Source organism: Taudactylus pleione, unplaced genomic scaffold (assembly GCF_031769625.1).
Source record: "Taudactylus pleione unplaced genomic scaffold, aTauple2 ptg001080l, whole genome shotgun sequence".
In the NCBI taxonomy this organism is placed as follows: domain Eukaryota; kingdom Metazoa; phylum Chordata; class Amphibia; order Anura; family Myobatrachidae; genus Taudactylus; species Taudactylus pleione.
This window is the reverse complement of record NW_028285481.1, coordinates 167,331-239,419: the sequence shown is the minus strand read 5'-3', so window position 1 is coordinate 239,419 and position 72,089 is coordinate 167,331. Positions and strand designations below refer to the sequence as shown.

The 72,089-nt window shown below is 42.4% G+C and overlaps 1 protein-coding gene and 1 pseudogene across 3 annotated transcripts; both read left to right on the top strand.

Moving 5' to 3' along the window:
- Positions 1 to 20,407, top strand: part of LOC148453844 (IgGFc-binding protein-like) — a 270,224-nt pseudogene extending 249,817 nt beyond the window's left edge.
- A 25,214-nt stretch (positions 20,408 to 45,621) lies between these two features.
- LOC148453843 (IgGFc-binding protein-like) lies at positions 45,622 to 71,475 on the top strand. 3 transcript variants are annotated; one of them, XM_088461610.1, is made up of 21 exons: positions 45,622 to 45,672; positions 47,516 to 47,569; positions 49,630 to 50,856; positions 52,851 to 53,191; positions 53,283 to 53,856; positions 54,467 to 55,065; positions 55,224 to 55,791; positions 55,892 to 56,484; positions 56,918 to 57,491; positions 58,960 to 59,159; positions 59,567 to 59,705; positions 60,217 to 60,545; positions 62,246 to 62,819; positions 62,989 to 63,590; positions 63,908 to 64,475; positions 65,721 to 66,316; positions 66,404 to 66,971; positions 67,135 to 67,334; positions 68,568 to 68,933; positions 69,818 to 70,101; positions 71,080 to 71,276. In XM_088461610.1, the coding sequence occupies exons 2-21, from the start codon at positions 47,518 to 47,520 to the stop codon at positions 71,189 to 71,191; spliced, it is 9,066 nt and encodes a 3,021-aa protein (XP_088317736.1). In that variant the 5' UTR covers positions 45,622 to 45,672; positions 47,516 to 47,517; the 3' UTR covers positions 71,192 to 71,276. The 3 variants fall into 3 exon arrangements, with proteins under 3 accessions (XP_088317736.1, XP_088317737.1, XP_088317735.1); XM_088461611.1 differs by lacking the exons at positions 45,622 to 45,672; positions 71,080 to 71,276 and adding an exon at positions 71,283 to 71,475; XM_088461609.1 differs by lacking the exon at positions 45,622 to 45,672.
- Positions 71,476 to 72,089: the final 614 nt, after the last annotated feature.

Genomic DNA, 72,089 nt, shown 5'->3' with positions numbered 1-72,089 from the left:
TACATTGTTACTGTGCTCTGCTACTAGTGAGGTTAGGTGTATACCTGCTGACCCCTGTACATTGTACTGTGCTCTGCTACTAGTGAGGCTAGGTGTATACCTGCTGTCCCCTGTACATAGTACTGTGCTCTGCTACTAGTGAGGCTAGGTGTATACCTGCTGACCCCTGTACATTGTACTGTGCTCTGCTACTAGTGAGGCTAGGTGTATACCTGCTGTAACCTGTACATTGGTACTGTGCTTTGCTACTAGTGAGGCTAGGTGAATACCTGCTGACCCCTGTACATTGTTCTGTGCTCTGCTACTAGTGAGGCTAGGTGTATACCTGCTGACCCCTGTATATTGTTACTGTGCTCTGCTACTAGTGAGGCTACGTGTATACCTGCTGTACCCTGTACATTGTTACTGTGCTCTGCTACTAGTGAGGCTAGGTGTATACCTGCTGTAACCTATACATTGTACTGTGCTCTGCTACTAGTGAGGCTAGGTGTATACCTGCTGTCCCCTGTACATAGTACTGTGCTCTGCTACTAGTGAGGCTAGGTGTATACCTGCTGACCCCTGTACATTGTACTGTGCTCTGCTACTAGTGAGGCTAGGTGTATACCTGCTGTAACCTGTACATTGGTACTGTGCTCTGCTACTAGTGAGGCTAGGTGAATACCTGCTGACCCCTGTACATTGTTCTGTGCTCTGCTACTAGTGAGGCTAGGTGTATACCTGCTGACCCCTGTATATTGTTACTGTGCTCTGCTACTAGTGAGACTACGTGTATACCTGCTGTACCCTGTACATTGTTACTGTGCTCTGCTACTAGTGAGGCTAGGTGTATACCTGCTGACCCCTGTACATTGTTACTGTACTCTGCTACTAGTGAGGCTAGGTGTATACCTGCTGACCCCTGTACATTGTACTGTGCTCTGCTACTAGTGAGGCTAGGTGTATACCTGCTGACCCCTGTACATTGTACTATGCTCTGCTACTAGTGAGGCTAGGTGTATACCTGCTGACCCCTGTACATTGTTACTGTACTCTGCTACTAGTGAGGCTAGGTGTATACCTGCTGTAACCTGTACATTGTAATGTGCTCTGCTACTAGTGAGGCTAGGTGTATACCTGCTGACCCCTGTACATTGTTACTGTGCTCTGCTACTAGTGAGGCTAGGTGTATACCTGCTGACCACTGTACATTGTACTGTGCTCTGCTACTAGTGACGCTAGGTGTATACCTGCTGACCCCTGTACATTGTACTGTGCTCTGCTACTAGTGAGGCTAGGTGTATACCTGCTGTAACCTGTACATTGTACTGTGCTCTGCTACTAGTGAGGCTAGGTGTATACCTGCTGTAACCTGTACATTGTACTGTGCTCTGCTACTAGTGAGGCTAGGTGTATACCTGCTGTAACCTATACATTGTACTGTGCTCTGCTACTAGTGAGGCTAGGTGTATACCTGCTGTCCCCTGTACATAGTACTGTGCTCTGCTACTAGTGAGGCTAGGTGTATACCTGCTGACCCCTGTACATTGTACTGTGCTCTGCTACTAGTGAGGCTAGGTGTATACCTGCTGTAACCTGTACATTGTACTGTGCTCTGCTACTAGTGAGGCTAGGTGTATACCTGCTGTAACCTGTACATTGTACTGTGCTCTGCTACTAGTGAGGCTAGGTGTATACCTGCTGTAACCTATACATTGTACTGTGCTCTGCTACTAGTGAGGCTAGGAGTATACCTGCTGACCCCTGTACATTGTTACTGTACTCTGCTACTAGTGAGGCTAGGTGTATACCTGCTGTAACCTGTACATTGTAATGTGCTCTGCTACTAGTGAGGCTAGGTGTATACCTGCTGACCCCTGTACATTGTACTGTGCTCTGCTACTAGTGAGGCTAGGTGTATACCTGCTGACCCCTGTACATTGTACTGTGCTCTGCTACTAGTGAGGCTAGGTGTATACCTGCTGTAACCTGTACATTGTACTGTGCTCTGCTACTAGTGAGGCTAGGTGTATTCCTGCTGTAACCTGTACATTGTACTGTGCTCTGCTACTAGTGAAGCTAGGTGTATACCTCCTGTAACCTGTACATTGTACTGTGCCCTGCTACTAGTGAGGCTAGGTGTATACCTGCTGACCCCTGTACATTGTACTGTGCCCTGCTACTAGTGAGGCTAGGTGTATACCTGCTGACCCCTGTACATTGTACTGTGCTCTGCTACTAGTGAGGCTAGGTGTATACCTTCTGTACCCTGTACATTGTACTGTGCTCTGCTACTAGTGAGGCTAGGTGTATACCTGCTGTAACCTGTACATTGTACTATGCTCTGCTACTAGTGAGGCTAGGTGTGTACCTGCTGTAACCTGTACATTGTACTGTGCTCTGCTACTAGTGAGGTTAGGTGTATACCTGCTGTACCCTGTACATTGTACTGTGCTCTGCTACTAGTGAGGCTAGGTGTATACCTGCTGACCCCTGTACATTGTTACTGTGCTCTGCTACTAGTGAGGCTAGGTGTATACCTGCTGACCCCTGTACATTGTACTGTGCTCTGCTACTAGTGAGGCTAGGTGTATACCTGCTGACCCCTGTACATTGTACTGTGCTCTGCTACTAGTGAGGCTAGGTGTATACCTGCTGACCCCTGTACATTGTTACTGTGCTCTGCTACTAGTGAGGCTAGGTGTATACCTGCTGACCCCTGTACATTGTACTGTGCTCTTCTTCTAGTGAGGCTAGGTGTATACCTGCTGTACCCTGTACATTGTTACTGTGCTCTGCTACTAGTGAGGCTAGGTGTATACCTGCTGTAACCTGTACATTGTTACTGTGCTCTGCTACTAGTGAGGCTAGGTGTATACCTGCTGAATCCTGTACATTGTATTGTGCTCTGCTACTAGTGAGGCTTGGTGTATACCTGCTGAACCCTGTACATTGTTACTGTGCTCTGCTACTAGTGAGCCTAGGTGTATTCCTGCTGACCCCTATACATTGTACTGTGCTCTGCTACTAGTGAGGCTAGGTGTATACCTGCTGACTCCTGTACATTGTACTGTGCTCTGCTACTAGTGAGGCTAGGTGTATACCTGGTGTAACCTGTACATTTTTACTGTTCTCTGCTACTAGTGAGGCTAGGTGTATACCTGCTGACCCCTATACATTGTTACTGTGCTCTCCTACTAGTGAGGCTAGGTGTATACCTGCTGACCCCTGTACATTGTTACTGTGCTCTGCTACTAGTGAGGCTTGGTGTATACCTGCTGACCCCTGTACATTGTACTGTGCTCTGCTACTAGTGAGGCTAGGTGTATACCTGCTGACCCCTGTACATTGTTACTGTACTCTGCTACTAGTGAGGCTAGGTGTATACCTGCTGTAACCTGTACATTGTACTGTGCTCTGCTACTAGTGAGGCTAGGAGTATACCTGCTGACCCCTGTACATTGTTACTGTGCTCTGCTACTAGTGAGGCTAGGTGTATACCTGCTGACCCCTGTACATTGTTACTGTACTCTGCTACTAGTGAGGCTAGGTGTATACCTGCTGTAACCTGTACATTGTACGGTGCTCTGCTACTAGTGAGGCTAGGTGTATACCTGCTGACCCCTGTACATTGTACTGTGCTCTGCTACTAGTGAGGCTAGGTGTATACCTGCTGTAACCTGTACATTGTACGGTGCTCTGCTACTAGTGAGGCTAGGTGTATACCTGCTGACCCCTGTACATTGTTACTGTGCTCTGCTACTAGTGAGACTAGGTGTATACCTGCTGACCCCTGTACATTGTACTGTGCTCTGCTACTAGTGAGGCTAGGGGTATACTTGCTGACCCCTGTACATAGTACTGTGCTCTGCTACTAGTGAGGCTAGGTGTATACCTGCTGTAACCTGTACATTGTACTGTGCTCTGCTACTAGTGAGGCTAGGTGTATACCTGCTGTAACCTGTACATTGTACTGTGCTCTGCTACTAGTGAGGCTAGGTGTATACCTGCTGTACCCTGTACATTGTTACTGTGCTCTGCTACTAGTGAGGCTAAGTGTATACCTGCTGTAACCTGTACATTGTACTGTGCTCTGCTACTAGTGAGGCTAGGTGTATACCTGCTGTAACCTGTACATTGTACTGTGCTCTGCTACTAGTGAGGCTAGGTGTATATCTGCTGACCCCTGTACATTGTTACTGTGCTCTGCTACTAGTGAGGCTAGGTGTATACCTACTGTAACCTGTACATTGTACTGTACTCTGCTACTAGGGAGGCTAGGTGGATACCTGCTGTAACCTGTACATTGGTACTGTGCTCTGCTACTAGTGAGGCTAGGTGAATACCTGCTGACCCCTGTACATTGTTCTGTGCTCTGCTACTAGTGAGGCTAGGTGTATACCTGCTGACCCCTGTACTTTGTTACTGTGCTCTGTTACTAGTGAGGCTAGGTGTATTCCTGCTGTACCCTGTACATTGTACTGTGCTCTGCTACTAGTGAGGGTAGGTGTATACCTGCTGACCCCTGTACATTGTACTGTGCTCTGCTACTAGTGAGGCTTGGTGTATACCTGCTGTAACCTTTACATTGTTACTGTGCTCTGCTACTAGTGAGGCTAGGTGTATACCTGCTGACCCCTGTACATTGTTACTGTGCTCTGCTACTAGTGAGGCTAGGTGTATACCTGCTGTAACCTGTACATTGTACTGTGCTCTGCTACTAGTGAGGCTATGTGTATACCTGCTGACCACTGTACATTGTACTGTGCTCTGCTACTAGTGAGGCTAGGTGTATACCTGCAGTACCCCTGTACATTGTTACTGTGCTCTGCTACTAGTGAGGCTAGGTGTATACCTGCTGACCCCTGTACATTGTACTGTGCTCTGCTACTAGTGAGGTAAGGTGTATACCTGCTGTAACCTGTACATTGTACTGTGCTCTGCTACTAGTGAGGCTAGGTGTATTCCTGCTGTAACCTGTACATTGTACTGTGCTCTGCTACTAGTGAGGCTAGGTGTATACCTGCTGTACCCTGTACATTGTACTGTGCCCTGCTACTAGTGAGGCTAGGTGTATACCTGCTGACCCCTGTACATTGTACTGTGCTCTGCTACTAGTGAGGCTAGGTGTATACCTGCTGTAACCTGTACATTGTACTGTGCCCTGCTACTAGTGAGGCTAGGTGTATACCTGCTGACCCCTGTACATTGTACTGTGCTCTGCTACTAGTGAGGCTAGGTGTATACCTGCTGTAACCTGTACATTGTACTGTGCTCTGCTACTAGTGAGGCTAGGTGTGTACCTGCTGTAACCTGTACATTGTACTGTGCTCTGCTACTAGTGAGGTTAGGTGTATACCTGCTGTACCCTGTACATTGTACTGTGCTCTGCTACTAGTGAGGCTAGGTGTATACCTGCTGACCCCTGTACATTGTTACTGTGCTCTGCTACTACTGAGGCTAGGTATATACCTGCTGACCCCTGTACATTGTACTGTGCTCTGCTACTAGTGAGGCTAGGTGTATACCTGCTGACCCCTGTACATTGTACTGTGCTCTGCTACTAGTGAGGCTAGGTGTATACCTGCTGTCCCCTGTACATTGTTACTGTGCTCTGCTACTAGTGAGGCTAGGTATATACCTGCTGACCCCTGTACATTGTACTGTGCTCTGCTACTAGTGAGGCTAGGTGTATACCTGCTGACCCCTGTACATTGTTACTGTGCTCTGCTACTAGTGAGGCTAGGTGTATACCTGCTGTACCCTGTACATTGTACTGTGCTCTGCTACTAGTGAGGCTAGGTGTATACCTGCTGACCCCTGTACATTGTACTGTGCTCTGCTTCTAGTGAGGCTAGGTGTATACCTGCTGTACCCTGTACATTGTACTGTGCTCTGCTACTAGTGAGGCTAGGTGTATACCTGCTGAACCCTGTACATTGTTACTGTGCTCTGCTACTAGTGAGGCTAGGTGTATACCTGCTGTAATCTGTACATTGTACTGTGCTCTGCTACTAGTGAGGCTAGGTGTATACCTGCTGTAACCTGTACATTGTTACTGTGCTCTGCTACTAGTGAGGCTAGGTGTATACCTGCTGACCCCTGTACATTGTTACTGTGCTCTGCTACTAGTGAGGCTAGGTGTATACCTGCTGTAATCTGTACATTGTACTGTGCTCTGCTACTAGTGAGGCTAGGTGTATACCTGCTGTAACCTGTACATTGTTACTGTGCTCTGCTACTAGTGAGGCTAGGTGTATACCTGCTGACCCCTGTACATTGTTACTGTGCTCTGCTACTAGTGAGGCTAGGTGTATACCTGCTGTAATCTGTACATTGTACTGTGCTCTGCTACTAGTGAGGCTAGGTGTATACCTGCTGTAACCTGTACATTGTTACTGTGCTCTGCTACTAGTGAGGCTAGGTGAATACCTGCTGACCCCTGTACATTGTACTGTGCTCTGCTTCTAGTGAGGCTAGGTGTATACCTGCTGTACCCTGTACATTGTACTGTGCTCTGCTACTAGTGAGGCTAGGTGTATTCCTGCTGACCCCTATACATTGTCCTGTGCTCTGCTACTAGTGAGGCTAGGTGTATACCTGCTGACTCCTGTACATTGTACTGTGCTCTGCTACTAGTGAGGCTAGGTGTATACCTGGTGTAACCTGTACATTTTTACTGTTCTCTGCTACTAGTGAGGCTAGGTGTATACCTGCTGACCCCTGTACATTGTTACTGTGCTCTGCTACTAGTGAGGCTTGGTGTATACCTGCTGACCCCTGTACATTGTACTGTGCTCTGCTACTAGTGAGGCTAGGTGTATACCTGCTGACCCCTGTACATTGTACTGTGCTCTGCTACTAGTGAGGCTAGGTGTATACCAGCTGACCCCTGTACATTGCTACTGTGCTCTGCTACTAGTGAGGCTAGGTGTATACTTGCTGACCCCTGTACATTGTTACTGTGCTCTGCTACTAGTGAGGCTAGGTGTATACCTGCTGACCCCTGTACATTGTACTGTGCTCTGCTACTAGTGAGGCTAGGTGTATACCTGCTGTACCCCTGTACATTGTTACTGTGCTCTGCTACTAGTGAGGTTAGGTGTATACCTGCTGTACCCCTGTACATTGTTACTGTGCTCTGCTACTAGTGAGGCTAGGTGTATACCTGCTGTAACCTGTACATTGTTACTGTGCTCTGCTACTAGTGAGGTTAGGTGTATACCTGCTGTACCCTTGTACATTGTTACTGTGCTCTGCTACTAGTGAGGCTAGGTGTATACCTGCTGTACCCTGTTCATTGTTACTGTGCTCTGCTACTAGTGAGGCTAGGTGTATACCTGCTGACCCCTGTACATTGTTACTGTGCTCTGCTACTAGTGAGGCTAGGTGTATACCTGCTGACCCCTGTACATTGTACTGTGCTCTGCTACTAGTGAGGATAGGTGTATACCTGCTGTACCCCTGTACATTGTACTGTGCTCTTCTACTAGTGAGGCTAGGTGTATACCTGCTGACCCCTGTACATTGTACTGTGCTCTGCTACTAGTGAGGCTAGGTGTATACCTGCTGTACCCTGTACATTGTACTGTGCTCTGCTACTAGTGAGGCTAGGTGTATACCAGCTGACCCCTCTACATTGTACTGTGCTCTGCTACTAGTGAGGCTAGGTGTATACCTGCTGACCCCTGTATATTGTACTGTGCTCTGCTACTAGTGAGGCTAGGTGTATACCTGCTGACCCCTGTACATTGTACTGTGCTCTGCTACTAGTGAGGCTAGGTGTATACCTGCTGACCCCTGTACATTGTTACTGTGCTCTGCTACTAGTGAGGCTAGGTGTATACCTGCTGACCCCTGTACATTGTACTGTGCTCTGCTACTAGTGAGGCTAGGTGTATACCTGCTGACCCCTGTACATTGTTACTGTGCTCTGCTACTAGTGAGGCTAGGTGTATACCTGCTGTACCCTGTACATTGTTACTGTGCTCTGCTACTAGTGAGGCTAGTTGTATACCTGCTGACCCCTGTACATTGGTACTGTGCTCTGCTACTAGTGAGGCTAGGTGTATACCTGCTGACCCCTGTTCATTGTTACTGTGCTCTGCTACTAGTGAGGCTAGGTGTATTCCTGCTGAACCCTGTACATTGCTACTGTGCTTTGCTTTGTATGTGGCTTGCCTTTTACAAAGTGTGTGCTACCTGCATTCTATCCTGTTTCTAAATTCTGTGCTCATGGGTCCCTATCAGTACAAAGTGTTGGTTACCAAAGCTGGGGTCAAGGTGATCCAGGAGAAGGCCCAGCGAAGGTGGAGGAGAGCATGTTGGACCTAGGAGTGGCTGCTGCAAAGGGATACACGCTCTCACATGTCCCTGCTAATGGAGTTCAAGGAGAACAACCTGGACGACTTCCACAACTACCTGCCCATGGATGACGCCACTTTCCAGGAGTTGCTGAGTATGGTGACCCCTCACATCCGGAGGCAGGACACAAAGTGGCGGAGGGCAATCCCTGCTGAAGAGAGACTGGTGGCTAACCTGAGACACCTGGCTACTGGAAGGTCACTGGAAGACCTGAAGTTTGGGACCCTCATCTCCCCTTGGTCCTTTGGCATCATCATCCCGGAGACCTGCAAGGCTATTGTTAAAGTGCTGCAGGACCAGTATTGCAAGGTAAGAAAAAAAACACACTACACATTTGTTTCTTGTGAAAGAAAAAAAGTTGCATAAACAAGACTGTGCCAACAACACTGCACAGTATTAAATAACATTTTTTTGTGTTTTTTTATATATCAATTTTACATTATGTGTAGAAAACAGCATTATCACCACATTTTATCAATCCCTAGAGGTAGGCTGCTGTATGTTATACGGTGGGTCAGATGCCAGTTTGAACAGGCCAATACACACATGGCACAAGTACAGATTGTGGCCCTGGCTTCCATCAATCTGTTCTTGCACCATGTGTGTAGCGACCTTGTCCAAACAGCGTCATCACCACCATATACCATACAGCACCTATTGGGAGTGATAAAATTTGGTGATAGTACAGGCCACAATAATAAAAAAGAAATACCTAACAGTTCCAAATAATGGGGCAAATCATCTTCTGCCTCCAGCAGAGCATTATAACTGGTCTGGGTGGGGTACTCGGTGGCGGAGTAATCTCCAACTGGGCTTGGGGGGACCTCACACAGGCAGTTGGGGCAGGCTAATAGAGAAGTGGCTCTGCTATATAAGTAGAGTCATGTAAATTGCTATTTAGTGACCTTGTCAATAGCTCATACACGAGTCTGTGGAAATTTTTCTTAGTTGGGTCATCCATTTTTCACATTCTACTGTTAATATGTGCTGTGAAATCGTCAACGTCATCCGGCTGCTTCTGAAGGATGCGTTCCGCTTGTTGCAGAAATATGTCCTCCTGTTCAGTGTACTGCTGCTGCTTTTTCCCCTTTTTTTTTTCGTTGGGGAGGTGAGGAACATATTGGTGGGGTTGAATAGTTGTTGGGACTGGGCTGTCCCCGATCAAACTTAGGTCCGGTGTGCTGGACATGTCAGGCTCTTGGGTGGGAGTCTATATAGGAAAAAAAATGGAGAAAAAATATTATAGTCATGTTTTAACCCATTTTTTACTATTTTTCTAGTTTCCAAACACTGTGGAGGAGTGGAAGAGCATCGCTGAAGAGTTTGAACAACGTTGAAATTTCCCTAACTGCGGAGGAGCCATTGATGGAAAACACATCTGCATCAACCCACCTGCCAACACCAGATCATATTACTACAACTATAAATGCTTCTTCAGCATCATTCTCATGGCTGTGGTAAATGCCAACTACAATTTTTTGTTTGTGGATGTTGGCAAGACTGGCTGTGCTTTGGTTGGTGGGTCTTTCAAACAGACAGCATTATACCAAAGATTCCCCAACAAAACTCTCAACTTCCCATCACTGGACAAGACACAGCATGGCCTAAATTCTGTTTTCATTGCAGACAAGGCTTTTGCTATACATGAACATGTGATGAAGCCATTTGCACAGAGTGGCCTGACCAGAGAGAAGATGATCTACAACTATCGTCTATCCCGTGCATGGCGCATTGTGGAAAATGCATTTGGATTACTCAGCAACTGGTTCCACATTTTCCACACCACCATAAACCTATGTGTGGACAAGATAGACTGGGTCGTGATGGCGTGCTGTCTGCTGCACAACTTTCGGCGAAGAAAAACTACCCAACGAGGACCAGTCACAGCTAGAGCAGAAGATGCAAGACATCCAGAGGAGCTTGACCAGTTTACATCAGTGTCTGCACCTCCAAATTCAACAACATCAACCGCATGTGCCAAAGAAGTGAGGGAGGAATATATGGCCTATTTCAATGGACCAGGTGCGGCACCATGGCAGGAAAACTGTCTGTGAGATAACTGACTACAGTGGACAATTGGAATTGATCACAAATGTCTTGGTTTATGAACTGTGTCTCTACTTTCCAAAAAATACTTTGATGGTCTACTCGCTATTGCCGCCTCTTCTCCCTCTCGCTCGGCCATCAGGACGACACACTGTAGTTGTGGCTACTGATCGCTGATGAAGCTTATCAAGTGAGTATACTTATAAAGTGAGTATACACTTATCAAGTGAGTTGGATGATGCACGTCGTCGGTGCCTGCTCTGGAGCTTTTAGAATCGTCCACTTTCTTCTTCCACTTGATGTAGACCGTACGCAGTTTCTGGATTTTGTGGTGGACTGTTTTCAGGTCAGCATCTGCAATGAGCTTGTTAGTGTACCCCAACAACACCTCTAATGCTGCCAATTTCTGAGACTTATTATGGTATTGTCTACGGCTTATCTGCCATAGACATTATTTTGACTGTAGGTTCTCGAGGAATCCAGTCACAAACCCATGCTCACTATCCATTGACATTTATAGGATAAATAAAAAATAAGGATATATAAATATTTACATATTATTGTAAATAGTTTTATGATTTTTAATGTTATTAATGTTAAATGTTTTGATGTTTTAATATGTTTTTTTTACAGGATTTTAATATGTTTGTTATGGTATTGTAATATGTTTTTCTTTTACAGGAATGCAATTTGTTTTTATTTGTATTGTAATGTTTTATTTTTTTACAGGAATGTAATGTGTTCTTATTTGTATTGTAATGTTGTCTATTTTTTAAAGGAATGTAATGTGTTTGTATTTGTATTGTAATGTTTAATTTTTTTAAAGGAATGTAATGTGTTTTTATTTGTATTGTAATGTTTTCTTTTTTTTTAACAGGAATGTAATGTGTTTTTATTTATATTTTAATTTGTTTTTTACAGGTTTTTAATATATTCTGCTGATGTAATAGATTTGTTTATGTTGTTGCAATACATTTGTTTATGATGTTATATTACAACATCATAAACAAATATATTACAGCAACATAAACAAAGGTAATATATTTGATTATGCTGTTGAAATATATTTTATGTTGTTGTAACTGAATTGTTTATGTTGCTGTAATATATTTGTTTTTGAAATTGTATATTTGGAGTGTTTTCTAGTTATTTATTAGGTGGCCTGTGACATTGGGCAGTGAGTGGGTAGGTGGGTGGTGCACATTGGTGGGCATGGGAGGTTGATGCATGACCCAGCCACCACCCACCTCATTCTAGTGGGCGGTGGCTGGGTCATGCATTTATAGTTGGGTGGCACACATTGGTGGGTAGGTGGGTGGCATACATTGGTGGGAATGGGAGGTTGATTCATGACCTAGCCACCGCCTGCCTCATTTCGGCAGGCGGTGGCTGGGTCATGCATTTATAGTTGGGTGGCAAACATTGGTGGCTATGTGGGTGGCGCACATTGGTGGGCATGGGAGGTTGATGCATGATCTAGCCACCACCCACCTCATTTCGGTGTGCAGTGGCTGGGTCATGCATTTAAAGTTGAGTGGCACACATTGTGGGTAGGTGGGTGGCGCACAAAAGTACTCATGATCGGCACCACATCAAGTCCCAGATTTGCAAATCTGCCCTACAGCACAACATGGCAGATCTGAATATGCGATGTACGACGAGCGGAGACACGCATTGGCATCGTGATTGTTAGTGGAAACTTATGACTTGGACATATTTTACACGATTTGTCATCACGATTCATTGAAATCACCCAAATCGGGTAAAATATTGCTATGTGTGTAGGCAGCTTTAATCTCTTCAGTCTCATATTAACGAATAATGTTGCCAATATATAACCTTCTACTAAAAATGTATAATTAATATAAAATGAAAGCCTTTCTAAACCAGGTAAACCTATGTAACAACACTGAATACAAATAATTACCAATTTTAAAAACACTTAAAAAGAAACCATGAAAAATTACGTTGGTTGCACATAAAGAGCCCTTTAAAGTGAGAATTGCATCTTTTATATTTTGTGGGGTTTTTTGTTTTAGAGGAGCTCAGACCCCACAGTTTTGGTTCTAAATTGTCATGTTTTGGTTCTCAATTTTTTTTTTTAATTGATAAACAGTTAAAATCATGTAACTTGGACCTGGTTTTTGTTCCTACATTGTTAACGTCAAAAAGAGTAATTTCCAGTCTACTTTAACCAGCTCACAATACTGCTTTGACCAAAACACACGAGATCCAGTTTTCAGATCAGGGTTCCGAACTTGGAGAGAAGATCCAAGTTGAAACTCTGGCCCTCATTCAGAGCCACTCGCTAGCGGCAGTACGCTCGTTCCGAGCGATGTTCGCACATCTGCGCATGCGTACGGTTTTTAGTACGCATGCGCGAACCAGTCAGTGCGGCTGAAAATCGTTTGTACGCAATATAGCGAGTGCCTGCTATTTTGAGTGACTGAATGAGGCGTATGTGGGTGGTAACAGGGGAAGGTGCTTGAAAACGGGGAGTGGAGATCAGAACGCAGGCGTGCTTAAAGGTCAAAACGGACGTTTTATGGGTGTGCATAATTAAAACAGCAGCGTCATTGACCACGTCACTTGGTTTTTTTTAACTCAGAACTGCTCGCAAAATAGCGGTTGAAAAAAACAACCACAAGAATAGCGAGCAGTTCATATCCTGTTCGATGTACTCGATTAATCTAATAAATAGCGGACATGACGTATGGTGCGAGCGGCCAGGGGGCGTTTTTAACAAATAAACGAGCGTATGTTTTGCTCGCTCATTCAGACAGAGGTGTGAACAGACTGCAATGTGTGAACGGATCATTTGAATAGCCACCCCTTGTTTTTGAACGAACGAACGCAAATAGCGAACGGCTCTGAATGAGGGCCTCTGTTCTACTCGAAACCCCAAATTTCAGGTGTACTTATTTTATATTCATAGTTTTCCTCTATAACAGGTTCAATGGATTCTTTATTTTAATCTTACTGTGGACATCCCAAACCACCTATACAGGTCTTCAAAATGGATTTGGGATTTCTAATTTTTATTTACTATCTTTTTATATTGCATTTATGTATTATTTATATTTAAAATGGTTTATATATTTCAAGCATGTTTTTTTTCAGTTGGATAGAATTGATGTATCAATTTTTAAGCAGTCTCCTTGTAACCGTGGCTCACAAATTATATAATGTAATCACTTAGGAAGCTAGCATTAGGTGGTACATTTTTGAAACTGCCATGTTCATCTAATGTCACAATTTCTTCTTTAACAGGTAAATGATGAAATCGCCAACCTTCCTGTGAGATTGTTAGATGGAAAGATCACAGCCAGGATCAGTGGTCTCAGTGCTGTGGTGGGCACTAATTTTGGCCTTCAGGTGACCTATGACTATATATGGTATGTTGTGGTCACACTCAGCAGCAGCTATTATGGGCTTACAGGTGGTCTTTGTGGCAACTTTAACAGAAATGCTAAAGATGAGATGATCACTGCCAACAACAAACCTGTTACGTCCATCATAGACTGGGCTAAGAGTTGGAAAGTCAATGACCGAGATCCTTTCTGCTTTAACATCTGCCCTGGACTCAATTGTCCAACTTGTGATGACAGAAAAAAGGCCTTGTATGGAGATGAGAAGAAATGTGGCCTCATCAGCAAAGTCCTAGATGGGCCATTCAGAGAATGCCACATGAAAGTTAACCCAGACACGTTCTTTGATAACTGCCAATATGATGTCTGCATTAATGGTGGAGCTAAACAACTCCTGTGCCAGGCCCTCAGTGTCTATTCCTACACCTGCCGAAAACAGGGCGTTAAAATTTATGATTGGAGAACACCTTCTGGATGTAGTAAGTAGTTTCACACTCCAGTATATGTACTATTAAACCTTAAATGGTCATATGCTCACTTAACACAGTGATCTTTGCAAAAAATAACCATGGTATTGAATAATACGAATATTTTTTTTTAAATGGTGAATACAGATTTGTCTAAACTTTATTTTCTTTCAGCCTTGCAATGTCCTGCAAACAGTCACTATGAATTCTGTGGAAATGCTTGTCCAGCCACCTGCACGGATCGTACTGCTCCATCCCATTGCAATGATGACTGTGTGGAGACTTGCCAGTGCAATGATGGTTATGTTCTCAGTGCAGATAAATGTGTTCAGGCTTCAAGCTGTGGTTGCTCTTACAATGATGCCTACTTCCAACCAAACCAGGAGTTTTGGTCCGATGACAACTGTCGCATGCTCTGCAAGTGTGATCCAAAGCTTGGCATGGTGGTCTGTAAGGAGAGCAGCTGTAAAGCAAGTGAAAGGTGCATGGTAGTGAATGGAGTCCGTGGCTGTCAACCCATCAGCTTCTCCACATGCACAGGCAGTGGAGATCCTCACTACACAACATTTGACAACAAGAGATTTGACTTCATGGGAACCTGCATATACCAACTGGTTGGTGTGACCTCCAGTGATGCATCTTTGACCCGTTTTACTGTCAAAGTCCAAAACAACAACCGTTGTGGGAACAAAGCTGTGTCTTACACCAAGGTGGTTACTCTGGAAGTCTATGATATGGTTTTGACTCTTAGCATGGACTACCCTCGTCGTATTTTGGTATGTATGAGGTCAATTTAGACTTTTGTGTAAAAGGTGCATTCCTCTGGGGACTTGCTGCAAGACTTGTGTAAAGCGAATTTTTCAATCTAGCCACACATAGGAAACCAGATGTGATGAGACGTAGCTATGCTGCAGTATTGCCCTGCAGGTGGATCATTTTATACATCTCTAGAAGTGATTAGTTTAGTTGGAAAATGATAACAAACCAATGTATAATGGTAATTTTTTGATAGCATTTATTAAAATGCCTGATAATCCTTTCTATTTAAAAAAATCACCATAATCAGGGGCCAGATACAAACAACACTATTTAAGATGCATTATAGTTTAAGCAGATAAAGACAGAGATGGCTAGGTAGTAGATCACTAATCTCTTGCATTTGTTTTTCTTTAGGTTGATGGCGTTGCCACATCGCTGCCCTTCTACTTCCAAACGAACAAAGTTGTAGCGTACATCAGCGGCAGCTACTGCATTATAAAAACAGACTTTGATGTCACTGTAAAATATGACTGGATCAGTGATGTGGCGGTGACAATACCTAGCACTTATTCCAATGCTGTTGGTGGCTTGTGCGGAAACTACAACAAGAATCCTAATGATGACTTCACCATGAAGAATGGTGGAACAGCAGCAAAAGCAGTTCAGTTTGGTACCAGTTGGAAAGTTGGTGAGGTTGCAGGTTGTACACCAGAGTGTACGAGCAAATGCCCTCTATGTTCCAATGCTCAAAAGCAACAGTACAAGAGTGACAAATACTGTGGGATGATCACGAAGCCCAAAGGGCCATTCAGCCAGTGTCTCTCAGTTGTTGACCCGACTCCTTTTATCGATGACTGCATTTTTGATGCGTGCCAATACAAGGGGCATCCCTCATCATACTGTAATGCTATCAGTCTCTATGTGGGCGCCTGCCAGGCTGCTGGTGTCACCACTCAGGAATGGAGATCGAAATCTTTCTGCGGTAAGCTATGGTTATATAGATTTCTCATTAAAGTGTTTGGTTAGTCCTGAAGGGACGTTTGCTAAAGTACGGTTTAGTGAAATCATCATACTTATGGCAGATGCACATGGCTGTAGGTCCATGCTGACACTTGTTGCATCTGATTTTTCTTCCTCTGAACTTCAGAATTGTCAATCCTCATTTTTTTCCCCCTGGAGTTCAGAAATTGTATTTTGCTACACTGTACTGTATGTCAAACTTGTATCCTGCTAGGAACTACTCATCAAACTGTTTGTAGACTCTGTCTTTCCATTATACAGAGGCAACTTTTAAATAGTCTTGAACAAGAGAACGGTACAGCCAAAAGAATGCACAAAATACATCATTCAACTTTATTAAAATTAATATTAAAAGGGGCACTACAGAACATTATTATGCATTCCTCTAGTGAGATGGGTAACCAGTGGATGTAATGGTAACAATGTTGCTTGGACAAAGAGGAATACAAATAAGATTATAGAACATGGTGGAGCCAGGAAGTTGTGGTGAGGGAAGGGGGGTGTGTGAAATAAATATAGTACTCTGAAAATGAGAGTGAATAGGACAAAATGGGGGACATACAGGAGGAGATATGGGGAACGGGGGGTGGGGGCAGGTAGAGAATGGGGGAGTGAGAGACTACGAGAGACAACTGGGATGGAACAGGAGAAGAGGGATGTGGAGCAGGAGGTTGAGAGGAGATAGAAGCCTGGTCTCATTGGGCACAACAGCTATGGACCCAGTGAATGGTATGATTAATGCACTTTGATATAAAGAGTAATTTCAATTGGGATCATCACTTGCACAAACATACACATGAAATATATATTTTTTTATTCACTTGGTATTTTGATTTTGTATATAAATTTATAATAAAATGTATTTAAACTTTTCTGAAAAATGTTCTAATATTGACATCTACAATTTTGCTAGGTCCCTCCTGTCCTGTAAACAGTCATTATGAATTGTGCGGAAATGCCTGTCCTGTCACCTGTCATGGGTTGTCCTCACCAACTGACTGTGACTCTCTTTGCCAAGAATCTTGCTACTGTGACAATGGGTTCATATTGAGTGGTTACAAATGTGTTCCCATTGCTCAGTGTGGCTGCGTCTATCAAGATAAATATTACCACATGAATGAAGTATTTTATCTGAATGGTCAATGCAATGAGAAGTGTCAGTGTGGGGATGATGGTATTGTCAAGTGCCAATCGGAAAGTTGCAGAGCTGAGGAAGAATGCAAACTGGTCAATGGGGCTTGGGGATGTCAACCTAAAGAGTCTGGCAGATGTGTGGCTTCTGGAGATCCCCACTACATCTCCTTTGATGGTCTCAATTTTGACTTCCAAGGCACTTGCAACTACACTTTTGCAAAGGTTGTAAAGGATGACCCACGTCTAGTGAAGTTCTCTGTTATTGTAGAGAATGAAAGCTATGGAAATGGTGAAGTTGCTGTTACAAGACTTGTGGTGGTATCTATATATGGTTACACGGTGGCCATTGAAAGACACAGGAGATCGACAGTAAAGGTTAGTATCATATATTAAATTAGTGTTAGTGTGTAACTGATTTATTTTACATTGTCAAGATAAAATGTCTTGTTCTCATTTGTCCGGAATTTAAAGGAAATTGTTTTACAATTTGTTTTCATAGGTTGATGGAGAGGTCAACAAATTGCCATTGACCCTAAAAGATGACAGTATCCTAGTAAATCAAGAAGGGACCAATGTTGTCTTACAGACAGACTTTGGCTTGAAGATCCTCTATGATACAATTTACCATGTGGTCCTTAGTATTCCCAGTACATATCGGGGCAAGATGGGTGGTCTCTGTGGCAACTTCAATGGCAATAAAAAAGATGAATTCCAGCTTCCCAGCAGTGAGGTTGTCACATCTGCGTATGAGTTTGGGGCAGCCTGGAAAGTGAGCATTGCTGGAGAGGAGTGCAGTGATGGCTGTTCTGGTGGAGAATGTCCAGTATGTGAGGACACCAAGCTTCAACCATTTAAGGTTACGTCCTCTTGCGGCATGATTACTAACTCAGCCGGACCATTTAAAGATTGTCATTCGAAGATTAACCCAACTGAATACTTTAACCACTGTGCCTATGACTCTTGTGTGGTTAATGAGAAAGATGATATTCTGTGCAAGGGGCTCCAGGCCTATGCAGCAGCTTGTCAAATTGTTGGTGCTACTATAAGCTCTTGGCGAACCCAAGCTTTCTGTTGTAAGTACACAGCAGAAACTATTTTATTTGGAGTAAAATACAAAATAGAACATAATTCACTGTTACTTAACAAATGTTAGTTCCAACTGTTGGAAAGGAACTATTAACGTGCATGCTTTGCTTTCCAGTACTGTCCAGTTATTACTTTCCCATTGTTTTGGGTAATATTCCCATTTTTTTTTCTTTGTAGTGATGTCCTGTCCAGCAAACAGTCATTATTCGCTTTGCACCAAAACTTGTGAGCAAACTTGCTCTGGCATCACCGAGCCAATGAGATGTACAGATCGATGTTTCGAAGGTTGTGAGTGTGACATCGGTTATGTGTTAGACGGAGATGAATGCATCACCATGGATAAATGTGGATGTGTATATAATGGACGATACTTGAGTGTATGTATTATGTTAATGCAGTTTGTATCTAATGCTTTTGTATGCTGTTTTATTGATAGTCCCTAGAAAATGGAACATGCAGCACTTTTCCGCTTAATATTAGAATATGATAGTTTTCATTTATTGTATATTAACATTTTCTCGTGGTCAAATTACATAGAATGTTATAGACCTGTAGAATTAAGATCAACAGATTTATGCACCAAAACATAAGTTGACTCTCAAACTCATTATATTATGCCATGTATTTATATTGTAACTTACCAAGTATAAGGACTATGGAAAGATTCTGTGTGTGAGTTGCCCTCAATGCACAATTTGAATACCTTAGACTCATGCAGTACATTTTTTTTGTTACATTTTGTATCCCACCTAATCCTTTCTTTGCTCCCAAAATTAAGTCCTGTACTTTTACTTCTTTAGGATGGAGAGTCCTTTGTCACTGCAAACTGTATCCTTCAATGTACATGCAGTGCTGGGGGTGTGACCTGCTCAGAATTTTCATGTGATTCCGAGGAGCACTGTGGTCTCACCGATGGTGTGCGAGGTTGCTACATTGAGGAGGTCGAAGTCAAAGTCGATTGTTTTGTAAAACCTATGACATTGTTCCCTTGTGTAGGCCTCTTGGGAAGATTTTTAGCCTATGGCCTGGTAGAGTTTGCATCTCTGTGTACCATGGATATATCTGGTGGGTTCCGAGTTTTTGCCAATATCCTGAGGTGTGGAAAAGATGCACCATCTGTCTCCAAACTTCATATCTTAAATCATGGTGCACTAATTACCATCTCAAAGAATAAGCAAGTCTGGGTAAGTAGCCTTTACAGCACATGCTAAAATGTTGTAGTCTATCAGCCACCCCCTAATTGTTTAAGCACTAGAATATTTTAATGTTCAGAACCAGGGATGGTACTACTGCTGCTGTCTAAACCCACTGTCATCTGAGAACAAGCAGTGATGTCAGAATATGGCCTCACCCCACATGAGCAGAGGCCTAGCATATGCTCAGAAGAACAGGATGCTGACCCCAAATGTTACTACTATAGTGCCCCACCCCTATATGGTAACATGATTGGAAACATTGATTTGCTAGCATATGAACTTTGCTAAACTACTGGAAATAGGGTTCCTTAAAAAAATTTAACAGTGGTATTTTTCTAGGCTGAAAGAATATATCCGTGCATGGGTCAGAACATTTGTGAATGTGTCCATTGTTAATTGAGGTGTTGTGGGAATGTTAGTATAGTAGGTTCCTCTGCTTCTTAATCTGAGAAGCACAGATGGTGTTTGGGTATCTGCATTGTGTTGGGATGGGAACTAGGGAAGCTGTATTATCCAATATAAAATAAAGAAGAGCTTAATATCTGATGAGTTAGTTTTCATGCTTTACAAAAGACAAAAAATAAAACTCTTGAGTAACGCAATGACTTAAAGAGAAATTGGGGAAAACGTACATTTAGGTAGTTATGAGATTCATGCTTTCTCAGGAGATTTTGTCATTTGTTTTCCATAATAATTTGCTGGACAAATGCAGACCTATGAAAGTCTGCATTATGATGAAATGATATATGTATTTTTCAGGTGAATGGGCACTTGAATACTTTTCCATTTGTGTCTGGCATTGTGTCAGCCAGTGCTAAGGATAGCTCTGTCTTTATCGAAATTGGTAAGTACATGGAGATTGAGCTGAGTGACAATGGAGGCCTCTCAATCCGTGTTTCCAGTGAAGTTTGCGGGATCTGTGGAAACCTTAAAGGAGACATCTCTGAGTATCTGAGCTCCTGGAAGGAAGTTGGTCAAGGAATTTTAGAAAATCTTTGGCAGCATCGCCAGCTCGTTTCTTTATGAGCTGTTCCAGTAAGTTAAATATTATAAATTATGACAGCTCTACACTTTCAGTATCTGCCATAACCCTTTGTGGGACTTAAAACGTGAAACTGATCTATGAACCTGCTAAAAATTCCCTATTACTATTAGTCATAGAAAAAGCATCTACTCAACACCAATTTCCTTTCCTGCGCCTTGTGTGAACTATGAATGCAATAGATGCTCTTATCACAGTGCTGAGCATCCAAGACCACTGGCATAGACCAGCCTGACCTGGACAGGTCAATATAATCCATTACCTGGGATCACAAATCTCTTGGGATGTCCACACATGATTAACTGTGTTTTTTTTAACTACATCATGAACTGAATTGTCTAGTTATTATGATTTTGCAGTTATGAAAGCTTTTTAAAATTTTGAATATGGATCAAACCGCTATAGAGTAGACCTTACACAATAGCAGTAAAACATTTTATTATAATCTAGGCTACTCTATGTCCACAAAGATATTACCAGAATACTATGATTCTAAAATTCTAATGAACCCCAAATGAATCTTTATTGTCAGATGGGGCTAAATGGTACTTCATCATAGTCCACAGGCAAACTGACCACTTTCCATATGTCAGAGGTGTCTCAACCACTGATTTAATTGCTAATAGTTTGGAGTCCCTATCCTAGAACTCAGCCCTTGGAGGGCACTGGGGACAGTTGAGTGTTAGTCCAAAGACAAGAGCTCTTTAAATATGACCATTACTGGTACTGTATGTATTTATCTTGATGTCATTCTGCAGCTTAATATTTAGAAATACCAAAACAATGATGACAAAAAAAAATCTAAAGTGTTATATTCTGTGATACCTGATACAGTAACTCTTTCTTTTTCTTGTAGTGATCCATGAGCCGGTATGAATAACCTGATAGACAAGGCTAGAGGATGCCCTTGTTGACCCAAATGCACAGCAAATCTCGCCTCTGCGGATATTGAATGAATGACAGTATACAGTACATAAGGATCTCTGTACTTAATGAATATTGCTAGAAGTTAGATGCAATAAAAGAGTTTTTGTACCATGCATAGGGAAAACCATTTATCCCACTGACCAGCAGACTCTTTCTCCATAGTATTTCATTGCTCTATGAATGCCATCCTGCAACCTGTACTGAGCACACTGCTTCTATTTGTGTTTGATTTTGTCACCAAGGCCTATGCTTGCTATAATAAAGTTGGTTAATTCATCCACTTGTGAACTTTTGCTTTGAGTGTATCTCCCGATGCAGTAACATAGACTGTTTGGCTGGAATTGGAGGTTTATGGCAAAATGAATGAAAATTATTCTTAACAAAAACAAACAATAAAACTGTAAACTGTATTTCTGCCCACTTGCAGAGCCGTACATATCTCAAGTTGTGTACAAATGCTTGGTTTACTCGAACCCTTACAATTGGTGGCATTGTGGTGTATGGCATTGCTTGTTGGACTGTAGAGTAGCATAGATAGAGTATTTTTGCAATTTGCCACTGGTCTTTAGGGGAACAGTGGTCATGTCTTTCCATAATGACAATGGCATGATCTCCTCATCCCTGAAGTCAAGATAATAATCACACAATATGAATGTATGCCCACTATAATACAGCTTTACATATTCAATTTGTGGCCACATTCCACCAGATTTTGTACCTGGGAAAGGAGCCTCCTACAACGATTACTCAATGTTCCCGGCTGTACACACTTGAGGGAGGGCACCATAGCTAATTTGCATAAGGGGCTCCAAATTGACATTTATTTTACGCCCAGAATTTAAAGGGACTGTCTGATGCTCATTTCTACATGAGCATTAAAGTAATCCTTTGCCATTCTACTGATATAAAGAGTATCAGACTGAGAACGTGGTACAGTGGCCAATATATTAGGGCATTTGTTTCAAACCTGACCAGATGACTTGGTATGTCCATCATCAGTGTGAGCAGTAGCATGAGTAGAAGAAGCAGGAGTCCAGACACGTCATCTGTAACTTCAGTTGACGACGTGCTCACAATAACATGTCGGCATCTCTAAATATCAGCGTCAGTTCTAAGGAAATATACAAAAGAGAGACTCTCTCCACACAGAAAAATTAAGTGTATTAGCTATACAGTACTGTATAGATGAGAATATCTCCGGTATTTATTGTAAAATTCTTGTTATCTAAGTTTGAGGAGTTATATGGTGGATGGGTCCAACGCACTTCAGCAAGAAAAACGCGGGCGGTGTGTCAGGCAGCAATTGGTGTGGTGACTTCTATTGGGCATTTAAACTGCGACAAGTACCAGTGTGTAGAGGGTCACCTGCGGAGGTGGATTATAATGAGTATGAGGAACAGGTGAGGGAAATTATGCCGCAGGAACTGGTGTCAGTGGCTAATGCGCATGCCACAGTGTATCACATGCTTTGTGCTTCCTTTTATAGGCATCATAATTAAGTTCCTACCAATCGAATGGTGTTTTTTTTAGCTAAAATCACTTTTTCTAAACAGTCTATATATATATATATAGGGATTTTTCTTCCAATTTTGTAGTCGATTTAAAGTTGATTTTTATAAAAAAATGAAGAAGTTACCGCACTCAACCCTTATATATATATATATATATATATAGTGTGTGGTTGTATATGTATAAACAGGCTGCTCTAGTAATTGTGTAAAGATCTATTTAATGGTTAAGCACAGTGTTAAACTTAAAATAAGTAATTATATAAAGATCTATTTAACCATTACACCATTGAATAGATCTTTACACAATTACTAGAGCAGCCTGTTTATAATTATACCATCACACACTATATATAGGGGTGGAGCGCGGTAACTTCTTCATTTTTTCTGATTATACTGAGAGGAATTAGGCACCTCTCACCTACCTGCGGCACACCCCACAATGGAACGTAGTCATCCAGTGTGCGAGGAAACAAACTTTAAAGGTTGATTTTTAAGCTGACTGTTAGTAAATGAGGGAATCTTGTAGTGGTCTATGTGAAAGTGTTTGGTCGATGTTAAATTTTGGTCAGGATGCGGTTTTATAAAGTAGTATTATGATGGGGAATATGGATTGTAAGCTCCACTGGGGCAGGGGCTGATGGGAATGGCCAAATATTCTGTCTGTAAAAGCGCTGCGGAATATGTGTGCGCTATATAAATAACTGGTAGTAATAATAGTTATAATTAATGTTGGACAGTGAACGTCTATTTATACTATATTCCATTAGTAAAACCAACACCCTACTGTTAATCACAATTAGGCCAGTTCAGGAATCAGGGGTGATTATTAGATCTGTTTAATGTCACAATTGACAGCATCCCATGATATTTTATTTATTTGTTAACAGTTTCTTATATAGCGTAGCATATTCCGTTGCGCTTTACAATTGTAAACATTAATAGAACAAAACTGGGTAATAACAGAGAGATATATAGGTAGGAAGGCCCTGCTCGCAAACTTACAATCTGTAGATATATCATTGTCAAATTGTAAGGTATGATGATTTATGCTATATTACATTATTGAACAAACACAGACAACATATGGTGGAAACAGTTTTTTAATTTCACAATTTACATTGTCACCTTATATTTCACTGGCCCCTTTTTAAAGAATGCAATAAATGATATGTCTAAAAATTGAAGAGAACAGCATTCTGGGTAAATGCAGCACAATCAAAATAAATGTAAGCAATGCGGTTGGGTCAATAAAAGTAGTATCATATTTAATATACAGTCAGGTGAATAATATTTGGACATTGACAGAATTTTCATATTTTGGCCTCTATTCACCACACCACGATGGCTTTGAAATGAAACAAACAAGATGTGCTTTAACTGCAGACTTTCAGATTTAATTTGAGGGTAATTACATCCAAATCAGGTGAACGGTGTAGGAATTTCGGTTTCTATATGTGCCTCCCACTTTTTAAGGGGCCAAAAGTGATGGGACAAACTAAGCAATCCTAAATCTAACTTTCACTTTTTAATACTTTGTTGCAAATCCTTTGCAGGCAATTACAGCCTGAAGTCTGGAACGCATAGACATCACCAGACGCTGGGTTTCATCCCTGGTGATGCTCTGCCAGGCCTCTACTGCAAATGTCTTAATTTCCTGCTTGTTCTTGAGGCATTTTCCCTTCAGTTTTGTCTTCATCAAGTGAAATGCATGCTCAATCGGATTCAGGTCAGGGGATTGACTTGGCCATTGCATAACATTCCACTTTTTAGCCTTAAAAAACTCATTGGTTGCATTTGCAGTATGCTTCGGGTCATTGTCCATCTGCACTGTGAAGCGCCGTCCAATGAGTTCGGAAGCATTTGACTGAATATGACCATATAATATTGCCCGAAACACTTCAGAATTCATTCTGCTGCTTTTGTCAGCAGTCACATCATCAATAAATACAAGGGAACCAGTTTCATTGGCAGCCATACATCCCAACGCCATGACACTACCACCACCATGCTTCACTGATGAGGTGGTATGTTTTGGATCATGAGCAGTTCCTTTCCTTCTCCATACTCTTCTCTTCCCATCACTCTGGTACAAGTTGATCTTTGTCTCATCTGTCCATAGGATGTTGCTCCAGAACTGTAATGGCTTTTTTAGATGTTGTTTAACAAACTCTAATCTGGTCTTCCTGTTTTTGAGGCTCACCAATGGTTTACATCTTGTGGTGAATCCTCTATATTCACTCTTGTGAAGTCTTCTCTTGATTGTTGACTTTGACACATATACACCTACCTCCTGGAGAGTGTTCTTGATTTGGCCAACTGTTGTGAAGGGGTTTTTTTTCACCAGGGAAATAATTCTTCTGTCATCCACCACAGTTGTTTTGCGTGGTCTTCCGGGTCTTTTGGTGTTGCTCTCCGGTGCGTTCTTTCTTTTTAAGAATGTTCCAAACAGTTGATTTGGCCACACCTAATGTTTTTGCTATCTCTCTGATGGGTTTGTTTTGATTTTTCAGCCTAATGATGGATTGCTTCACTGATAGTGACAGCTCTTTGGATCTCATATTGAGAGTCGACAGCAACTGATTCCAAATACAAATGTCACACCTAGAATCAACTCCAGACCTTTTACCTGCTTAATTGATAATTAAATAACGAGGGAATAGCCCACACCTGTCCATGACATAGCTTTTGAGTTGATAGTCCCATTACTTTTGGTCCCTTAAAAAGTGGGAGGCACATATAGAAACCGTTGTAATTCCTACACCGTTCACCTGATTTGGATGTAATTACCCTCAAATTAAATCTGAAAGTCTTCAGTTAAAGCACATCTTGTTTGTTTCATTTCAAAGCCATTGTGGTGGTGAATAGAGGCCAAAATATGAAAATTCTGTCAATGTCCCAATATTTATGCACCTGACTGTATTTCCATAAAAACATTGAAGTATATTTGATATATATGAAAGATAAAAAACAACTAATTGAGGCTCAAATAATTAAAATATTCCATGACCGGTCTATTCAGTGGGAGTAGAAGAAGTTTTGTCCATTCTGCTTGTGCACTTTATTAGAATTGAGGTATACCCCTTCAAATAATAAAGACATAGGGCCTGAATCAGACCTGGACGCTAAGCCACGATCGCTCGCTACGTGTGATTGTTGCCCGTCTGCGCATGCATATGCCTCGCAGTGCGTGTGCGCAAGCCAGTCACTGAGCTCGGGAATTGTGTGCTCATAGTACCCTACCTTGAGTGACAGCGCCGTTTGTGGGTGGTAACGGGAAGGTGCTTGTGAACGGGGGAGTGGTGGTGCGAAAACAGGCGTGTCTGGCCGTCAAACCGGTGTTTAATGGGCGTCCATAAGTAGCATGGATGCCCATGTACACGTCACCTGGTTGTATTTCAGCTAGCATTGATCGCAGTGCTTGCAGTGGTGTAGGGTCTACCTCAAGCGCTGCGTGCATCTCCGATGGCTCTCGATGTTACTGATTAATCACACACTTCCTGGAGATGACGTGTGCTTAGAAAGAAAAGTGGGCGTCTTGATAATGGTGTGCACTCACTCTGCCGTCACTCTCAAAGACATAGAGGTTGTCCTTACACCAGACAGTGCAATCGCAGAATTTGCAGACCCAGCCCCTGACGGCTGCGAGAGAGCGCAGTTTAGCGTCCGGGTCTGAATCGCCCCCATAGTCACTGGATATAGTACACAAATAGGTAATATCTGGTATAAGTCCAGCAAAGCAGGATAGTTATTACCCAGTTTATGAGGTTTCATATGGATCCTGCTGGCAAGAAGCTTCGGCCGTAGTGGTGCAGGAAAACGGCAGATCCGGGATGGCAAATTTTCTCCAATAAAGTGTCCGGAGGTGGAACGAGTCCATAGTGGTGTCTTGTTGAAAGTGTCAGTGCAAGGGCTCAATGCGTTTCAATGTGGAAGTAACCACATCTTCCTCAGGGGCATATGCTCCCACTGAATAGACCGGTCCATGGAATACTTTAATTATTTCAGCCTCAATTAGTTGGATTTTATTTTTCCTATATATAAAATTTACTTGAATTTTTTTATGGAAATTTATTAAATGTGAGACAATTTTTATTGACCCAACTGCATTGCTTATAATTTTATATCCTCACTTGTATACAGGGAGTATAACACACGCCTTTGAATAGCAGCTGAAGGCAGCGCCGTGGCTGGGTTAGTGTTGTATATAAATGTTATGCTTTCATTGTATATATGGCTCATATGTTTTTTTACTGTATTGGAACAAGATTACTTCTTCTCAGTCCTCCTTGTAGGAATACTTCTTGTTATATTATAACCTGCGTGCATCTCTCCGTCATAATAATTGTCATTATAAGAAATGTGATGATTGGGGAAGAATGATAATATTATAGTCTGTGCGGACACGCTCTTTTTCTTTTGCCTTAAAATTAAAGTTACTCAGATGCCCGATGGCCGTGCAAGTGATCCGATAGCTGTGTACCCGGATGCAGCTGCGGATCACACAAGTATACAGGAGACGCCTATTTACACCAGATGACTCCTGCTGCATTAGCGTATGTTCTATGTCCAAGGTCTAACAGCGATACTAAAAGCGATACTAACAGCGTACTTTGGACCTGATTCAGACCCACTCGCTAGCAAGCAGCCGCTCGCTGCAGACGAATGAATATTACTCTGAAGTGCTCACAGTGCTTGCGGTAGGGTACAGACAACCGCTAGCGCTGCGGACAGATTCGATGAAACCCGATGTACCGATGGTTGTATATACTTCCTGGAGATGACGTTTGCTAGTGGGCAGCTAAAGACAGGCTGGTGGGCGTCTCTAAACACAAAGTGATCACTCGCCAAGACATAGTGGGCGGGCTTATGCCTTGTCGTGTGAGCAGATGCCTTGATGTAACTTACCTGAATTTCCATACGCTGGGAGCGAGCGGCCGCATCTTGCGAGCGGGTCTGAATCAGGACCCTAATGTATGGTGCCATTTGATGTGGTTGTTTCTTTAAAATATCACTTATATTTCTGATATTAAAATAAAAAAATTGCAAAAAGAGACTCTTCAGAAAATTATTAAAATAAAGAGAAAACGTGAACGGATGGGAGTGTGATAATAGTAACAAGGTGTTGCTGAAATTACTGTCAATACAGACTTATGAGTATGATTGAAGCTTGCTGAGATGATGTAGAGATTATATAGTAATTATAGGAAATCCTAATTTCTTATTGTCTTGTAACTATAGCAGCTAACATACATTTGATCTAAATCCTGATATGTATAATATGTGCATTAGTAACTGATACTTTGTGCCAGAGCAATCTATACCCTGTGCCAGCCCAATCTATACCCTGTGCCAGCCCAATCTATACCCTGTGCCAGCCAGATCTATACACTGACACTAGCAGGGAGAGCAATGAGTAGATTTGCGCTGTTGGCCACGATTTAGCAGCAGCCCCCAGCGTGACCGCACTGATGAGGACAAAGGACAAATGACCCCAGGGCTCCCCATCCACTCTACCTCCTGCTAAATACACTGAAAATAAACAATTTACTTTAACTTGTAAACTTAGGGCGGTATCCAATTTGCCCCGAACATTGTTTGGGCGCTAATTGATCCCCGCGATTGGCGAAAAACAGGGATTTTTTTCAGATTATCCCTGTTTATCACCAATGTTTTTTTTCACCCTAGCCTTATTATTTCAAAGGAAACAATAGGATATATATCACGAAAATACATGGGGTCCGCGATATGCTCGCAGACCTATGGGTTTTCGCATTTTTGGGGTTAAAAAAAAGGGGCACTTATCGTGGATTCTTTTTCGGGACACTTCAGGTTCTGAAAAAAAAAATCCATGATAAGTGCTATTGTGGGGCGGCAGTTCGGGGATTATAGGATAGCCCCGCCGCGATAAATTAGCAGCGCTAAAGTAGTTGGATGCCGCCCTATATATCAATATACATATGCAAATAAGTTATGTATGCAGCATGTACTCACTGAAATTTGTTAGCACATTTGTTGGACAGATTGAGACTTGGCCTAGGAAAGCATTCAAGATGAGGGTGGCAGAGTGGGAAAAATATTGGAGTGGACATGAAAGGAAGTGATCAGAGGGCCTGATTCAGACCCGATCGCAAGCGCTGAGTGCTCGCAACTGGGTCGATGTTTGCCCACTGGGCATGCGCACGACGGAGCCGGCTCCGTCGAGCGCATACGCGAGACCCGGCTAGTGATGGGTGTTCCGTCGCTCCAGGTCTCGCACCAAAGGGGGCGAGCTGTCGATGGTGAGTGACAGCTAGCCCCATTTGGTGGGCGGGCCAGGGGGGTGGCCGGCCAAACGGAGGCGTTCCCATCAGAACGGAACGCTTGCCATTTGGGGGCGGCCCCACTGACATCACCCTGCTATTATTAACTTCAATAACATTCATTTCCAGTCTATTCTGAACACCTCACAATATTGTCTTTAGGCCAAAAGGTTGCACCGAGGTAGCTGGATCACTATGCTAAGCGACACAAGTGGGCGGCACAAACACGTTGGGGACACCTACAGTGCAAATAGCTGCTAGAGGTAATTTAAAAACAAAAACCTTTTCGAGCGCGAACCTATTTTGTGCAAGAATACTGCAATATATTAATTATCTTTTTTTTTTAAAATACTCTTCGGTGTCTCGGTCTGCTGCACCTCAAAAAAACCTTTTTGTTTTAAATCATTTCCTGTAATAAAAAAAAATAAATTGCAAAAAAATATTTTCTGTTGTATAAAAAAAAAAGAACTGCAGTCTTTTCTGATTCAATTAAAAAGTATTGTAGATTTCAAGAAGTGTGTGTGTGTGTTTTGAAATTAGTGATGTAAAGAATTTGACTGTTCTGTGAGTGGTGGTATCTTCACCCCCACCCCATTATCTGCACCCAAAAACAACAAATTTTGGCTCATGTACTGTACAAAAAAACATTCCCCATTCTTTTAATAAAACTGCATGGTAATGGACCCCAGTCCCTCCTTTCAATAGGTCAGTGGTTCTCAAACTCTGTCCTCAGGACCCCACACAGGTCACATTTTCCAGGTCACCCAGCAGGTGCACAGGTGTACTCATTACTCACTGACATATAATTATCTCCACCTGTGGATGATTTAAAATATCACTTGTGATTCTGTGAGGAAACCTGGAAAACATACACTGTTTGGGGGTTCTGAGGACCGAGTTTGAGAACCTGTGGCTTATATCATTGTTGTACATTCAATTGGTGTGGTAGCAGTTGAACAGCAATAGCTTTACTCCTGTCCTGGTGTCAAACATTAAACCAAACATGGATCAGTTTATAGAAGAGCAGGAGCAGCAACTCAGTACTAGTGCTGTAGCTGCTGCCAGTCATAGTGACATATGTATCAAAGCTTGATGTGAGATATATATCACCAACCAATCAGCTTCTAATTTACATCTTGCAGGCTGTGTTTAAGAAATGATAGTTTGGAGCTGATTGGTTGGTGATATATATTTCACAATTTTATCACACATCAAGCTTTGATACATATGCCCCTTAGTTCTTTAACATCTAATAAAGGTGGTCAAGGGGAAAGGTTTAGAAAAGAGCTCTTGAAATATAAACAATATTTCTTAAAGAAAATATCACATCTAACAATGAAGGGAAAAATTACTGCCGGAAAGCGTAAAACTGCCCACATACCATACACCGCATGTAGTGGCAAGGAAATGCTGAGACCATGGCTTTTCTTTGTGAGTGGTGGTCCTGCTTTTTCATGCCCTAAAATGCCTATTGCAGAAGTAGGGGCCAAACAAAGCCAAGCATGCAACACCTTCTCGCTCTGAGGGCCTGATTCAGCAAGGATCGCTATTCTGCTAATACGCACGCTATGTAATTGCTAATATCAGCGGTGACATGTAAATATTTGCAATCACATTGCGATCACAGCCTAACATAAGGATGCCCACTTCCCCATACACACATCCATATACTTGGGCAACATAGCGAATTAATCAGTAACATCGGACCTAGAAGCACAGATAAGGTAGGTCAGACCTCACTCAGGAATTGCTGACTTCAGCGCACGCTATGAGGCCTCAGGATGAATCTGGTAGCGCAGTTGCCAATTTATATACACCCCTGCAATGGCGTTGAGACACACTTGAACGCCTGTGTTTGCCCGACCGTCACCACCCACAAACGGCACTTCCTGTCAATCACTCTGCTCTGGGTCTGCGTAGCCTCTGTAGACCATAGTTCCCATCGCAATTGATAGTTTGCGAAAGCATGCTGTGATGTATGTGCATGTGCAGTGCGAGGTTATCGACCTACTGCGTGCGAATTAGCAACTATGGCCCTCATTCAGAGCCGCACGTTAACAACAGTACGCTCGTTCCGAGCGATGTTTGCACATCTGCGCATGCGTACGCTTTTTAGTACGCATGCGCGAACCAGTCAGTGCGGCCGAAAATCCTTTGTACGCTATATAGCGAGTGCCGGCTATTTTGAGTGACAGAATGAGGCGTATGTGGGTGGTAACAGGGGAAGGTGCTTGAAAATGGGGAGTGGAGATCCGAACGCAGGCGTGCTTAAAGGTCAAAACGGGCGTTTTATGGGTGTGTATATTTAAAACAGCAGCGTCATTGACCACGTCACTGGGTTATTTTATAGCCCGAACTGCTCGCAAATTTGTGGTAGCAAACACCAACCACAAGAATAGCGAGCAGTTCATACGCTGGTCGATGTACTCGATTAATCTAATAAATAGCGGACATGACGTAGGATGCGTGTGGCCAGGGGGCGTTTTTAACAAATAAACGAGCGTATGTTTTGCTCGCTCGTTCAGACTTAGAGGCGTGAACAGACTGCAATGTGCGTACGGATCATTTGAATAGCCACCCCTTGTTTTTAAACGAACGACCGCAAATAGCGTACGGCTCTGAATGAGGGCCTTAGAGGCGTGAACAGACTGCAATGTGCGTACGGATCATTTGAATAGCCACCCCTTGTTTTTAAACGAACGACCGCAAATAGCGTACGGCTCTGAATGAGGGCCAATGTTGGATCAGGCCCTCAGTCTAAATGTTTCACATTTGAAATGGACAAATCAGTCAACAAAATAAACCTTAAGGCCGGTTTCACATTTGCCGGTTTTGACTGGGTGGCAAAAAAGTCGCCCGTTTTTTTGCCAGGTGTGAAAAACAGATAACAGGGAAGCTGTGGGATCCTTTCAGACGGACCGGGCATGGCACGGTTGATGTGTAACAGCCGGGAGTATCCACTGTGCAAGATGGCTGCCGTGCCGTGTCCATCCCTGCATGCCGCAATGTTTCCTTTCACACACACGGGCTTGTGCCAGCCGGGCTTGAGCAGCTGCTGCGCATGCCCAATAAATAAATTTAAAAAACACATTAAGCCGCTGATTGTGAAAGACACTGAGTGCCTGAAAAAACCTGGCAGGCTACCGCCAAGTTCTTCCCCGGCTGGCCAAAATCGGAAAATGTGAAACTGGCCTGAGGCGTAAATTTACTAAGCTCCGTGTTTGCCCGAATTTGCATTAATGGGAGTGTTTTGCAATTTTTACAAATATGGGAATTTGCTATGGCAAAAACAGGGGTACTTGCTGTAAATTTAGAGGTGAACACAGCTGATGTAGAAGTTAAACTACATCCGTAAATACAACTAGAAATGAATACTCCATCATCTGAACACGGCAGTACTTTCCATAGACAGAAATACAATATGGGAATTTACCAAAAATCATCATTATAATCACGGGTGTAATAAAAGCAAACACAGTGTAAAAATAGAACTTACAAATAGACCCCCTCCTGAGCAGCGTGTCCAGTAGAAACATACACAGATCAGTGTGATCGGTATATGTTTCTGCCTTTTTAAAAAAAATAAAGGGTTAATATAAAAAAAAATGTATGTGGTTCCCCCCCCTCAAGGCATAGTTTTTAATAATAATAATCCCTCCCCTATTTTTAAGTCCAGCACTTTACTGAAACCTAGCCGTGGTGTAATGCCATAGCCAGGGGGCACTTTCATCAGGTCACGACGATCAAAGCATTAACACCCCAAGCTAGTCAGCTCAAGCCAGTGATCTCAGGGGAGGTGGGGACCCCCCAATAAAGGGGTCACCCTCTCCTGAGGACCCAGGCTTAGGCTGAAGCCCGGGGCTCTTCCCTGCACCCCTGGCCGGTGGCTGCAGGGGCAACAGTGTGAATAATAGATAAGTACTATTGTTTTTTTACAGTGAAACTACCAGTGCCAGCATGCCTGCCCTTTGGCACTTGTGAAACTGCAAGTGCCAACAGGCGACCCCACCCGTATTCTAATCAAAACAACACATAAAGGTGTTAAACCAGCGAGCGCTCAATCATACGAGGTGCAACCCTTAGTTTTGGCCGGCACTTGTACCCCCACTGTAAAAAAATTGTAAAATAACAACATGACACACACACACCGTAGAAAGTAAAAATGTATTACAGACATAACACTCTCACACATACTTACCTTCTGCCAGATGTTTGGTCCCCTTCTCCGGTAGATTTCCCTTGGTTTACCTGTGGGAAAAAAAATCTAGTACTCACCTACCTCCTGCTGTAGCATCTGTTCCCTTCTCCATTAGGCTCCCTGGGACTAGGTAAAACCAAATAACGAGTTGCCTGTACTATTTTGGACATGTAGAAATGTATGTGATAACTAGAAATGTGCACCGACCCCCGTGTTTTGGTTTTGGATCTGGATCTCCGCTGTTTTTGGATCTGGATTGGTGTTGCCAAAACCTCACCTCCGTGTTTTGTTTTCGTGTTTTGGTTTTGGATCTGGATTTTTTCTTAAAAAATAAAAAAAACAGCTAAAATCACATAAAATGAGCCTTTTTTCATTCCTACAGTATTAATAACCTCAATAACATCTATTTCCACTCGTTTCCAGTCAATTTTGACCACCTCACAACTCACCATATTGATTTTTTTCATCTAGTTAAAGAGTCAAAAGGTTGCATCCAGCTTGCCGGCTCAAAACTAGAGATGAGCGGGTTCGGATTTCAGAGATCCGAACCCACCCGAATTTAACAGATCCAAGTCGGATCCAAGCCGGCTCGGATGTTCCCGCCTTACTCGGAACTCTCAAATTGAGGCAAAACCATAGAGACAAAATCTTGAGGCTCGCGAGCTTTCGTCTCTATATATAAGGGACGCGGCAGGCGTCATTTCACTCCAGCTGTGGAGACTGAACAGGGAGGGTGGGTAGTGTAGGGCTAGGGAGAGGTGATGTGCTGTTCTGTCTGCTGTGTCTTGTTCTGTCTGCTGTGACCTGGGCTGGTGCTGATCCATTCTGGGTTGGTGGTGTTGTGCTGTCTGCTGTGTCCATCTGGGCTGTTGCTGATCCATCTGGGCTGGTGCTGTCTGTTGTGCTGCCTGCTGCGTCCATCTGGGCCCAAGTTCTGGACCTCCCCAAAAAAATAAAAAACATTTTTTTTGTGTGTAATATATATTTGTCTGTGTGCGTGTTAGGCTTAACCGAACAAGATCTAGCAAGTCAGCAACGCAACCTAGTGCTGCCCGACTCCAGTCATCATCAATCTGTGCGCTGGGCCCAAGTCCTGGAGCTGGAAAAAAATAAAAACATATTGTCTTTTTTTTCTAATAATTGTCTGTGTGTGTGTTTGTGCGTGTTAGGCTTAGCCGCGTAAGATCTTGCAAGTCGGCAACGCAATCTAGTGCTGCCGACTCCAGCAGTCATCAATCTGTGCTCTGGGCCCAAGTTGTGGACCGGCAAAAAAAGACAGTGTATTTTTTTTGTCAATTTTTTTTCTGTGTGCGCACGACTGCACGTGTGTGAATTCTGTAACCGCACCTTGGTTACACTTTTGGTGCTTGTAACACTGCTTCAAGACCGCAGAAAATATGGAGGGCTGTCACATGACAGGAGAGCAAGGCCAAGAACCACATGTTGTAGCTGCCGCCAGCAGTGCAAGGCCGTCAACTTCCTCGTCCTCTATGAAGGCCCATGCCCCAGGGCGTAAGTCACGCCATCGTTATGGTAAAGCTTCTTTTACTGAAGTTAAGAAAAAAAATTGAAAGGAAATTTGCCTTTAAATAAACAAAAAATTGGCAATATGCCATTCATTACACAATGTGGCAAGGAAAGGATAAGGCCATGGCCTTTCTTTAGGAAGCATAAAAGGATAGAGGAGATATATTCCGCATAGGTAAATCGTAGATAGAGAGTATTCCTATAAACCCCTAATGTTACATATAGAGTATTCTCATTTATGCTTAGTAGGGGGTGCTATCATTGACAACAGTTATAGCAAAGTCCACACAGATAAAGAAAGAGTTGTCATTTTAGATGCACAGTTAGAGCTCTATTTACTACAATCCGCATATTGAATGCAGATTGTAGTGTGATATTAACTACTAAATTTACTACAAATCCCTTGCAGGGACAGAGCTTGCAATAAAGCTCTGTCCCTGCGAATCCCCTTCGGAGCCTTTCCACTGTATTTTTGCAAAAAATACCGTGACTAAGTGCCCGCCCATGCGCCGACCGGTCACCACTGCTACCCCCCCGGCACTAAGCCAAACCCCTAGTAATCGCCGCCCCCCTGTGACCCCCCTCTCCCTTAATTTCACTTACCTGCATGATCCGGGCCTCCGGTGATGTTCTCCATGCCTCCAGTCAGGTGATCTCCCATACTGCACTGGGACCCGATCACCTGATGATTGGGCAGCAGTGCACTATGGGAGACCAGCTGACCGGAGGGGAGTCATCACCAGAGGCCCGATCACCGGTCCCTGGAGTCAGGTAAGTAATTTTTTTTTTTACTATTTTTTTTTTCTTTTTTTTACAGTAATCAGCTTGCGGTCTGTTTAGACCACACAGCTGATTACAGGGACCGACTCCCGGCTCTGCTCTCCCCGTTAGAGCAGAGTAGGAGTCCAGTAACCGGGGGAGACCCTGGATAATGCCACCTCCAGGTGGCGTTATTATCACAGGGCTTTCCCCGGTATTCTTTCACAATTAATTTTTAGTAACTCTGGTCAGATCACATTTCCCATTACAGTTATGGGAAATGCGATCTGCTTTACTAAAATAAGTGATACTTAGGGGTTGGAGTACAATTTTACGAATTATACTACAATTGCCCTGTAATAACTATAGGTGATACTAAAATAATGACTTTATTTTAGTCAAAATAATGTTAATAAACAGAGCCCTTAGTATTAAAACGTAAATTTTATTATTATATTTAAAATATTATGCATATTTCTTTACAGTCTGTGAAATATTAAAAGAAAGAAGAATGTGATAAAAGAATTAGAGATGGTGTATTAAAATAATGAATATGACCAATACAAGTCTGTATATCTATTTTCCATGAAAAATTATATATATATATATATATATATATATATAAATATAATTAATTAATTAATTAAATCCACTGCTGGAAGACTGCTGGTTCTGATAGCTCTTCGGAAAAAATAACTGTGTGCCCTGAGAAATCGAAATCACAAATCTCTGAGGAAAGTGCAAGTGTGTCCGCGGTTGCCATGTGTGAGCCCGACCTAAATACTAGTGTACTGGAGGATCCTCCAAGTTCCAACATTTGTGCACCCTCTGTAAATGTGGGGAAGGGCAGCCAACATCTTGCAGACGTAGTCAGTGAGGATGCTTCTGTGGAACTGCACATGAAGGAGGAGGATATTTTGGTAGTTGAAGGATGATGAGGATGTTGATGATGAAGATGTTGATGCCGAGGATGTCCTTTGTGTAAGTAAGGCAACAGCTGTTGTCCATGGATTGAAAAAGCCAAAGTCCATTGTTGTCATGCCGGGGCAAAAGACAAAAAAAATCAACTTCTCATGTGTGGAATTATTTCCACCCCAATCAGGACAACAGTTGTCAAGCCATATGTAACCATTGCAAAGCAAGAGTGAGTAGAGGGAGGGACCTAAACCACCTAGGAACCTCCACCTTGTTACTTCACTTGGAGCGCAGTCATCAAATATTAAAGTGTATGTCACCAAGTTCTAAAACTCAAAATGTAACAAGTCCAGTGTCACCTACCTGCTCCCTCTCTGTGGGATCCAAGCACCTTCGATCTCCAACACCAACACCTGCATCATCATCAACATCCTCATTTGTGATCGGAAGTAATTTAAAAAAGCAATTGACTATTAAACAGTCCTTTGATAGAGGAAGTAAGTATAACAGCTGTCACCCAGTTTCACAGTGGATCACTGACGCCATGATGGCTGTGCTAGTATTAGATGGTGAAATAATAAAAAATGAGGATGAGTGGAAAATTTGTTTCCTATCTGACACTAATGTGGATGTTGATGATAAGGATGTGGTTTGCATAATGCAGCCACCAGTGGCAGCAGTTCTTGCTAATGATAAAAAGAAAGGCAGAAAAACAATGTCTTGGGTGTGGAATTATTTAAATCTAAATTCAGACAACAGTTGTGAAGGCATCTGTTCCATTTGTAAAGCCAAAGTTAGCAGAGGAAAGGACGTAAAACATCTAGACACCTCCTCCCTGTTACGTCATTTACAGCGAGTTCATGCAATTCGTTTAACAAAATTATAATTTGTAAATTAATAACAAGCAGTCCAGTATCATCTACAAGCAGTTTGGACCAGCACATGCAATCTCCCCCACCAACACCCTCATCATCAACCTCCTCCTTAATAATTGAAGGTAGTCCTTCCAAAAAATGTTTTGTGGGGGACCAAACAAACCAAGGAGTTCATCCACGAAAGTGTCAGTCCTAGTGGCTAACATGCTTGGTTTGTTAAACTATGCATGTCCTTTTTAATATACCACATAAGAGTGGGTGGGAGGGACAATTCCATCTTGCACCTCCTTCCTTTACATTTGGCACAATTTGGGGCAATGTCGACTGACATTATTATAGTTTATTAAGATGCCATCCTGTCTGCCACTGCTGTGTGGCAATGTTTCATAGATGTCCTATATTATTTTAAACTGCCGTGCATTTGTGCCGCTGCTCTGTTGCTTACTTTAGCCAGCCAGCTCGCTGCAGCCTTTGGTCTATATTGGTGAAAAATAGTGAAATCAATATTGTGAGCTGTGAGGTGGTTAAAAATGCCTAGAAATGCCTGCAAATGATTGTTATTAGGGTTAATAATACTGTAGGAACAAAAATAGGCCCAAATTATGTGGTTTTAGCTGTTTATATAATTTTTTGGAAAAAAATACAGATCCAAAACCAAAACCTAAAAACAAAACACCAAGGAAAAAAATTCAAAACCAGATTCAGATCCAAAACCAGGGGAGATCCAGATCCACAACCAAAACCAAAACACGGGGGTCGGCGCACATCCCTACTCAATACTGATTGATATAATTATTAATAGAGTTGAGGACTATGCAAAGATGATGGTTGGGATACCCTTGAGGATTGAAGAATTGATAGTTGATAGTTGGTGCAGCCCTTGGCTGTAAAATTTATAATAAATTAATTAAAAAAGAAATCATTGGTGCAGCGTCGGGCTGAAAAATTAATAATAATTTAATTAAAAAAGTAAAAAACAATTCATTGGGTACAGCCCCTGGCTGAATAATTAATAAAAAGAAATTCATTGGTGCAGCCCTTGGCTTTAAAATTGATAATAAATTAATTAAAAAAAACAATTCATTGGTGCAGCCCCGGGCTGAATAATCAATAATAAAAAGAAATTCATTGGTGCAGCCTATGGCTGTAAAATTAATAAATTAATTAAAAAACAATTCATTGGGTGCAGCCCCTGGCTGAATAATTAATAAAAAGAAATTCACTGGTGCAGCCCCTGGCTGTAAAATTGATAATAAATTAATTAAAAAACAATTAATTGGGTGCAGCCCCTGGCTGTAAAATTTATTATAAATTAATTTAAAAATAAATCATTGGTTCCTAAACCAACCATAACATTAATTTAAAATGTCAGGCAGCAATGACCCAACCAGCACATAATGGAAAGGAAAAATGTACAAGATGGAATAGTCCTTGGGCCCTCCCACCCATACTTATGTTGTATACGAAACAGGATAGTCACAGTTTAACGAACCAATCATTTCAGCGACAAGGACTGGTAATTGTGGCTGAAATTATTGTTTTGTTTGGACCCCCATAAAACAAGCTGCCAATATGCATTGTACATGGAAATGAAAATGATCCCATACACAAACTGGCTTTACATTACAAGTTGTCGTCGTCCTCGTCATCCCCATCAGTGTGTACATCCTCTTCTTCACACAATATTAATTTGTCCCCGCTGGAATCCACCATAGGTGCCTCTGTCATTTTTTGATGTAATTGTTGGTAGAGGTCTCCTTCGTGGAATTTGTAATTCATTTTAATGAACATCATCTTTTCCACATTTTGAGGAAGTTACCTCCTACGCCGATCACTGACAAGATTGCCAGCTGCACTGAAAACTGGAGGGTGGGCAACATAAGTAATGCAAAGCCAGTTTGTGTATGGGACTCCAAATTGCCTCTCTTTCCTGCCAGTACTGAAAGGGACTGTCTGACATGCCTATTAGGATGTTATCTTTGAAATAGTCCTGCACCATTCTGTGAATGAAGAACACATCACACATAGTCACGGTTGAAGACATGTCCCTAGTAGGCAGTTCTCTCAGGCCCAACCAGATGTAATTTTTTGGTGAACAATCTGCATGCCAGCAGGCAATCTGTAAGGAAAATTTAGTTTTTTCCTGGCAGCTGCAGAAACTGAAGGAGGAGATGATGGCTTTTCATCTGTGGCTGCAGGTGACAGATTTTTTACCAACAGCTCTTTGCATAGTTTTAGATTTTGGTCTGTTGGAAAAAAAAACTCACAAGGTAGGACTCAGGATCCAGAATGGTCACCAAAATATATTTTTCAGATTTCAATAGATTGACGACTCTTGGATCCTGGTGAAGTGAATCAAGGGCTTGATCCACCAGTCAGACATACTTTGCGCAATCGCTCTGTTTCAGCTCCTCCTTCAGTTTCTCCAGCTGTGTTTGCAAAAGTCTGAGGAGGGGAATGACCTGACTCAAACTGGCAGTGTCTGAACTAACTTCACATGTGGCAAGTTCAAAGGGTTTGAGAACCTTGCATAACACGGAAATTATTCTCCACTGCGCTTGAGTAAGGTGCACTCCCCCTCGACGGCCTATGTCATAGACCATGGTATAGGCCTGGATGGCCTTTTGCTGTTCCTCCATCTGCTGAAGCATATAGAGGGTAGAATTCAAGAGTTACTACCTATTGCTTCAGCTGATGGCAGGGCAAATTTAACAATCTTCGTCAAGCGTTTGCCAAATGTCTAAAATGTCTGGAAATTTTGCGTGCCACTGAGAGCATCTCCTGCACGGTCCTGTAGCTAATCATTCAAGTTGGGTTACTGTACACTTAGCGAGGGTGGATATACCACCTGTAGGTGTTGGACTTCCAGCGCCCTAGTACTTTTATCTCCTCAACCAAGGAACCCGATGCAACGGCCGATGTAGCTGTCCTGATACTAAAGGAATGAGTCCCAAACTCTTCTGCTGAGAGGCCAACCACCTCCAAGCATCATTTAAGAACCCAACCAATTTAAAAACAGGTCATTGGGGATCCACCGGAATGCATTAACCAAGCCCCTCTCTTCACTGAAGGATGAAGGTTTTCGTATATCCTAGCCCAAAGCACTGGACACACTGCAGCATCTGAGCAAGCTGGCATGGAAACCCAACGACCCCTTCCCAACTGATCGGCCTTAGGTCAACGAATTCTGCACAGCATTGCAGAATCATCTATAAACACATGTGAAGAGAGCTATGAAGGGAACCCCTATTTTGAGGGTGCCCCAAGAACTGAAACCCTAAAAGCCGCATGGTACACTATCACATATGTATTACTGAACAGCCGCACCTTGAGATCAGATGAACAAAAAGATAACAAGGTCTGCAGCAATTGCACCAACAGTAGCAAATCAATAGGATGCCAGGAGTCAGGAGGAACCGGGGCTAGGTGCCCAACCCTTCAAAGCCTTCTGCACCAAGAAGTTATTTGAAAGGTCCTCCAATCCCGTCACCCAGAAGAAATGGGACAACCCAGCCAAGGTCTTGACAGCCACAGCCCTGGAACTGCCTGAATCAAACAGGTTCCAAACAAACTCGAGCTTAAGCTCTCAACCGGTCTTACCTCAGTTTTCAGGGCGGGCTGCAAACCTGCACCATTTTTCCCACACAGCACAATAGATTCGTAGCATCCTTGGGGCCACTGATCAATGGGCTAACCCCTCCATGCCGGCTTGATAACCTGTCAGACATAAGATGGGCACAACTCACTGACCTGATGAGCCACAGGGGCAAGAAAATGAAAATGCGGCAAATCAAAACAGGACAAGGCATCCGCAATATCATTCTTCACTCCTGGGACATGTGCCTGAAACATGATGTTAAATTGCAAACAACGTAGAACCAATTCAGCCAGCAAACGGATAGCTGGCAGGGATGTCACTCATTGTCGATTGAACAACACCAGTTATCGCACCAAAAGATCACTCTGCGATTACACAATAAAGGACCCCAGAGTTCGAGGGAGACCATAATGGGGAAAAGCTTAGAAAGAGAAGGTCACTCATCAGGCCAATGGACAGCGTACCAACAACCATCAAAATGAGCCCCAAAACCTGATGAGCCCGCTGCATCTGTGAACAACTGGAGGATGCAACTGGGCTCTGTCGGTGAAACCCAGATGCATGTCCCACTGAATGCAGCTATGAACTCCACCCAAACCCTGAGGTCCCTCAGCAATTCAGCCGACAGGCAAATAAAGTGATGTGGTTTTTGCACTCGCGCCATAGCCTGTTCTAACTTTCAGCTGAACACACGCCCCATTGGAATTACCCGACATGCAAAATTGAAAAGTCCAAGCAATGATTGAGCCTGATGTAAGGTAACTTTACCCGACGCCAATGCCCTCACTAGCGCATTGTTCTGCCGGTCCACCTTTTCTTGTGGAAGATGGCACACTCCCCTCAGAGTATCGATCTCGATCCCTAAAAAGGTAACCTGCGAGGGCCCTTCCGTTTTATTGTGGGCAACAAGCATGCTGAACTCCGCGAACAACAAAAGAGCCCACGCCAACATGTTAGCACAATGTGAAGATTCAGGAGGACCCACTAGCAGGAAATCATCCAAATAGTGAGCCACTCCCTGCTCCCCTGATCGATACATAAGACACCAATACAAGAATGTGCTGAACCTCTCAAAATATGCGCATGAGATGGAGCAACCCATAGGGAGGCATCTATCTAGATAAAACCCATCCTCCAGCCTAGAAAACCCATGGACCGAAAATAATGCAGGGGCAACAACCGGAAGGCATATTCGACATCCATCTTGGCCATGAGGGCCCCAGCCCCAGAGGACCGGACCAAATCCAACGCATCAGCAAATAAATGATGTCACCCGACAAAGATCCTCAGGTATTTATTCATTGACTGAGGACCCCCCCCGGCCAAGAGAGATGTTGTATAAGTCAAAATTTTCTAGGGACCTTCTTTGGTATCACCCCCACCAGAGACAGAACTAAGGGCTTGATTCAGAGCTGGGGGCTATTTGCGGCCGCTCATTCAGAAAAAGGGGCTGGCTATTTAAATTAAGCGCTCGCTCTTTGCGGTCTGTTGATGCCTCTATGTCTGAACGAGCGAACGAAACATGCGCTCACTATTTTGGAAAAAACACCCCCTGGCTGCTCTCATCATACATCATCTCCGCTATTTATTTCATTAATCGAGTACATCGAAAGGCGTATGAACTGCTCGCAGTGCTTGTGGTTGGATTTTCCTACCACAATCATGCGAGCAGTTCAGGCTAAAAGACAACCAAGTGACGTGGTCGATGACGCTGCTTTGTTAATTAAAACGCCCATTTTGACCATTTGCCACGCCTGCGTTCCGATCTCCACTCCCCGTTTTCAAGCACCTTCCCCTGTTACCACTCACAAACGCCTCATTCTGAGACTCAAATTAGCAGGCATTCGCTATTTTGCGAGCACACGATTTTCGACCGCAATGACTGGTTCATGCATGCGTACTAAAACCCTTACGCATGTGCAGTTGTGCGAACATCGCTCGGAGCGAACGAGCGGCCGCTTACGAGCGGCTTTGAATCAGGCCCTAAATTCGGTAGAGGGGGCCCCGAAAATGGCCCCACCATGTGACCCAAACTGACCTCCTTCATGACCTTCTCCCTAACCACAGACAGAAACTTGCCTGCCGAACATAAGTTCCGTGGCGAGGCCATGCGAACATTACCTAGCACTGGCAACTGAAATCCATGAAGGAAACCAATTCACAAAAACTCAGCATCAGCATGACATGTGACTGGCATGGGAGCCCTACTTCACACCAGGACTCCCCGGGGCAATCTCCCTGATGCGGGGACACCGCTACCGACCCCGGGTACACGAACACACTCCCTCCCCTCCTGCGCACCCCCGCATCAGAAACATTGGTGATGAAAATGACATTTTGCGCCATAGGGACACATTCCTGTTGCACGTGAAGCACTTACCCTTAGGCCCAGCTGCCCCTCGGAAAGCGCAGACCCTTTTCCAGCCACCTGCCCGCGCTTAACGTCCATAAGCTCTGCCCTTCGCCTCAAGCCAAACTTCAAAATTTTTTGAGCCGAACTTCATGACAGCCCGGCCATACTGCTTACGCCGAAATTTGTAAGTGCGCCACACATAACTCTTTGCTGACCGATAAAGACTGTGGATCAAATGTAAGTAATGAACCATATTCATGTGTTCATTGGGGCGAGTACGTAAATAACATGCCATGAACACGCAAAAGCCTCTCAGCCAATTCATATAGGATTTAAACGAGTAACGTGCTTTCTCTTTCTTCGCTACTGCCAGCGCCTTATGGGCTTCTGAATTGAGCGTAAAAATGTCGACATAACAGCCCACTTGAATCCGCTCCTGGACTCTAGGACGCATACCTCTAAGCACCGCCTCCTCAGGATCCTCCAAACCAGAAGAGCTATTACTGCTAGACCTACACCGGCGATGCTTTGTGACCCCTTTTGCAGCGCTGGGTGAGTCCGATGAGGTCGAATCCGTGGAGGACATGGAAGACTCACCCTGCTGACTCTTCTTAGAGTGCCATCGCCACTTGCGCGACCCATCCGCTGACTTATGTCTACATACCTCAGCTCCTGAAACCTGTTAACTATCACACGCCCCTAAGGAGCCTGATGCCACCTGCCAATCGCTATCAGAAGTGGTACCTGAGTCACCAGAGCTGCTCACCAGTTCCCCTGCACCAGACACCACTGCTCCAACACAATCCCTGGCAGGAACGCCAGTCTCCGAACTCACAGCGGCACCATCTGGGAAATAAACAGATAAAGAAGCACGAGGAGGCACCAAACAACAGCCCCAGAGCCCATTGCTTCAGAGACAGCAGCCACAGTAGAACCAGGAGCATTCGCCAGAATATTTGAAACCCCTTCCGGCGCATTCACAACAGGACCCATGGAAGTGGAGGAAGCCCCTGCCCCCCCACAAAGCATCGGAGCCAAGAGTTTAAAAACTGAACGTCCTGTTTTTTTTAATCCTGGCCTTGAGCCCCCTCAAGGCCAGGATTACTAGATGATATAGCCAGGGAATTCCCGGTTGATCGTCTGACATTATGCCCCACCCCATCCCATGCGGAACAAGGGACACGGGCCCCCGACGATGCTGCCATGGAGTCCCGGGCCAATCATCTCTCACATTAAGCCCTATGTCACCACCGGTTGTACCCTTGCAGCGTGAGGGACGCGAGCTCTGGCTGGAAGCCACGGCAGGTGCCTGCCTATAAGTCACAGCGTCCCCAGCCTCCGCATAGCGAGCAGGGACAAGGGCGAAGTGAGGGGGCGAGTCATTTCAAAAATAGGCGGGGGGTGGGGGGCACAGAGGCCAGTAATGATAAATTGCTCCTCTTAGCAACAAGTAGCAGGAGATCCAAATACCCCTAACTATCCAAGTAAAGGACAGACACAGAGGCTGAAAGAAGAAGACAGAGAATGGCACAGGGGAAGGGAATGAAAGTAAAAGAAGGAAGAGAGGTAAGAAAAGATTAAAAAACTTATATTTTGTACTTATCCGACACTCCCTGTAGCTGAACAGACCAAAAGGAAGATGGCCTAAAATGGCTGCTACAGCAATCTCCCTGAAATGTCCCTGACACCCCACCCCCTAGCATCCTTCCTATAGGATGACCCACTCACCCCATCCCCTAACACTGCCTAGTAACTAAAACCTTAACCCTCCATAGTCCGTAGTCAGACATACTGGCTCGGGTGTTTACTTTAATTTAACTCCTTGTATATGTATAATTTCCCAATTAGTACGCAGTGGGAATATTTTTGTTGAAGATGAGAAACTCTGTCGCAATACGGACTGATAATAATTTCATCACCACCGCAATGATTATTTCATAGGACCCTTTCATTTAAAAATTAAAATAAAAACTTTTTCAAGATCATGTTCATTAACTTTGTAGAGCAATTACTCACATTTCACTCAATTTTCCATTTATAGTATTGTTGATGTACAGTATACACAGTATTTCAGCTGTTTGTTAGTTCTTCATGTACTGTAGTTAAGCAAATGGCCATCACTTTTCTCCAGCTCTATTTCTCTATATAATTCCTTTCCTGTGTACCACTCTCACTGAGTTACTGGCTGGAGAGCCTTATCACAGCTGGTCTCCATGTATGTGATTACCCATTGGCTCCTGAGTTCTCAGGTGGGTATATAAGGTATTGGGCTTGTATGTGGCCTGTAGCCAGGCCACTAGTAGGTAAGTGTTGTGAGTTGGCTGGAGAGGGTTTATGTGGCAATGGGAAAACAAATAACTGGTTATTTAATACAAAAGTGGAGGCTTTGTTATTTAGAAAACCTTTTGTTTCTAGGGCTAAGTAATGCACACATGAGTTTCATTATAATAAAGGTGCAGTATATTATTTGAGCACAACATTTGTAATGTTTATTATGTCTGGTTGTGGTTAACTAAATTGCTAAACTTGTTTTCATATAGACTTTAATCTAGGCCAGGGGTGTAACTAAGTATTTGAAGACCCCATAGCAAATGTTTGTAAGGGCCCCACTAACTTGCCAACACCTCTCTATACAGTATAACTGATTTATCAGGCAGGTATATAAAATGCATTTTGCAGGATTACACTCACTGCAGTCTGACTTCATCTAGAGACATATCTGTAATTAGGCTGCACTGCTTGTCTGAGTCTCCTTTACAATGTGAGGTCATTCCACCTAGGTGTATGGTGTATTGTGCTATGGATGGGAGGGGAATTAGTGTTTGTAGTGTCCTAGTACAGTTCTAAACCTCCTGTATTATAATGATCAGTATTTCAGGCTCCTGCACACCCAGCCAGTATTTCCCTGCATGCAATAACCAAACTGCATTCACACCTGAGATCTCATAGTACATAGTGATGTTATAGAGATCTGTGTAACCATGTGTAGGGCTGTTATCACTTCAGTGCTGACTTGGGGGATCTTTTGTCTTATAAGGAACAATGCCCTCCCTATTGTATGTTATTGTGAATTGCAGAACTTCTATAAAAGCTCTTTATTGCCACTAACTTTATTTTCAATTGTTTCTTCTCCTATCCCAACCCCACAATAACGTCACCATTGTCATCCCAGCATATTTCATAGTCCATAGATCCTCTTAAAAAGATTAATAATAAAAAAAAAAACTATCTGGAGATGGTGTAAATTACTGGAGCCAAACTCTGAGAACTCTTTACTTTTTGGAGATTGTAGTCCCCATTGATGATGGGGTCTATGATACGCAGTGCTAATTGTGTAATGTACTATTGGCTCATAGCTTCAATTCATAAAAATATGGAGAAACTGCAGTTTTACACAAATTTTTTTTGGAAAATAAAACCCATTGATACATACCGTGCACTCAGTTCATGTGTTATAACCACAACAACATTTGTATTTTTTTAAGTGTTTTACATTAACAGTGATACTTTTAGTTCTGTTTGTATTTGGTCTATTCCACTAGTGTCTTCAGTGTTCTATTAATATAAGTTTGTTGTTGTTTTTACAATGTATTGCACATACTGTACAGTGTACTCATTTTCAAGAATGTTTTTTAAAAAATCTTCAAATGTTGCTTCTGAAAAGGTGGGCAGCAGAGAAAAGGGCAAACAGCTGCCTGTTTGCCCCAAAATGTCTACAAGATCCCATCATTTTGGTAAATCAGCCCAGTTAGCTGGAAAAAGTTAAACAATTGTGTAACCAGTCAATGTGTTAGGTTTTGTGTTCTATATGCCAAGTCCAGAGGTTCCCAAACTCTAAAGTTCCAGGTTTTCATGTCAACTATGCTTGAACATTCTGACTTAATTAGTACCTCAGGTGTTTTTTTTTATTTAACAATTTGTGCTCAATCGTGGATATGCTTAAGACTTGGGGTTCCTTGAGGACAGCATTTGGGAACCTCTGGACTAGTCTGACTGTTCTTAATTTCTAACCAGAAGGATGTTAGATTGGCACAATGAGTGACAGGGGTCTGTTTTTTGTAAGATTAATCTTGTCTGTTTTTTTTTTTTCAGCCATGGGTAGAGAGACGGTCCGGCTGCTATGGGCCTTACTGGCTGTTTTATGTGGTGAGTGCTATAAATCTGCTATAGTTATCTGTCCTGTACTCTGTATAACATATTAGCACCTCTCCCTCCTTCTGTCCACGTTCTATAAATACATGGAATCTATTCAGTTTCCCATCAGCCAATAACTGGTCTTTGGTTCCCTCCACAATCAAATTAAAGCCATAAACTGACACTATTGTTATGAGTCTATCCAAACCTCTCGCTACCCCTAAATCCCTGTAATGTACGGCCTCGAGCCTGTGGTGGCCAGTACAAAGGTTTCCATGGGCCATAACTGGTCCTCGGGCCAAACGGGGTGGTCAGATGCAGTTTTTGAAAATACAGGTCAGACCACAATGAGATCATACAAGGAAATTGGGTTTAAGCATAGACAAGTGCAGTTTTTCTTGCCAGTGTGACTAGTCATGTAGTACAAGAGGCTATAATAATCCAACCACAGCATAGACTCCTGGTACTGAATCTTCCGCTGGGACCAGGGGTGTTTTAAGAGGAGGGGGCCTGTGTGCAGACTCAGTGCAGGCTAACTCCTTTATCTAGTGATGCTGTGCAGGTGCATTGGATTCTGGCTTAGTGCTTGGCAAAGGGTTTCAATCTGGACCGGGCCATAAGGCCATCTGTCCTCCTGGCATTTGCCAGAAGTGCCAGCTGTCCAGTCCTGTGGCCCAGTAGCTCTAGTACACTTCGAGGTTTTTTTTTTTTTTGCGTCTGTAATGAGCTGAAGATGCAAAATTAAAAACCACTACAATATACTACTTATCTCGGAGTATATGCAGAAATTCTTGCCTGTTGGGAAAGCTCTTCTGATATGGCTATCCCAGCAAAATATATTCTACCATCCTTATGACATTGCAGTCCTAATTCACAGCCCATTTACCTGTTCAAGCCACAGGAAACTGATCATTTTGATCTTTCTACAGGGAATTCTAGTAATAAAAAAAAAAAACCCATAGTCTTCTAAAGGCAGCACCATCTATAGATAGCGCTTCCTATAGGACTCCTACTCCAGAAACTTGAGCTTTCCTGAGTATACAGCATACAGGTGTATCACAGCTGTGCCACAGATGCAGTATCTGATATATATCTGCTGCAGGTCTCTTTAATATGTATGGGGATCAATACATATTGTGGAAAACTGCAGTTTTTGAAAGGTTTGCTGCATTTTTGACTAATTTGTCCTGTACTCATTCATTTTCACTCAACATATGTGCTCAAGCATGGATATAACAATCAGGACTGTTGGGGTCTCAATAACTACAGTTGGGTACAGGATGCCAGTGTTCAGGATCCCAGTTGTTAGAATCCTGACACCGGCATCCTAGGATACAAACACATGTGGGTCAATATCCTAACCCTCCCTCCCCAGTGCCTATACCTAACCCGTCTCTGCACCTAATCCAAGTACTTACTGGTGGTTGGGATTCCAGTGCCGGCATCCCTACTGTCTGTATAATGACTGCATCCCGGAACAGGGTTAATCACTTCTTAGTTATGTTGTATATTTTCTTATGCAACAAATGTTCAAACTGCTTGAAATGGAAGTTATGGGTTGAAGAGAGAACTATACACCAGCCCAGGGAAATGTATAAGATTCCACCAGACATTGGATGAAGTAATTAAACTGATCAGGAAGTTTCAGAACTTGTGTAAATATCAATGTTTTGCAGAGCTTGATCCAAATCAATGGAATTGTCTGACAGTGGATACAAATGTAAAAAATGAATGATAGCTGCATTACTCTTAACAACGGGGAATATGCTAAGCCTTGGAGTGATAAAGTACTAGCCAATCAGCTCCTAACTGCCATCTTATAGCTTGCATTTAATATAGTACCAATTAGCTCTGGTCATTTATCTCTATTCACTTTATCACTCTCCAAGGCGAAGTATATCTCCTAGTGTCTACTAGTCATTTATCATAGTACCGTCAATGGGTTTAGCCATATGCGGCACTAAGGCATTGCAATACCTCTGAAAATAGGGACTATAGAATATTTCTTAGTATGAAGTCATATTTGTTTACTTTAAATTAAGCAATCTGTCTTGGTTTTTTTTTTTCCTTAGGAACTTGCTTGGCAGGTCCACTGGGCAAGAATTTTGTTACGGTGTTTATGCAGAACAACCAGTTATCTTACAGTACTGGCATCTTCAAACTTATAATTACTGGATACAATCCTTCAACTACAGTCACACTGTGGATGAACAAATCCAGCTTCAAACAGGTCTTGAATGTAAATAACCGAGTCACAATCAGTGTCCAGATCCCTCCAAATGCAGAGTTGCCTGGTGTCAGTCTGTCATGCAATGTCATTATAATCCAGGCTGATAAAGAGATCTCGGTCATGTCTCTGAACTATAAGTTACAAAGTGCTGACACTACCATTGTGTATCCTGATGAAGACCTTGGCAATGACTACTATGTGGTGACGCCTCTGGGTGGTCCTGATGATGCATTTAAGGAATTCTCTGTAGTCAGCAACAAAGAAGCTACCAATGTAGACATCTATCTGAAAGGGGCAGTCGCTTATCAAGAGAAACTCTACCCAGCTGGAGCCAGGCTCACTGTCGTCCTAGAACCATATAATGCTCTTCAACTACTCAGTAGAGATGATCTGTCTGGGACCAGAGTGGTATCTCAGAAACCTGTAGCTGTCTTGAGTGGTCACACATGTACATGGAAGAACACAAAGTGCAATCACGTATATGAGCAACTGAGGCCAGTCTCTAGCTGGGGAAACACTTTCATCATACCTCCAATCTTCTTACAGACAAAGCCTGATATTGTATTTGTGGTGGCTGCTGGGAGTACACAGATCAACTACCAAATTAATGCAATGAAATCGACCCAGAACTTGAGCGCAGGGCAAGTAATTCAGCTGACGATACCAGTCAATGGATCAATTTACCTTTCTGCCAATGCTGGAATACAAGTCATTTACTACTGTACTGGCTGGACAGACGAGAATTTAACACAATATGACCCTCTGCTGATGACTATACCACCTGTTAGCAGCTACTGCTCTTCCTATTACATATATGGCCAACAAGACTTTGAAAACTATGGCACAATAGTAGCAATGACCACAGACTTCTCTACAATCCTCATCAACAAAATCCCTGCCCAAGAGTTATCATGGAATAACATTCCTGGATCCAATTATTCATGGGCAGCTCAAAGCTTAGGAAAAGGCTTCAGCTTTCCATTGGTTGAGAACCAATCGCCATTTATGTTGCTGTCATATGGGTTTATCAGTCTTAACAGCTATGGATCCCCAGCTATGTGCATTAACAGTAAGTTGACTTTCCTCAAAACTAGATAATATAAATGTTTTAACAGGAACTCAAGTAGTGTAGGCTAATGGCAGTGCCGAGCTCATATGGTGCTTCAAGTGTATACACAAGCTGAGTGACTTCTTACAGTATGGAGTCATTGTCTTTCTGTTCCAATTTATCAGTTTGCATCTAGGGGCCATATTCAATTTGGAGCAAAAAGCCGTTCTCGGCAAACTTTTTAGCCGATTTCACTTATCCCCGTATTCATATGTAGCGTCTTTTCTCCGGTGCGAGAGCGCAACTTAATAGGCAAAACTTTTTAGCCTTTGAATACCTGGCGGAAAAAAGTGCAGAATTGTGGTTTTGGGGTGCAGAAGCCACTCTGCACCCCCCCCCCCTTGATGCTAATTCACACTTGCCAACTCTCCCTCATTGTCAGGGAGACTCCCTGAAATAGCAGCAATCTCCCTCATTTCTCCTTACCCCCATTATGACACTGTTATATAAAAGAAAAAACAGAGATGTATACATTCAAATGGGATCATTAGTATCATTTCCCTGCCTTGGTTATAAGGCACAATGATCCCTATGGTTACATGTATTTTCTGAGATGTATCAGTGTGTTTCAATCAACAAATAGATCTTACTAACTGCTTTGGGGCTCATTTACATGTGGATGTAAGTCAATTTTAGGACACACCTCTCAGATGTAGCAGTACACGCCCACTTTACCGCCGCACTCATAGGTGCAGCTTTCACAATCTCCCTGAAATGCTTTTTCAAAAGTAGGCAAGTATGTGCTAATTACATCAAAATCTTCACTACAAAGGACACCCCAAAAAAGCACATTGAAAATGTGGGTGAAAGAGTTCAAAATGGGGGTACAAATTCAAAAACTAGCAAAATAGCCTTTGGGGGGGGTGTCTGCAAGTATGGGGAAGGTGTCTTGTTAATTGCAGGTGTTTGCATGTTTTTTTTGTTTGTTTGGTTTATGTTTTTTTTAAGCTTGACGCTATCAATTTTTATGTATGCTTGTATCCATTTTCATGTACCCCAATCTTGATGGGACTACTTTTTTGCCAAAAAAAAGTGGTAAATACTATTCTTCACCACTTGCTCAAAGATGCTAAATAGCACCTATTGAGACCATTTAAACACCCTCAAAGCCCTTTAGCAGGGCTATTCAGGGGTACCCATAGTGAACCCCCATGTCAGAGCATTTTTGGGGGGTGTCGGGCTGATTTCCCCAAAAATGTCCGGATTTTTTGCTGATTTCGACTGGGTTATTTTTGCACCGATTTGATATGTGGGGACGAGCATGATAAGTTTTCGACCTGTACCTCTGATGACTGCGAAGGTCCGGCAATGGACTTTTCGCTTCAAATTGAATATGCCCATATATAAATGTAAAAATGGATGTGCCATTCTTTAGTTTTGATACCATCTTAAGGATTTTCACTGTTGGTTCTGTGCAACAATTCATTCTGATATTGATAGAATACAGTTTTAAATTGGCAATATTTGCAAAGCAAGAAGATCAGAAAACTGGCAGATTTGAATATTCATGACAGATGTGTTAAAGTTTCTTAAGATCCGTACATACGGAGCAATATAAATGAAACAATGTCATTCTCATTTAAATGGTTCAAATTTTGGCCCCCACCAATGACCAGCGATGCACGGCCATGTATGGACGATGGTGATATTGGCTGTGCATTCTGGCCAACCTGCTCAATATCGAGCAGGTTACTAAGGGAGCCGCGATCGTTGATCACTAGTAGCTGGTGAGATGGTGGTGTGCTAGATTATCGATCATCCAGCACACCAGGGAGGGTGCAGGACGATCAGCCAGCAGTATGGTATCGCTGGCTGATCGCTCCGTGTACGGAGTTTACAATGTCATTTGTCTTTTTGGGGGATTCTTAAATCTGTTTGAGGTTTGCATGACTTACTATTAACATAGTGAATTTAATTCACATGGTAACGTGTTTGTTTTTTTATTTTTATTCCAGGCAACTCTGGTTTGTCTTGCAGCACCATAAAATGCAGAGCTAGAGAGACATGCACTATGTCCAGTGGGAAACCAATATGTGTTCCAGACTCGGAGGCCTATTGTTATGCTGTTGGTGATCCCCATTACCGCACTTTTGATGGTCGCTACTATGACTTTCAAGGCACCTGCAGCTACACCATTGCCAAGACTTGTGGTAATGACAGTAGCCTTCCGACTTTCACTATAGAAGCAAAGAATGAAAATCGAGGCAGTACCCTTGTTTCTTATGTCAGCTACATTACAATACAAGTATATGAGAATACTTTCTCTTTAGTGAGATACGAGTATGGATTTGTGAGGGTAAGTATCAGTGCTTGTGATGGTGTTGGAGGGATCTAACTGAATACATACAGAAAAAAATAAAATATTTCCCATTTTGATTTACTTTTAGCTGAACAACCAACGTCAACGTCTCCCTTTCAGTGTGAATGATGGACAAGTCCAGCTCTATCAATCTGGTGGCTTTGTTGTTTTTCAAACTGACTTTTCCTTTAAGATTTATTATGACTGGAACTCTGTACTAAAAATATACATCTCCAGTAGCTTCTTTGGCAGTGTTTGCGGCCTGTGTGGGAACTACAATGGAAACCCTTCAGATGACTTGGCAGAACCAGATGGCACTCAGGCTCCTAATTTGGAGGATTTTGGCAAAAGCTGGAAATTGGAAGATGGTGACCGGTTCTGCTGGCACAACTGTAATGGAGAATGCAAGTCCTGCCCTCTTGAAACCCAACAAATATACAAAAGTGAACAAAATTGTGGCCTTCTATCTAAGGTGCTCGATGGTCCCTTCCGACAGTGTCATTCTGTCATAGATCCAAAACCTTACCTGGATAACTGTGTCTATGATCTATGCATGAATGCGGGCTCCAATCAGATTTTGTGCCAGAGTTTAAAAACCTATGCTGACTCCTGCCAGAGAAGCAAGGTTCAGATTGGAGAATGGAGACAAGTCTCTGGATGTCGTAAGTATAAGATGCAACATCTCACCACAAACTAACAGGTCCTGTTGACCTCAACCAAATACTGTCCTTTAAAAGCTTTTTTTTATTATTTTTTTTTTATCAAGTTAGTACAGCAATTGGTTCCCAGCAATCATTCAGCCCAATTTTCTGAGCAAATAACCTATTTAAAACTTAGCAAAAGCATGCTATAAGCAAATGCTTGGATCTTCAGGATATTTGTTAATTTTAAATTCACAGTTTTGGTTTCTGTGGTTAAATATTATGCGATGCTTGGCTTTGTAACTCTGTAAGAATGCAGCAGGAATGTATTTGGTAAAAATTGCAGAGGAACTTATGAACAAACGTCAACTGAGGTTGACTTTCATCTAACCCTAGTTTAGTAGTCTAACAATATCTTAAATGCAGATATAGTCACTTGGGAGATGGTTTAATTAACAAATTATTGTAGGTAAAGAACATCTGTTTACTACTCAAACACTAAAAAAAAAAAAATTGCAACTTTATTTATTGGAGCATCAGGACTCAACAGCTGCTCCCCTGCAATTGAGAGAGCAATCCAGATATTTATAAAGGGATTTGCCATTTAACTTTATTTTTTTTTCTCTCACAGCAATGCAATGCCCTGAGAACAGCCAGTACAATCTATGTGCCCCAGCATGTCCTCTTACCTGTAACGAAGATGCTAAACCACCCGTGTGCTCTGAGTCATGCGTGGAGACCTGTCACTGTAAGGATGGATATGTGCTAGATGAAGGAAAATGTATACCCAAGGCCAATTGTGGATGTGTCTATCAAGGGAAGCTGTACGCAGCCAATGAGAAGTTCTGGGGTGATAGTAAGTGTGAGAAGCAGTGTATTTGCAATCCTGCCACCAGGAATGTTGAATGCAAATCCACCCAGTGTAAGTCATCAGAGAAATGTTCAGTGGTAAATGGCATCCAAGACTGTTATCCCATATCTTATGGCACATGCTCAGCCTCTGGAGATCCCCACTATGTCACTTTTGATGGTGTGAGATATGACTTCCAGGGTACATGCATCTATCAGTTTGCTGGACTCTGCAAGACGTCAGAAGATCTGGTGGACTTTCAGGTCTATACTCAGAATGAGAACAGAGGAAGCAAAGTTGTGTCTTATGTCTCCGCAGTCCAAGTCAAGATCTGTAACTTTGAAATTATCATCAGAAGGCAGTTCAAGAATAGGATTTTGGTGAGTTTACAACAATCTGCATGCAGCTATGTGATGCAGACAATTTGGTGTTCATTCTATGTATGTTTGTATTCATACATTCATTTGCACAACATTGTTTTAAATGAACTACAAACATGTAGTTTTGATTAATGTGGAATTTTGTCTTCCTCCCACAGCTGAATGGTATGTCAACAAATCTCCCCTTCATAGTTGATAATGGCAAGCTGTCCATCTACAAGCAGGGTGATGCTGCTATAGTCCAGACAAATTTTGGTTTACGTGTGTCTTACAATTGGGAGAGTCGTGTTGTTGTCACAGTTCCTGGGAGCTATGCTGGAGCAGTGTGTGGTCTTTGCGGTAACTTTGATGGTGACAAGAACAATGATTTCCTAATGAAAGACAACCAGTTAACCACCAAGCCAACAGTCTTTGGCAACAGCTGGAAGGTGCAAAATGTGCCTGGTTGCTATGAAGGTGACACAGCAGAGTGCCCTAAATTAATGGAATTGGAACTCCACTACACAAATGACACTGAGGGATGTGGAAAAATTACAGACAAGAATGGTCCTTTCCGGGAGTGCCACGGCAAGATAGACCCTCAAGGTCACTTCAAGAGCTGTGTGTATGATGCTTGCTTCTATGAAGGAAGACTAGATGTTATATGCAAAATAATAGCCAGCTATGCAGTCTTGTGCCAAGAGGCTGGAGTCACCATATACCCGTGGAGAACCAAAGAGTTCTGTGGTAAGTCTTTTAGAATGTGCAGTATTGTATAAACTATATTCATATATTGAATGGTCTTATAAATATGGAATACTAAGATTTGTGACCTCTTTACCCATAGGTCCAGTGTGTCCAAGGAACAGTCACTATGAAATATGTGCATCTGGCTGTGCCCCAACATGTCCATCACTTTTACCTCCCCTTGGATGTAACCCTACATGTTCCGAGGGATGCAAATGTGATGATGGATTTATCCTTAGTGGGGGAGACTGTGTCCCCATTTCCCTGTGTGGCTGCATCTACAGCAATAAATATTACAAGTTGGGGGAAATATTTTTCCCCAGTGGGTTGTGCAACCAGCAATGTGTATGCACCACTAGTGGAGTGGTGGAGTGTAAGGCTTTCTCATGTGGACCCAATGAAGAGTGTAAAGTCATTGATGGAGTCCAGAAATGTCAACCTGTAGGTTCTGCTCAGTGTTCTGCAGCAGGTGATCCTCACTACATGTCTTTTGATGGACTGGCCTTTGATTTTCAAGGTACCTGCACCTACACACTCGCCAAGACTATCACAAGCAAAGAAAACTTGGTGCCCTTTACCATCAATGTAAAAAGTGAAAAATGGGGTAATGGAAAAGTTTCTGTCACTAAACTGGTGTCTTTTGAAGTCTACGGGTACAACCTAACTCTTGCTAATGTCAAAGGTCTGATTAAGGCAAGTTATTGTCAATGTTTCAATTAACACTAATGTCGGTCTTATTTGCAAATGTGGTTCTGTACAAGCTTTTTAGAATATTTTTTTTTTTATATAGGACTAAAATATTGGGAAAAATGCTATGTAGAATTTGTTTCAACTTTTCTCTCAAACGTGGTCAGATTTATTTATTGATGAATTAAAGGACAATCTATCATCCAAGATAAATACAGTCCAAATTGTCTAAAACTGTAGGCAATAGTGGGGTGTTTTTTTTTTTTTTTTTTTTTTTTTTTTTTTTTTTTGAGATTCTATAATAAAATGACATGCACATCCTCCTGCCTGTCCGGGAGTTTCTTAAATGTGGTTTAAGAGCAAATATTTAATACCAATGAAAAGTTGTGATTTATTTAAAACAATCAAATGATTTTCTTTTGCAAAATGTCTCTTGCAGATTAATGGAGTGTACAATAACCTCCCAGTGAACTTGGAAGATGGCAAGATCCGAGCTTACCAGCATGGCATCAGGGTCATTATTGACACAGACTTTGGTGTTCAGGTCAATTATGACCTATTCTACCATGTGATGATGACCGTTCCAGGAAACTACAAGGAACAACTGGGTGGCCTGTGTGGCAATTACAATGGCAACAGATATGATGACTTCCAGTTACCTGACAAGAATCTGACTACAGATGTTACCACATTTGGAGCCTCCTGGAAGGTTGAGATCCCTGGTGTAACATGTGGTGATGGGTGTGGTGGTAATGCCTGTCCATCATGTGATGACCGAAAAGTAGAACTCTTCAAGACTGATCTCTACTGTGGATTCCTAAAGAAGGCTGGAGGTCCCCTGAGTGCTTGCTATGCCACTATAAACCCTGATACTTATATCAACAGCTGTGTCTATGACCTATGTGCTCGGGATGGGGATGGAAGCATCCTTTGCAATAATGTTTACAGCTATGTTGCAACATGCCAAGCAGCCGGTGTTGCCATACAGCCATGGAGAACTGACACATTCTGCCGTAAGTCTTCTGAGCTTTATCGATTGGTAAATAACCTACAATTAATGTTTATACTTCACAATGAGTAAATTGGATGAATAAAATATTGCAAGTTTGGCAAAGATGATATTTGACCTATATTAAAGGGTGAGGTTATTATCAAATGCAGGATTTCCAGTAGAGTCTTTCCAAATGCCTGAGTTGGTGTGGACAGCACATGACTGGGGCATAATTGTCACTTCACAAGCCATAGTCTGTCTCAAGTGCAGTGTAGGTGATACATCAGATATACAGGGCCAGTGATCGGTCATTGGATGTAACAGTAGGGGCAGCCATCCTGAATTCCTCCCCACCACTGGATGTGGCACCATTCCACAATCTGAGTCCCACTGGAGCAAGTCTGTGGGGGTGGCAGAACAACCTGGCACCAGCCCTGGACATGTTCCAGATCTCCTAGCTGGTGCACACATGTAGTCATTACTGCCTGTCTGACTTATTTTTATTAGCCAATGTTAATTATTTTGCTTGTAATACTGAGGAGATCTGTGAAGCATGCACTGTTGATGGTCCTAAAATCTAAAGAAAATTGTATCTCTGTACATATTTATCTTGTATGTTACACAAGTGGTCAGACTTTTAAACCTCCCATAATGTAAATATAGTATAACCAGTAAAATACAGAACTGAGGTGTTGAAAGCACATTTCCCCACTGGACAACACAGCAGACTTGGAAGGAGAAGTTGCTGCCTCTGGGTATGCGTAATAATGTCCCTTATATAGAATGTTGACCATGTCTCTAGTACACTTATTTGTTAAGATGTTGGCTCAACTAAGTGGGAAACGTGGTTTTGGGCAACTGCGATCCTCCCCACACTCACCTGTTTGCCAATGATTAATATAGAAGTAGTCGGCATTCTCCATACGTTGTGACAAGTCAGCATTTCGTACAATACCAGGTTTCCAGCTTGAGACCAACCTGTTACTGAAATATTATTGGGTATATTACTGTACAAGAACTATAGCAAACTTTCAATTGAGTTACCACACATGTATGAATGAAGCCTTTAAATATACCATAGATATCAAACATAGTTTATAAACTAGTAATAAAGTGTAATTTTATGTATAGTACACACATTCCCAAGTGCATTAGAGTGAATTTTTGTCCAGTCACGTCTGTCCCTACCCCAGTAGAGCTTACAATCTAGATATTCTACCACCTGTATAAGCATACACTAGGGTGTTTTTTGCTGCTTATTAAAATACTGCCACCTTTTGAGAATGAATTATGTATGTGTACTGCTAGAGGTACAGCCCCTTGTAGTATTAAATCTGACTCTACTAATAGAACCTGACCATCAAAGTAAACTGATGGCCTGAAGTAATATTAATCCTCATTGAGAAGTTCTCTAATAAAAAACAATGCATCTTTCTACTACAAGAACATATATTGTCATTTTACTTCTGTTTAAACCTTTCATACAATAGCAATGTCCTGCCCAGCCAATAGCAAGTACAAAGTCTGTGCCGATGTCTGTTCTACATCATGCGCTGGGATCACCGATCCAGCCAAATGCCCCACCACCTGCTCAGAGGGCTGTGAGTGTGACGATGGCTTCTTCTTTGATGGGAAGGGCTGTGTGTCTATGAACAATTGTGGCTGCTTCGAAGCTGGACAGTACTATCAGGTGGGTGTACCTGTGCTCTTGAAATTGAGATTTTAAAAAAGATTCATGTTCTAGCCTTAACAGAAGCAAAATCACCACCATTTTTAGCATTAACTTACAATTCCATTGAGTCTTTACCTTTTAGTAATTCTATACCTTTTGGGTGTGTGTTAGCTGAAATACAGAAACTCAAACTTTATCGAATCTAGTCCCAGTTCTGTATCACTTTGGGGTTACAAGTATCAGATTCCTGGGTTAAGTATGCTGTCAGTTTGGGACCCTGATTTAAAACCCAAACTTTGGTTTTGTAAAAAGGTCCAAATTACATGATGGCTGTTTTTATTATACTGTGTTTAATACAGTATTAAAATCTAGTTTTAGGCATTTAATGTTCTAGATTTACATTTTAACATGTTTAAATTCAACAGCCCAAAGAACAAGTGCTCTCCAGCGACTGTAAACGTGTTTGTACATGCCTCCCAGTGGGACTTATCTGTGAGGACACCAGCTGTGCAGAGGATGAGAAGTGCCAGAATAGAGATGGTGTCATTGGATGTGTTAATTTAGGTAATGGGGTCCCCTACCCCCATAAGTAGATCATTTTCATTGAGTGAATCTTTGTTTAGGATAGGACATTACTGTATGTGGGTCTGTAGATGACACACTGCTTATTGCTGCCTATGGACTGATAGTGTTGAACCATTTATTACTAACAAGCAATGGCGTAGGCTGTAAGAAAGTGTTCAACTCTCTGTAACAATATTATAGGTTTAGTTAGGACAACTGCCCTTCTGCTGCCTGAAGAGGAATGTACAGTAAATCCTGTTACTTGTAAATATTGGAGCAGAAGTAGCTTACATTGTGTGACTGGTTTTAATCACTGTAAAACCAATAAATCTACAGCTTGTGCCCCCTCCACTTAATTTCAGGACTTTAACCAGCTACATTAGATCTCATTCTATAGATTTGATTAACATTGTAGCATTTCTGCATGAGCGTAAACTACATTATATCAGGGTGGCTGAGGTTCAATTAATGTGATTAATGTAAACTTTTTGAATGCCATTCTTTGTTTCAGATCCGTGTAAGGCCACAAAGTGTAGGCTCAAGGAAACTTGCATGGTACAAGATGGAAGGCCAGTCTGCGTTCCAGATTACACCGGCAGCTGTTGGGCCTGGGGAGACCCTCATTATCACACTTTTGATGGCTATAACTACAACTTCCAGGGAACCTGCACATATATTCTATCTAAATATGGTGGTGGGGACAATGGATTGGTGCCATTTACAATTGAAGAGAAGAACAACAACCGAGGAACCCAAGCAGTGTCCTACGTGAGGACGGTCAGCATATACACGTACGGGTATAAGATCACCATTATGAAGGGGGAGTCTGGTAAAGTTCGGGTGAGTTATCCTTTTCTTTAGATACCAATAACTGTACTTCAAGCAAAGTAACTTTGTTACAAGTCTGCTGATATAGTTTATATCCAAAAGTCCAAGTGAATGGTCTGCACATCATAAATTACAAATCTATATTAAAGTGCTACTGTACATTGCTGTGATTTGGAAATACAGTAGAATACACATTCGAGATGTAAGGTGACTATTTTCAGATGGGAACCTACATTAACACCCAAAATGTTAAAGGAATCTCCTTGTCATGTAGATGGCTATCTTCAAAATGTGCATGAAGAACCAGATAAGTTTGGCTAAAATATAGATTTATAAAGTAAGCTTCTGTATCTTGCTGTCTAGTGTGCACCTGCACCATGGATTTAAAAAAAAAAAAAAAAAAAATATTGTCCTGCCATCTTGACTAACCCCTTTCACAATGCTAAAATCAGTTTATATGGGTGAAGAATATGATCAAGTGTCGCACTTCGATCCTAATTATAGAACAGTTGACAGACTTCTCCATGGGTGCTTTAATTTCTCCTAAATGATTACTTGCCTGTAGCGGTGTTTCCGGTTCCTCACCTAGGAACTCCATTTCAGTATAGAATATCACATTTAGAAAGTGGCCTTACCTGCAAATAGGAAATGTACCATGGAGGAACTACAGCACAGATCTCAAATTCTGATGCAGTCACTACATATCTAACTGCAGCCACAGCCCCCATAGGTTTCTATGGGGGCAGGAGAGCTGACCAATCTTATCATGCTTCCCATTCCAGTTTTGGTTAATGCCATCTCTGCTACACTTTCAAAAATTACTTGGAAAGGTTTCTCCGGAACCCTCGTGACTATGGCCACTGTACATGCATGGTCAGACCATGCATGCAAAGGATTCCCAAAAGGAGGGAAGAGAACTCTGATGTGGTCAACTCCCTCTGAACACCTTGCAGGGCCCCTATCGCTATGTGAATGCCAATAAATTTGGGCAGTATAGAATTTCTTCTTGCAAATAAGAAACAAATGATTGAATTTAGGGCTGATGTACATTTACTTTAGAGCCCTTATATAGAATCTCTAGCATGGACACTCTAAACTTTCTATTCTCTTGAATGAAATTTAATTGAACAGAGAGGGGTTTGGTTTAGAGATGTGCATATTTTTTTGGAGAACTTGTGTATGCCCAGATTGTTCATGAATATTAACTACATAATGCAATATGGAAAATGTATTATCTCAACCTCTGTCTGGCACAACTTAACTCTTCATAATACACGAGAAAAATGTGAACTGTCTTCCAACTGCCAATCTAATGCCACTTGCACACCATAATGAATTATCTTGGGAATGAGCCCCAAATCTTAACCTAGAATGCATTTGTGTTATATACACCTTATACACACAGCCTGCAGGTAGTTTTATACAATTTTGTGACACACAAAGTTTGCGTACATAAATGAAATTCATTTGTTTCATATACACCTTGTACACAGAACCTGAAGGTATTTTAATGCAATATTTTTTATATTTTTTGTGCCTCAAACAAAGTTTGTGCAAATTGAGCTATATAGAAGCATCATATTGCCATCTCGATTAACCCCTTTCACAACTCTAAAATCTGTTTTTAGCTCAACTCTTAACTCTTCATAATCCATGAGACAAATGTAAAAATTGTTTTCCAACTGCCAATCTAATGCCACCTTCTTTAACAGGTAAATGATGAGATCAGAAACCTTCCAGTGAGCTTGTTGGAAGGAAAGATCACGGCCAGGATCAGTGGTCTCAATGCTGTGGTGGGTACAGGCTTCGGGCTTCAGGTGACCTATGACTATAACTGGCATGTTGTGGTCAAACTCAGCAGCAGCTATTATGGGCTTACTGGTGGTCTTTGTGGCAACTTTAACCAAAATACTAAAGATGAGATGATCACTGCTGATGACACACCTGTTACTTCCATCATAGACTGGGCTAAGAGTTGGAAAGTCAATGACCGAGATCCTTTCTGCTTTGACATCTGCCCAGGACGCAATTGTTCAACTTGTGATGACAGCAAAAAGGCCTTGTATGGAGATGAGAAGAAATGTGGCCTCATCAGCAAAGTCCTAGATGGCCCATTCAGAGAATGTCACTTGAAAGTTAACCCAGATGTTTTCTTTGATAACTGCTTATACGATGTCTGCATTAATAATGGAGCTACTCAATTCCTATGCCAGGCCCTCAGTGTCTATTCCAACACCTGCCGAAAACAGGGCGTCAAAATATATGATTATAGAACACCTGGATGCAGTAAGTAGTGAGGTTCACTAAAATCAATGCATTCACTCAGTATTTCTTCTATAAAACTGTAAATGGTCATATGCTCACTTAACAAATGACTTTGCCAAAATTTGTAAAATGAACACCACTACTGAATTACCATGTTAATGTATTTTTTCCAAACCTTATTTTCTTTCAGCCTTGCCATGTCCTGCAAACAGTCACTATGAATTCTGTGGAAATGCCTGTCCAGGCACCTGCACGGATCGTACTGCTCCATCCCATTGCACTGATGACTGTGTGGAGACCTGCCAGTGCAATGATGGTTATGTTCTCAGTGCAGATAAATGTGTTCAGGCTTCAAGCTGTGGTTGCTCTTACAATGGTGCCTACTTCCAACCAAACCAGGAGTTTTGGTCCGATGACAACTGTCGCATTCTTTGTAAGTGTGATCCAAGCCTTGGCATGGTGGTCTGTAAGGAGAGCAGCTGTAAAGCTAGTGAAAGGTGCATGGTAGTGAATGGAGTCCGTGGCTGTCAACCCATCAGCTTCTCCACATGCACAGGCAGAGGAGATCCTCACTACACAATGTTTGACAACAAGAGATTTGACTTCATGGGAACCTGCATATACCAACTGGTTGGTGTGACCTCCAGTGATGCATCATTGACCCATTTTACTGTCAAGGTCCAAAACAACAACCGTGGTGGGAACAAAGCTGTGTCCTACACCAAGGTCGTTACTCTGGAAGTCTATGATATGGTTTTGACTCTTGGCATGGACTACCCTCGTCATATTTTGGTATGTATGAGGTCAACTTAGTAATTTGGGTAATGGAGGGGTTTATGCATGTCTCATACTAGTAGGCCTTAGAGTTGAGTGCAATGTTTGTAATTTATGTACACAGTTGGACAAATGTAATGTGGCCAGTCAGTTATACATCACTAGTACTCAGTATTGCAGTTTCCAAATGAACACTGCCCGCCCATGTTTATGGTCCTCTTCAGATGGCATTTACCAAGAATTCTAATTGGCGGCCACATTCACACAGCAATACTGGGGATGTAAGGTGTCTGCCCATCTATATTGTATTGCTAATGCGTTATGTCTCTGTTCAGGTTGATGGCATTGTTACTTCCCTGCCCTTCTACTTCCAAACTAACAAAGTTGTAGCGTACATCAGCGGCCGCCAGGGGATTGTAAAGACTGACTTCGACATCACTGTAACATATGACTGGAATAACTATGTGGCGGTGACCATACCTAGCACTTATTCCAATGCTGTTGCTGGCTTGTGTGGGAACTATAACAAGGATCCTAATGATGACTTCAGCATGAAGAATGGTGGAACAGCGGCAAACGCAGTTCAGTTTGGTAACAGTTGGAAAGTTGGTGAGGTTGCTGGTTGTACACCAGAGTGTATGGGCAACTGCTCTCTATGTTCTGAAGCACAACAGCAAGAGTACAAGAGTGACCAATTCTGTGGGCTTATCACTAATCCTAATGGGCCATTCAGCCAGTGTCTCTCAGTTGTTGACCCGAATCCTTTCTTCAATGACTGCATTTTTGATGCGTGCCAATACAAGGGGCATCCCTCATCGTACTGTAATGCTATAGGTCTCTATGTGGGCGCCTGTCAGGCTGCAGGTGTCACTCTTCAGGAATGGAGATCCGCATCTTTCTGCAGTAAGCTATGGTTCTACAGATCTCTCATTAAAGTGATGTTTATTGCAGGGTAGAGATTTACTGAAGTGCAGGTGAACCAAAACCCTAATCGTGCGTAGTTGTGGCTGATGTATATGAATGGAAGTGCCTGCTGCCCCTTGTGCTGTAAATGTGCGCTTGGTGTCCTTATCAATTATCACTTTGTTTTGACCTTCTTAAACTGCATGATTATTCCTACAATTTGTAGGGTTTAAATCTGCCCAAAATAACAGGTTCGTCATTTGTTCTAATCTAGAATTAAGGGCTTTGATTATATCATGAAATGTGAACCTTGTATACTGCAAATAATTCATAAGGCTGTTTTTAATGGGATGGGTATGGGATCACAATTCTGGCTTCCTGACAGGGTTAGAGTACTTGTTGCATATACTAACTCTCTCCCGTGCCTGACCCCCAATGCTCCCTCCTAGTGCGTAAACCTTTCTCAACCCCCTCCTAACACCGCTACTCTCCTTCGGGATTCCGGCACTGACATTTTAAGCGCCAGAATCCCTGAAATCAAGGTACCGCCCACATCCTATTTAAAGACCTTGTCTTTCATTTGTATGTTCTAAACTATAGTTGTTGGGTTGTATGCATACATCTTAAAGACGTCAACATTTTTTTTAAACGACTATTTAAAGCAAAATTCAAGGGACTTTAAATTGAACACAATTATAACTAGTACATCCAACTTCTTGCAGTCTGATCTTGTCCTATTTCTGATATGGAGGAAATACTTCTACCTAGAATAAATGGTATAGGTCATAATTTGGTGTTTAATAGTTGACACTTTAATGGAAACTAGATTAACTTAAGACTTAATTTGCAAAGATCATACTTATCCACTTTGGTTTTGCTAGAAAGAAGAAAATGAAAAAAAAAATCAGAAATTGCCGGGTCTGGGGAGTCAAAGGACATCTATTCTGCACTTTTAGTATTTACTCTTTTAAAACACTGCAAGGGAGCGTTGCACCTTGTCAGCCTATGCGCAATTGGCTGCAGTTGATCCCCATGAGACCACGTCAGTTAAGTTTGATTATTTCTTTTTGGCTAGAAAGTGTCCATCAATCTGACACCTACTGAACAATATGGTGTTGATCACAAGCACTCTGCTATATGGCAGATTTTTTAATATCTGTAGTGGGTGTTTTTTTTTTTTTTTAATTACTTGTATGACAAGTGCTAATATTTACTTCTACAATTTTTTTTTTATTTTTTTTCTAGGTCCCTCCTGTCCTGTAAACAGTCATTATGAATTGTGCGGAGATGCCTGTGCTGTCACCTGTCATGGGTTGTCTTCACCGACTGGCTGTGACTCTCTTTGCCAAGAATCTTGCTACTGTGACAATGGGTTCATATTGAGTGGTTACAAATGTGTCCCCATTGCCCAGTGTGGCTGCATCTATCAAGATAAATATTACCAGATGAATCAAGTCTTTTATCCAAATGGTCAATGCAATGACAAGTGTCAGTGTGGGGCTGATGGCATTGTCAAGTGCCAATCGGAAAGTTGTGGAGCTGAGGAAGAATGCCAACTGGTCAATGGGGCTTGGAGATGTCAACCTAAAGGGTCTGGCAAATGTGTGGCTTCTGGTGATCCCCACTACATCTCATTTGATGGTCTCCATTTTGACTTCCAAGGCACTTGCACCTACATCTTTGCAAAGGTTGTGGTGGATGACCCTCGTCTAGTGAACTTCTCAGTGGTAGTTGAGAATGAAAGCTATAGAAATGGTAAAGTTTCTGTTACAAGACTTGTACAGATATCTGTATTAGGTTACACAGTGGCCATTGAAAAAGGCAGGAGGTCAAAAGTAAAGGTTGGTATCAAATATTTGCTTTCTTTTTCATTGCCATGATAAAATCTTTGTCCGTCATAATGGAACTTTAAAATTGTTTTTCCATAGGTTGATGGAGAGCTCAACAAATTGCCATTGACCCTAGATCACATCCTAGTAAATCAAGAAGGGACCAATGTTGTCTTTCAGACAGACTTTGGCTTGAAGATTCTCTATGACACAATTTACCATGTGGTACTTAGTATTCCCAGTACATACCGTGGCAAGATGGGTGGTCTCTGTGGCAACTTTAATGGTGATAGCAAAGATGAATTCCTGCTTCCCAGCAGTGAGGTTGTCACATCTGTAAAGGAGTTTGGGGCAGCCTGGAAAGTGAGCGTTGCTGGAGCCAAGTGCAGTGATGGCTGTGCTGCTGGAGAATGTCCAGTATGTGAGGACACCAAGCTTCAACCATTTAAGGCTACATTCTCTTGTGGCATGATAACTAACCCAGCTGGGCCATTTAAGGATTGTCATTCGAAGATTAACCCAACTGAATACTTTAACCACTGTGCCTATGACTCTTGTGTGGTTAATGAGAAAGATGTTATTCTGTGCAAGGGGCTACAGGCCTATGCAGCAGCTTGTCAAATTGTTGGTGTAACTATAAGCTCTTGGCGAACACCAGTGTTCTGTCGTAAGTACAAAGTGAATGTTTTTTCCATAAAAGACAAAATAGAACAGACTCTGCTATAGCCTAAAAAATTATCTAATCTGGAATGTATCAACTTGTGATGTTACGTTCATGTCCAATTTTGCCTCTTGTGTTTACTGAGTTTTTTTTTTTTTTTTTTTCATAGCGATGTCCTGTCCAGCAAACAGTCATTATTCTCGCTGTACCAGAACATGTGAGCAAACTTGCTCCGGGATCACTGAGCCAATGAGATGTACAGAGCAATGTTTCGAAGGCTGCGAGTGTGACGCCGGCTATATGTTAGATGGAGATGAATGTGTCACCATGGACAAATGTGGATGTGTATTTACTGGAAGATACTTGAGTGTATGTATCGTTTCTAGTCCATTTAATAGTTCTAGAAGACATTTGCGTTAAATACTTTTACACCTTCATGTTAGAAATGCTAAAATCTCTTCTATACTGATCTCTTCTATTCAAACTCTGATAATTCTGATCTATAGACCTGTTTCTGAGAGTGGGTTTAGGTTTGTGGGGGGGGGCCCTCTGCAATTAACTTGTGGGCAATTTTACCAACTATTTTGCACAAAGTTCACAGCACAGTATGGCTCAGTGCCCACAGTATGCCTGTCCTCCCTGCTACTAGTACTCTCCTCATGACCTGTTGTAGGGGCTTCTGCTGACTTTGTGCAGCCTTATCCTTCTCCAGACAGTAGAACTGCTCTATTCAGTGGCAGCAGCCTCCCTTTAGCATCAGATGTGACCAAATGCTTAATGGACCCTGGGTTCTCTCGGCAGCACTCATGCTTGGGCGCAGTTATACCTGTGTACCTTTTTTTTATCTAAGGTGTTGGTGGGTCAGACTGATACTGAATAGATTCATGCACCAAATAAGGTATAATTAGTTTAGTTAAACTCTAAATTAACAATTTTAAAATGATAGAGGGTGGGATGTACTGAAGTGGAAAATGCAGTGTTCAGGGGCTGTACTGCATTTTCCATATGTACTAAGTGATGTGTTCCATCGCTTCATCCCAGTGGGCAACGCCATCTTCAGGAGGATTTACCCAATAGAAGCCTATGGGCTCATCGGGACTGTCCCCAGCATCACCCCGGCATCATTCTGCAAATGCACAGGACGTCAGAAGGACTCCTGTGTTAAACCTGCTAGCTGAGAGCATTGCATAGGACGGCTCTTGTTGGGAGAGCTGGCCTTTGATGTAAATGGCATTTCTAGGTACCATGGTTGATTACTGCAATATGTATGTACCTGAAGAGGCGGGATGTGATGCTTGGTACATCCCACAATCTGGTTATTTTCTATTGCAATATGCCAAATATAGGGTTTTTAGACTAATCCCAATGTCTCATTCCTAACAGAGGCAGTTTGATCTTGGTGCACAATTGACTTGCGGTGCAAGTACATAATGAGTATGTGTAATATATAATCGATTATACTTTTGCCCCATTGTGTTTGCCTGGGTTCTCTATTGTAAAGATATTGAATCTGTCTTTAGGCACTTTAACTTATGTCTTAGGGATTCTTTCCATTAAAATCCACTTTTTAGGACTTAATATATTCATATTTATCTGTTTTAGGAGGGAGAGTCCTTTGTCTCTGCAGACTGCACACTTCAGTGTACGTGCAAAGCTGGAGGTGTGACTTGTGCAGCAGTTTCATGTACTTCCAAGGAGCGCTGTGGTCTTGTCAATGGGGTGCAAGGCTGCTACAAGGTGGAAGGTGAATGTTCTGTGAGCCCGCAAGAGTTGGTCACTTTTGATGGCCTCTCGGGAGGATCCCTTGGAAATGGCCCAATAGAGGTTACATCTCTGTGTAATGTTACTCCTGAATGGTTCAGAGTTGTTGCTGATGTCCAGAGCTGTGGAAAAGCACCATCAATTTACAGACTCCATATCTTCATTCGTGGTTCCCTAGTTACCATCTCGAAGGACAAGGAGGCCTGGGTAAGTAGCCTATGCAGAACTTGCTAAAAAGTTAGTCTGTAAGCTCCCACCAGATGTGTTAAACCATAGAAAACACTGTAAAAGCCAGGGCTGATACTTCTGCCTATAACCAACATCCTGAGGGCAAGCAGGGTAGCAAATAGTGTCTTACTGCAGATGAGCATAGTCTCTGTACATGGTCAGAGCAGAATAGGAGCCCACTTTGGCTACAGGACCTGAAAATTATAGTGCTCTACACCGGTTCATGTCTCTGACCTGAGTTTTGCTATATAGGTTGCTAGAAAACGTAAGGGCATTATCTTTCTAGGCTGAAAATCTATTTGTGCTTGGGTCAGAAAGCTCCTGAGTGTTGTGGAAATGTAACACTCAAGCAGTTGCAGAGAGCCAAGCGTGTGCCCAGACGGCGGCTTTGCATTACTACCGTATGTGCTGGGCTCCTATGACCAGCCCTTAGCTTGTTTTTTACAGGTAGCTCCATGGTGGAGCTGGATCCCAAATTTTTTTTATATATGGGTAATACTGTAAACACAAAGTATAGCAGGTCGGTTTGCAGTTGGGAGCAAAGCAAGTAACTTGCACCATGGCAAAACAATATTTCCAAGCAGGTGGGGCAGACAAATTGATATTTGGGAGGGGGTGTCCACACAGGTGCAAAGGTGTCTTTTGTGTGGCTGTTCCCCCATTTTGTTTCCAAGTAAGAATCAACCATTAAAATAAGTTCCCAAAATTAGAGAATACTAGTGGAAATATCAATAATTGCTGCTCATTTAGAGTAAACCAACCAGATTCCTGGCTTCCATGCACATACAATTGGAGTTGCAGAAAAGTGCTGAATGTGCTGTAAATCTGCATTGCAGTCAGTGGCTGATGTATGTATCTTACAGGTGAATGGGCGAATGGATCCTCTTCCCACGGTGTCCGGCATTCTGTCAGCCAGTGCTAGGAATGGTTCCATCTTCATCCAGGTTGGGAAAGACTTGAAGGTTGAGCTGAGTGACAGTGGAAGCCTCTCGCTCCGTGTTTCTGATTGGCTGTCTGAGGCGGTTTGCGGAGCCTGTGGAAACTTTAATGGAGACTCCTCTGATGACCTCAGGGCTCCTGGAGGGAGGACGGTCGCTGACTTCTTACAGCTCATAGCATCTTGGAGAGCTCGTGACCTGAACAGCTGGTATGTAAAACATTCACATCACACTTGCTGTCTGCCTCAAACACTTTACCTGGGACTTGAAATAAACTTGTCTAGCAACAGACTATTGGTAGGGAGATGAGAAACCCTGCCACCCACCCCTTACACCCATTTCACCTTCTGCTCCACATTTGTTACTGGCTGGATGTGGTAATTATCCTTTATTTGGCATCTTAAGAGGGCCTGCCATGCCTTACAGAGCAATATAAACAGAATGAGTGATACAAGAAGTGACTTTCATAATGTAATGGATGCTCGCAATATAAAAGTAAAGCGGTCACACTGATAAAGGGAATGTAAATGGCACTGCGGATCTGACATGGACCAGCCTGGGCATACACTACACAAACCAGCCTGGGCATACACTAAACAAACCAACCTGGGCATACACTACACATACCAGCCTGGGCACAAACTGATTGTAGATTGGAGTCTTCCATGGCATTAATGATTTACAGACGCTTTAATCACTTCTGCACATTCAACACCATAGAAATGTACTAAACTCCCATAAAGGAAATGGATCACAAAAGTGGAGGTTATTTATATAGTTATAACCTACTGTAGACTCTATTAAACAAGTTGGGGTTCTAAAGATTCTTTATCAAAAGGCCCAAAGAAAGAAGAGGGGGAAAAAAAAATATATATATATATATTTTTTTTTTTTTGTAACCACGAATGAGTCTGTATAGTCAAATACAGCTAGATGGTGCTTTATTGCAGTTCATGGGGGCAAATTGACCTCTGCAGCTTCCCCTACACAAGGTTTGTAGAGATGTGTAATAAACTGCCCCCCCAGATCTTGTGGAACTATAGATCTTAACATGCCCTTCAACAGTCTTTCTATTTAGCCATGCTAAAACTGCAAGGCATGCTGGGATTTGTAGCTCTGCAGCTGGAGGGCTGCTTATTGACCCCCCCCCCCCTGTTTTAATGCACCTTGTTTTGTCTGTATTAAAGGGTCCCCATCATGGCCTCATTTTGGCTTCTATGTACCTGGAAAAGGACCATTATTGGTACTAGGCTGAAGCTCTCTAGAGAAGTGACCTTTATCTACTGGGTCTCAAATTGAAACTAAAATACAGAAATGGACAATAGAATCAGCATTAAAGTTATTTCATGTTTCACAGAACAGTTTATTTTTATATATATTTTTTATTTAGCATAAACCAGTATGAAGAGGCCGGAGACCAACTAATGGGAATTTGACACTGACACAAATGAGCAGCAAATCTCCTCCTGAAGATATTGAATTAAAGATTATATATAGTAGCTATAACTAATTAGGAAAATTGCTATTTCCCTATGTGGCTTATATCATGTCTTACTGTGAATAAAATACTACAACTCTTATTATTCTGTTTGTCTGTTTCACCAAGGACTTCTAGCTTTTGTATTCTCCATCTAGCAGTGTTGGGTATAGCGCAGAACTGCTCTGTGATATACCTTTATTTTTACAGAGCTGTAACAGTGTATTGGCCATAAGGTCAGCCCAGAGATGTAATTACAGCTATGAGGGAGATCCAGATGTTTCTGGAAGTTAACAAGTTCATCGGATGGTATGGGGGGGAAAAGTAGGGACTGCTGGATAACTAAGAGGTTAGTGTACAATCTGGCTGTATGTTCCCCCCTGCAAGCTGCCAGTCTGTGGCAAATTACAGCCTGCTATAGTGCAGCAAGGAAACAAGTCACTTTTATTTACTCCTATGGCCACAGTAATAGGAGGGAGAGGGTCTAGAGAAAAGGACTTGTCTGAGGATCAGTTGCTTTTTGCATCTAAGGGACTGTGTGATATGAATGTACAATATGGTATAAACTTCATGCTTTTTACTTGTTACAAATCTATTGGGTTTTCAACATAAAAATCAGCCAGTGCCATAAAATAGTCCATCTGGTGACATCTGAGTTGATGGCCAAATGACCCATGTCCCCATACACAGGGGCACCTCTCATGGCTGTGTGACATTGCC

Coding starts and splice junctions, on each gene's coding strand:
- LOC148453843 (XM_088461610.1), top strand. CDS start 47,518: ATGGGTAGAGAGACGGTCCGGCTGCTATGGGCCTTACTGGCTGTTTTA. Junction 55,066..55,223: donor AGTTCAAGAATAGGATTTTG/GTGAGTTTACAA, acceptor TTCCTCCCACAG/CTGAATGGTATGTCAACAAA. Junction 59,706..60,216: donor CATTGGATGTGTTAATTTAG/GTAATGGGGTCC, acceptor TCTTTGTTTCAG/ATCCGTGTAAGGCCACAAAG.